Source organism: Amphiura filiformis, chromosome 7 (assembly GCF_039555335.1).
Source record: "Amphiura filiformis chromosome 7, Afil_fr2py, whole genome shotgun sequence".
NCBI lineage: Eukaryota > Metazoa > Echinodermata > Ophiuroidea > Amphilepidida > Amphiuridae > Amphiura > Amphiura filiformis.
Genome location: NC_092634.1, coordinates 45,087,629 through 45,159,717, shown reverse-complemented (window position 1 = coordinate 45,159,717; position 72,089 = coordinate 45,087,629). Strand labels below are relative to the sequence as shown.

The following is a 72,089-nucleotide window of genomic DNA, read 5'->3' as shown; positions in this document are numbered from 1 at the left end:
GTGCCAAAAATCGCTTGCCCCCCCCCCCTCTCGGCTTGCCAAAATTGCTTGCCCCCCCTTTCGTCTCGCCAAAATGTCTTGCCCCCCCGAATTTTACCCTCCCCAGGGCTCATAATTATTGCACAGCCCCTTACGAATGAGGGCAGCTGTCATTTTTTTTGTTCGGCATATATAAAAATAGAATTTTTGTCAGTTTTTGAGTTCAAAACGCACAGTTCTTTCTCAATACGCATATTCTTTCAACACATATATTCAAGTGCAAGCCTTGAAATTGGCTTCTTTAGAATAAAAAAACTACGGGAGATATTCATCATTTTCTACTCCGGCTTGCAAAATCATTCATCCATGGGTACATTCGCGAGTTGATTTTGACAAAATTGGTAGTCGGAATTGAAAAATGGTGCAATCAAAACGGAAATTCTGACAAAACTATGAATAGCTCACGATGATATCGTTAGAAAGTTGGGGGAAAATCCTGTATTAGCGAACAATATATTACTTTGAAAAGCTAAAAGGTTGATCCAAAAAAAAGCTCACGGGCCAACTTGAAGCCTATCAAAATCGAAAATCTTACACTAGGGCCCAAATGACTGAATTTCACGCCTAGGTTTAACACCAGGATTTGAAAAAATGCAGTATCAAGCATTATAGACTAGTTTTTTCCTGACATTTATTGCTTTTCATTTGGCCGAGAAAATTAATTTTACATTGCAAAGGTGTAACTCAAAATTTTGTTCGTTTCAACAGCAAATTCGATCGTGAGTTTTGAACAGGTCTGAGTAATTTTGAACTTGACCCTCTGTGCAATGTTCAATGATCTCTTTCTACTAAGTTGAGGGTACTGTTAAACTGCCTGCAGTAGCCTAGATTAATTAGCACTATAAGTATTACTCATCTGCAAAATAATTATGACAACAATTTTAGTGCATGTAAACTGAAATCAATTGCACTATTGTATCTTATTTTTTATCAATAATCAATATAATTTCATTAATATGTAATTTTTTTAAAAAAAAAAAAACAATTCATATATTAATGTTCATTATTATTTTGCAGAATTTTGCCTTGAAATTTGGTCAAAGTGTTGTTATTGTGTTCTAATGTAATGTCTTATGTCTAGCCGCCGTCTAATTTACATATTTGAATAGTTAATGAGCTATATGCATAAATCCCAATTCTTTATGCAAATTAGGAGAACAGCAAAAAGGCCTATTGATCTTGACCAATTTTGATGCATTACCTATAGGTAACGAAACATCCTAGACTAATTTAAGCCTTATCTTATCTTTAGGACCTCTCGAGCTCTGTTGTCAAATTCGGAGCATTATTTAGTAGGCATATCATCTCAAAAATAAGCGCAGCAGAAACACGTTATTTAATGTTTCTACATGAATGAGCAATATTAAAGCATCAAAAATCAAAAAACCGAATTGAAATCGGTCAATGCATTGTGATGTAGTGTCAATTTTAAGATGCTCGTAAATGGAATTAAAACCTGCCACAAATGGCTATAATGACAAAATTGGCACATTTCGAGATTTTGAAGGTTTATTTGGATGCTTACATACATACATACATACATACATACAAAAGTACATTTAATATAGCGCTAGTACATCAAGATCAAAGCGCAGTATAAACCAGTGAAACACGGCAATAAGAGAAAATGGCAAATATATATTATACAATACAAGCAAAAACATTATTCATCATTGTTATACAAGTGTGTTTTCAGACATTTTTTGAACTTGGCAAGTGTGTCACAGTTTCTGATTTCAGCTGGTAAGTTGTTCCAGATGTGCGGAGCGATATATGTGAAAGTCCGGTTATGAGCAGATATGAGTGTTTTAGGAGGAGTGCGTTGAAAAAGCAGCGTTAATTTAAGTATCACAGGTTAAATGCCCATCTTTCCTAACTTCATTAAAGAAAACAAAATTAAAAAATCTATCATTGAATAATTATAATAAATTAACCAAATATACTCTTTTAGCAAATTCAGCCAATCTGCAGACAAATAAAAGGTGAAAAAATGAGTAAGTTCAACTAATTAATATGCAAAATTGATGCAAATAGAAAACCGTACATGATATCAGGGTGCGGTTTTTTCATATGTATACAAAGTTATTTCAATTGATAACAAAAAATACACAAAAAGTAATTAATTATGCAAATTAGCTAATTACAGGTAATTATGTATTCATGATATTTTTATGTAAATTAGGCATGAGTAATTTTGGTTTTTTCAATATTTAATGAAAGTCTATTCATTCACCATAAATTTGTCAAGTATGAACCTGTTATGATGTTGAATAAAGAAACTGCAGTTAATTACTTAAATATAATACAAAACATACAAGTTTGACATTTTGACGATGTCTGGAATAGAATTTTCATTTTTTTCTGTAAACATGGTATGTGTCACCATTGCTCAAAGCCAAATCCGTAAAAATAAAAATTCATTTGCAATGAGACTTTAAATTAACATTTTGTTATCTGGATTAACATGGGAGGACAAATGGTAAAAGGAACATCCATTCCACTGTACCGTGTATACAAAAAATAGTATGGCCTTGGACAAACACAATGGCTTAGAGCTATTGTGGTTTGGAAAATTACTCCCTAAAATATATCTTTGATAATGTTTTGTTTCAACTAGTTTTCCTCAAGTGTAGCATTCGTTGTCGACGGAAATAATTTACATGCTAAGAAAGATTAGTATTTCAGCTAAATGGTGGTAGGTCCCTTTATTTCAATAGGCCTATATTTACTGATTTATGAGCGATCTTCACAAATCCATAAAAACAGGCAGTAGCTCTTAAACAAAACAATTTTTAATTTTTGAGGACCCGATGGTAGCCTCGGAAAGGCTTCACACACCACTATATATTAAATCTATATTATTCATTTATCGACATGGATGTTTTCTAAAATTGGCCAAATTTGAAGCGCGCGCTTTAATTCAATTCACTGTTATTATTTATTACTATTTATATTATTTATGCTTGAATGCACAATGTAGCCGAATTATTGTGCAGCCACTGTGACATACCTATTTTTAGATTTTTGACTCTCATAGACTCTTAACCTTTTTGGAAATAACTCAAGAACAATAAATAAATGCTAATAAATTCAGCTTGTCATAGAAATCACGTCAAAAACTACGACGGATAGTTTTTCACGTATGGTATAACATACGCTTATTCATGTTAATCAAATCCGTATTTTTTTTAAATTCGAATCTTCATTGCTCAAATGTTGTTGTTTTTTCTGCAGATTGCATTCTGATCAATTTGAAGTAATTATGGCTTCTGGAATCCCTGGAGGCCCAGGCCCAGTCGAACTTGTTATCCCAATCACAGTAGTTGACAATACGACTCCAGCATCCGAAATAGCGGTAAAGAGTCTCCTATTTGGATCTACTTTGCACCAAATAATGACTCTAGGTCACCAGCAATATCCGGATAAATTCAGGTAAAAATGTGTTTGATACGGAAGCGTCTAAGTGCCACGACTTGGCAAGATAATTATCTTGCCATGTCGACTTTTTATCAACATTAAGCCAACATGATGATAACCTATCTCGCAAAACATCTTGCCATGTCGATTTACATGTTTTGGTAAGTTGTCTTGGCGAGATAATTTATATCGTCATGTTGACATAATGCTGATAATAAATCGACATGGTAAGAAAATTATCTTGCCAAGTCGTTGAACTTAGACGCTTCCGTAGTTTGTGGAGTTACTTATATAAACATTTTATGAAATATGGAAGGCCCGAGGGAAGGGGAAGGAGAGAAAAGGAGGACAAGAAAACATTGAAGGAGCTAGGGTGTCTCGGTAGAGTGGGGACAATTAAAAAGATAATGACGATAAAAGAGGAGAACGTGAACAGGAAAACAAAGCGGAGGAGAATAACAGGCAGGAAGATCATTGAGCGTGTTTATAGTAGGAGCAGATGTGCGGTACATTGCGGTACAATTTCTACCCGGTTAGAGATTATCCGGATACTTGCCCACTATAAACACTAGCAGTATATGTATATACGGTACATCGATATCCTTCTAAACCGAAGGATATTGTGGCGAGATATTCCCACTATAAACACATCAGTATAAATTGTGTACGGTATTACCGGAAGTGGGAGCTTCTTCATGATGCGTAGGATGCGCGCAGGACATTCGGAACGATTCTCACCCCCAAGAGTTATCAAAACAGAAGCTACATGTTCATCGCCATGATCATATTGTTGAATGGGCTCTTTATAGCTCGCGCCACAATATTTACACATTCCTCGTGTGACCTCGGGGTCATTGCAAATGTACGATAATGTTAGTTGGTATATAATTTGTGCGGTAACTGTGTCTCACTATAAACAGCAAGGGTATCGGTATATATACAAGGATTATCGTATACGGTATACTCAATATACGGTATATTCACTATAAACACGCTCATAGTGACGACGACGCACACCGACATCGCCTGGCTAATAATTACTTGGTACAGCAGAGATACTAAAATAAATACCCGGGATCGATACACGTGAATGTGCTATGCACGATTTGATATTAGACGATAAATCTTTGGATACCGGGGTAGAAAATGATGAATATCTCCCGTAATTTTTTTGTTCTAAAGAAGCCATATTTAGATCCTTGCACTTGAACATATGTGTTGAAAGGATATGATAGTCATTAGCTTGAGTATTGAGAAAGAAGTGTGCGTCTTGAACTCAAAAACTGGCCAAAATTCTGATTTTATATTGCGTTGGTCCTGTATGGACTACAGCGTAGCTGCACTCACTCCCGTGGAAGCAGTATAAAAGTCGATGACCATTGACCTCAATGGCGTATACAAGCTTACTCACACACAAAGAAATCAATTACCGGGCTATTGTCAGTAGCCTTAGTCATGTCCCTCCGGCTCATTATGCGTCTCAAAGGTCGGAACAAAATGGCCATGCGTGGCTGTGGATTCAACCTACCTATTTCTCCCATTAAGATATCGGGGCGATGACACTGTGCGACGAGGAGGAATCAGACAACGAGGGGAGAAAAAATAAGAGGAAGAGAATGGTAGTTATGATAATGAGGAAGTGATGGCATGGTGCTCACCTTCGAATACAAATGGTCACCTACAAATAGAAGAGTCACACAAAATGTAACCTTCATCCAATGGTCACTTTCAAAATAATAGGAGCGTCCCAAAACAAAAATGTAACCCTAAAATTAGATATTTTTGAAAAGTTAACCCATCATTGTTATTATGTTACAACAACACAATTTCGTTATTATTCTAAAGCTTCGAAGTTGTTGAAAGTTCGCCATATGGGAGTTTCGTCACTCGTATAAACGGTGTACCAAGTGACACCTCCACTATTGGATTGTATTGGATGGTTTATGGTAAAGATGGGAAACAGCTTCAAACAGGTAAGGTTGTATGAAACATATCTTTTTAATCATGTAATCCTATATTTTTTTCCTATTTGGGCCCCAAACACGGTATTTTTCGTGCTAAAAACTGAAAAAGGAAGATGCACAGGGCAATTAAGCCTTCTTCTATTATGATTTTCAAGAACTGGTTCCAGTTCTTCTAGGGGGTGCGCACTAAGAGAGGGCCTGTCACGGTCCCCTACGCACCGAACAAGTGTGCTATGATTTTCTGGCTTCCGCCTATGAACAACAAGCACACACCATGCACACCCTGCAACAACATGATGACAATTGTGTTTTCCAATTTCTGTTTCAGGGATTGATCAAACCTACCCAACCTTCGACGACTCTTATACTTGGAAGTACGAAGCGAGCCACCCTCATCAGCGTCAAATCGACGACGCCGCCAAATTGAATAAGGGTAAAGCCTATATCATAATCATAATCATAATACTATAGCTAGACCTATTTGAGCATAAATGAAAGTGTAGACATTTATGTAGCGCTTTATGCCGTAAACAGCCTAAACGCGATTCCGCCGTCATTAGAATATGCCGGAACCACGTTTGCTGCCTACAAATGGCGCAGGGTTCATCAGTACAACGGCTGTGACTACCCTAACATCTTCGCATTGCACCTGGGTGGGGTGAGGCAAGCGAGGCAAAGCGCCTTGCCCAAGGGCGCAACACGATGGTGGGAATGGGACTCGAACCCACGCACGTTGAGCAAGCTCTCAGATTATGAGTCCAAGGCCTTAACCACTGAGCATAAACTCTGAAACCGGGGGGGGGGGGTACACTCAATACTTACAGGTAGCCTATGCTCCCCGGAAAGACCTAAACCGCGCAGCTCCGAAAGACCCCTGAATTTCACCAAAATAGCCGGCACCGAAAGACCCATGATTTTGATAATTTCAGCTCTAAAATAACCCAAAATAAACCCATTTATTTTATTTTAATTCACTGACTGATTAACTTGTGAAAATTGCAATCACTACAATATGATGAGCACTATTTTATGTGATTACCGGTTCTATCGAAATCAGAACCCAGGCTCATGAAATGACACAAGTCCAGTGCCCGGGGTGGCACTTAACACAAATGACCATACGGGTATGCTCCCCCAGAAAGACCCCCTATTTGGATTTCGCAGCTCCGAAAGCCTCTTTATTTGACCAAAATAGAGCTCCGAAAGACCCTTGATTTTGATAATTTCAGCTCTAAAAGACCACACAATTGCTCATTCCTCATATTTCTGGTTTTTTTCAGGCGATTTTTAACCAGAAAATCAAGAAAGACCCTTATTTTTGACTGTTCGCAGCTCCAAAAGTCCCAATTTTACTTGTTCACAGCTCTGAAAGGCCTCTTTTACCGGTACGCCGTCAGCTCCCAAATAAGCACTACCTCAAAATTCCGGGGAACATACCCACCAAATGTTTTTGATGTGCCCCCGGGGTCCAGTGATCGCTGAAGTCTAGTGGCCGTAAACCCCACAACCCTAATCGCTGAAGTCCTGTGACTGCCCTCCTTCCTAGTGACCATTGCGCAAGTCCACTGATCACTGAAGTCCCGACTGAAGTCCAGTATTAAATCACCGTTCAGCCGTTTCAGTATGATGACAAAAGCCCGCTGAGTACACCTCAGGTGATGGTTTAATAAGATAAGAACTTTATTGAGGACTCGTCTAGACTCAGCTAGAAAAGCCCAAGCCCGGGGGCACATGTTCAATTTTTTGGTGGGTATGCTCCCCCGGAATTCAGAGATTGTGGGTCTTTGGGAGCTGACGGTGTACCGATAAAAGAGAGCCTTTCGGAGGTGCGAACGGTCAAGGGTCTTTTCTCCGGAAAATATGAGAAATGTGCAATTTAGGGGTCTTAGAGCTAACAAAAACAGGGGTCTTTCGGCGCCCCGTTTTGGTAAAATTCAGTTGTTTTTGGAGCTGTGCGTTCTAAAAACAGATGAGGGGTCTTTCCGCCCGGCTGTCGTAATTTCTTTCTGCATCCATTATGCCCGGAATACGATAACACATAGTACAGTAATTTTATGAGGCCAGAGTTTATTACCATTATTATTTCCTCTTACTCAATAGAATAAAAAGAAATTTATTAGAATTAAAATTCTACAAGCGTTTACCTGAGGTTTGAACCCACAATCTATGGATCATAGTCCAATGCCTATACGCTGGCGAAGTTACGTAATTAATCGGATTAATTACCATAGCAATAGGTGAAAAAATTTTGAACATATCGCGCAGCACTACAAGCAGGTTACACCAGCGATATAGAATAAAAACTAGATAACTAAAGGACCAATCACAGGACGAGCTAGCTGGAGGAATGGCGACCATATGCTAATTAGGAGATTGTTGTTTATGTCCGTGACGTCATTTTCTGCCAAAACATTTTGTGCCGAAAAATGACGAACAATTTCTGTTTTCTTTCCATTACTGTTATATTGTGAAAAACCATATAGCTGTGGAGTTAGTCCAATATGTTAGGAAAATATTCAAACCGATGACACCATGTTGACACTGGCTAAATAAGCTGTATTTTCACTCGTAAGGGTGACAGTCACTGTTGCAATTTCGTCATTTTATTTTTCACAGACGATTTGACCTTTTGAGGTCATTTAGTAGATATGTTTACCAGTCGTTTTGATTTTCGTAACAACAGTTCGCCCTTTGAAAAGTGAACATCGACGTATGTGGTGCGAAACTTTCTTGGGTTACACTCATCACCTGTGTAAGTCTGCAATCATAGATTGAATAGAATGTTCTTTTCAAAGATACTAATCTTATAGGTGCAAGTGATCTGCATGATATGGTTCAATGCAGAGGTACCGCGTGAACGTATTAGTGCAGCGCGGTATATTCAAAAAATGTTTTCACCTATTGCTATGGTAGTTAATCCGATTATTACGTAACTTCGCCAGCGTATACCACTGTGCTACGAGTCGTTGTGTCATTGCGGCCCATTTAGTTGCAGAAAGAAATTAAGCGTCCGGCGGAACATACCCGTCCCGTAGGACTTGTGTTAAGTGCCTCCGCTGGAACCCATCAAAATCACGAATGTCAAGTTCGAGAACGGCTTTGTTTCGAGTTCTAACAGTTCAGCAAAATGCACTTCAACATACGATGTTCAATCCTGTAAATACCAGGCCTCAGCCCGAGAGTCTGAGTTCCTTTCAAATACTATGTGCTAGTACCGTAAAATTGGTAAGGAAGTTGATATCTTTAGAATTTATGTTTTCACTTATTATATTTACACACAGCGACAAAACCAATTCAAAACCCAATCGTGGTAACATTCTCAGCAGTGAATGAACGCAATCCAAAGTGGCCTGCCGTTCAAAATTTGCCCGTGATAGCAACGGCTGGATCTAATCTGGGTGAAGTCATGGCACAGGCACAAAAGCAGCATCCAGAGAAATTCAAGTAAGTTTTAACATGATGAACCAGGAAACCTCTTGGTTTTATAAGGCCTTTAAGGCCCCGTATCCATAGGCTGTTCCCTTGTGGCGTGTGCCCTTGTTCCGTGTTCACTTGTTCCCATGTGACCTGCCACACAGGCAACGAACCTTTGTTTTGCTTAGTGGCAGTATCCATAGGTTGTCTGTGTGGCAGGTCACATGGGAACAAGTGAACATAGAACAAGGGCACACGCCACAAGGAACAGCCTATGGATACGAGGTTTAGTAGTACTACACCCTGGCCAATTTTGTGCCTATTTTGTATTTTTCTCACAAATTATAGTGCATTGGTAACAAGTAAGATATGTTTATTATAGGGAAGGACTACAACTACTGCACTGAAAATTTTATTTCCGCACAGACAACAGTTGTGGAGTTACAGACAAAAATGAGGGAAAACCAATATTTGATAAATAAATCAATAACTACTTGTCTTGAGTCACTGAAATTCCAGTGTAGTAACTGGATTCCTTGCCCCTATATTAATATACATAACTTTTGTTACCAGTGTTTTATTAAGTTTTTGAGAAAAATGCAAAGATAGTCAAAAATGTATCAAGGGGTGTAGTACCGCCTTTTGAGGTTAGACACTATTTTAAACTGTTGCGATTTGGTAGTTCACAGAATCTTTCGAATGGTAGTGAGCTTTGGCGAAAATTGCTTTGATCATTTCATAGCGAGCGTGTATAGTTCCCTGTATATCCCAACATAAAAACAAGAAAGCATTCGAAAACTAGACATTTTGCAGTAATTGTCATTTTAATAACGGTATTTTGTGACGAGGGCCGCTAATTCATGTTTGAAATAAGCACCTAATGTGCACCAGTCTGACATTTGTAGGACCAAGAATATTTCAAGAATATCCTTATTTATGTATACCGGGGTATGCTATTTTTATTTCTTATTTTACATGGTTGAATCCTTTAGGCTTAATGTCACACTGTTATGCCATGATGCCAAGGGTAGGATGTACAGACAGCCATGCTTTACCCAGATCGGAACGTTATGACTGAGGGGTCTTTGTCATTCACTGCATCTGTTCCACAATGGAGAGAGCGGCTAATAAACCTTTGATGTTTGCCTCCACGGCGGGAATTGAACCGGGGACCTCTTGCACAGGTCAAAGATCTGGCCACGCTGCTCTTTCGCTGGTTAACATGGTTCATATGTGATCTGTTGTGCTTTTAATTAACCGCAATGGTCAATTATTGTTTGTCCGATTTCAGATTCACAACTGCTACAGACACGAGTCACGGTACCTATGTGAAGTCCATCAATGACCTTCCAAACGAAGACCCATGGCATTGGTTGGTGTATGATGGAGAAGTGCTTTTGCGAACAGGTATGGAAGCTTTTATGAAGATGATAATTTGGAATCAAATTGGGTTAAAAACTGAAATTTTCTCCAAAAACTGAGTCCGGACCATGGTCCTTGCACTCATTGCAGGACATTGACTGTGTACGGTATAAGCTTGTATACGTATATGCAATGCATGGAGGATAGAAACAAAGACCTTCAATCCATAAATTCAATTGGTAAAAAGGACAAGAAAAAAGGAAGGATTCAATGTAAATGATTCGACGCCATTTGCCAATCCAGCAAACACAACAAAGTTTTTAAAACGTTATAAACGTGTTATAAGCGCGTTTTGGTTATGGTCAAAACTTTATAGTGAACATTTAAATGTTAGATACATGTCATAAAACGTTTTGAACACGGACGTTTTTATTTGAAAAAAAAACACTATAACAACATGTCAAAATGCGAACATTTCCGTAAAATATTTTGTCATCATGTTATAATATTATTTTGCATAAAGTTTTCAAAAATGTTTTCTGAATGTTATTAAAACGTTTTTTAAAAACCCTTTATATAACCCGATATATTAACGGGTTTTTGTGTATAACGTTTTGTGTTTGCTAGGAAGGAACTCCGATTATTTATTGAATCTGCTCTGATAAAAGTCATAATATTTTGAACATATATCATGATTTTAAAGACAACTTGCAACGAGGTATTATTGAAATGTGACGACAACAAAATTATTGTCATCGTAAACAACAGTTGCGTTCATTGCATTACCAGCAAATGGCGTCCTCAGGTTTTCAAAGGGGGGGGGGGGGGGGCAAAGTTTCGATTCCTTCGACTGTTCAAAAAATTTCGGCTCACTTTGCTTGCCGTTTAGTAACCTAACATTTTCCCCGACTGGCCGATAAAAAAAGGGAGCACCTCTGATTACCAGTAAGGACTTTGATTGCATATTGGCCAACTTACACCTTTAAAATATGTTAGCAGAGAAAAATTGTTTAAACTGTGCACATCAATTTAGGCAATGTCAACATGGTCAAATGTTATACTGCAAATCTACGAATTTGGCCTGTATTACTATAACTTCAATTCCCTTTCTTAATACAGGACTGGATAACACTATCCCGAGGAACAAGGACGCCTACACCTGGCAATACACGAAGCAGACTCACTGAATTGCGTATGGGTACGAGACGGAAATAGAGGCGTGTCTCCAAACAGCATAGATATGTTTAAGTAGTTTCAAGTAAATTCATAAAATCCTTTCAAAATATTATAGACCTAAGGTTCCTCATACGGGGAAAGGTGTTGGGTATAATTATTACATAATTATATATTATCTTATCCATATGCAGATGCGCGATAGTAACCGTAGTCATACACCACGCACCCCACTCCTACCACACCCCATACCCCCCCCCACACACACACACCCCTACACCACTGAAAATTACTTTTTCACGAGTGTTTAAGAATATCTTGTTGGAAACAATATTCCTTTGAAATTTGAATGAATTCGTTTAAAGGTAGGCCTATGAGATGCACTAATTAGTATTATAAGGTTGTAACGGGGGTGCCAGTTATATGCTAGAAAGAGAGCAGTTTCACTTCCTTATAGCTAAGAAAAAAATTTGTATAAGTGAAAATCGTTACAGTTAACAATGCGAGTGAGAATCCGTTACTTGGGATTAACAGAAAAACTAAAGACAAATTCTGCAATATATACAACATGACAAGTCTCATTTTCAACGATTTTGAAATCGTAAGGTTTTAATGACAATAAAAATGAATAAATTATGGTATAAAACAAGTTAAAATTACATGATATGGCAAAGAAAAATATAAAAAAGTTTTAACTCAATACGCTGGTGAAGTTACGTAATAATCGGATTAACTACCATAGCAATAGGTACAAACAATTTTTGATTATATCGCGCTGCACTACTACGTTCATGTGGTACCGCTGCATTGAACCATAGATGTCAAAGAAATGCTAATCACTTGCACCTGTAAGATTAGTCTCTTTGAAAAGAGCGGTATTGTATTCAATCTATTATATGATTGAAGACAGGTGATGAGTGCAACCTGCTTGTAGTGCAGCGCGGTATATTCAAAATTGTTTGTACCTATTGCTATGGTAGTTAATCCGATTAATTACGTAACTTCGCCAGCGTATAACACAAAAATATTATTAATACGCCGTAGAAGTGACGTCATAATCGGATAACTACCATAGCAATGGATGAATACAATTTTTGGAATGTACCGCGCTGTACTACAGGCAGGTTGCACTCATCACCTGTGTATGCCTACAATCATAGATTACAATGCCGCTCTCAGATACTAATCTTACAGGTGCGAGTGATTAGTATTTCTTTGACATATGGTTCAATGCATCGGTACCACGTGAACGTTGTAGTGCGGGGCGATATAGTCAGAATTGTATTCATCCATTTCTATAGTAGTTAATCCGATTACCTACGTCACTTCTACGGCGTATATACCTATGGACCATCTATACGTATATGGTCCATGGTTACCATGGTTACAGGTTCTAGTCCGAAGGGTCATTGTTATTCCGGAAATCCAATAACTTGCGTTAGCCATAATCCTAAACCTTTTTATACGCTTTATATTACCCAACATTTTAACGTTTTGTGTTTGCTGGGAACCTAATCCTACATGTATCCCTAACATAACACTAACCCTAATGCTAATTTGGGAGTACATCTAGGCTTTTTACTCCTAATATACATTATATTCCAATCAACAAGGCCATCCTCAATAAGTCCAATCGCCATTGTAACTTCGGGGTTTTTAGAGCACTTTCGGGAAACTTTGACCTCTGACATATCGGGGAAATTGCTCAAATTATTATACATTTATTTATTATTGTAATAATGTTATCATTAACAATATTCTAAATAATTAAGCTATATAATATTCATATTTTTTAAACAATTTTTTATTCTAGTAAAACATTTTAAATAATATTTTGTACGCACAAAAACCAATTTTCCCGATAGGTTAGAGGGCAAAGTGCCCCCAAACTGCAAAAAACTGTCCTGCAATACATTGCAAAATTTCAATTCCGATTTGGCTTAGTAATTCTCTATTAAAATGGTGATTTTGGTATCAGTGAAAGGGCATTTTTTTCTCATTGACCTAGAGCTGTTTTTTTCTCAATGCCCTAGGACATTCTCACTAGGATCCGAAACATTCTCATCTATTAGGGCACAGTTCTTTAGCCCCAATACATTGGCACATTCATTGAATGACCTTTGAAAATTTGGGTACACAAACTCATACTCTGCAACTTGAGGTCAAATTTTGCACTAGGAGTGTTTAATTGGGGTTATTGAACTATGCCATTGGGATGAGGCCGTTGTGGTTCATAGTGTCTAAAGAATGATCCAAAGAGACTTTGTTTTGACTTGTAAGTTAATGTGTCTCAAGTGGGTGGTTAATGTTATACGTACTAGCCATAGGCTTCAACATAGAGTCCCAAGTTATATTCTTAAAATATCCAGAGCTATCTCAAGAACCACTGAACCAATACTATAGGCTTGTTAATGCGTTTTTCATGCCGATTCTAAATATGGTCAAGAAAATTATTCTGAATTTTTTTAATTTTCAAACAAAATTTGAAACTTGTCGTCTGCAGCGGAAGGTTAAAGCCTATTTATCAATCATTCACTGCAGTTTCTATGGGAAATTCCTCCGGGGGTGTCGGAAAGCCCATTTTCCCTCTCGTATCAAAAAGGATGGAAACCCCGACATGACACTTCATAGTTGCGATGTGGGAGGGGCTACAGGTCATTCTTCCATGGTGGAAATCATTCATTGAACTTCAATCAACAAAAGATTGCTACAAGTATTCATTTATTCCAAGAACCGTCATAGACTGGAACAATCTACCACAAGAAATAATCAATATCCAAGAACCCAAAGCATTCAAAAACCAGCTCAAAGATCACTTCACCATTTAAAGAAGAACTAGCGCACACCATACCCGACATGCCCGATTCGTCTTTCCCCACCAGGGGTGTTGAGCCGTGGCGTAGCCAGGATTTTGGAACCGAGGGGGCACAACTTGTAAATGTATCGACGGAAATATTTTTTGCCGACGGAAGTTGTGATTTGTTGACCCAAATTTTTGTTGCATGGTTTGAAAAATTCAATTTCATTCACAATTTTCATAATTTTTTTATAATTCTCCCCTTTTTTCTGTCATCCTGGATAAAAAATAGTCTATTGTTAACCCTTTTTTTCACCAACGCCTTCCGTCAATCGACGGCCTTACATGAACCGACGGCCATGACGAGGGGGGGGCGCACCGGCCCCATGGCCCCCACTGGCTACGCCACTGGTGTTGAGTTGTAACCAACTAGAACTAGAAATAGAAATATATAGAGCATATCGGATCATCCTGGTTTTAAAAAGCCGTTGCGTAGGTAGGAATCAACTTTGGCTCTTAGACCCTTGTATATACTATGAAGACGACGCGGTTGTTTTTGGCTTTGGGGCATTTATCCGTTTCACTAAGTACTAGAACTTGTGTTGTATCTGAAGTAACGTGTTCGACTTTTTTGCCTTATACTCCATTCGAGTATCTGAAATTATATTTAGAAACACAGTTTCTGTGAAGCTCTATAAGGCGGCCTTCAAAACCTCATAACACACGGAAACTCCCCAGTGGCGGCGCCAGGAATTTTTTTCGGGGGGGGGGAGGGAATTTCAGGGGGGCAAAATTGGCAAATTGACGTGATTTGGGGTTTTTTTGCCTCAAAAGTGGGGGTCAAACTGGGGGGGCAAGAAAAATATTTGGGGGACCCCTTGCCCCCCCGTAGCGCCGCCACTGAAACTCCCTGTGTAGGCGGTCGAGTTCATTAAACCATTGTGGAAATAGAACACGAAATAAAAAATAGTGTCCTTTCAATAATGTTCAACCATACATGATGGATATAGAACATAATGAAATCGAATTATCCTCCTTTAAAAAAGCCGTTGGGGGTAGAAATCAACATTGGCTCTAAGTCCACGTGTAGAAGCAATGCCCTTGTACACGTTGACTACGAAGACGATGCGTAGTTTTGTCCCAGCTGTTATAAAGGCACTTTTATCGGTGTTCACTACTACCACCTGCTTCTTATTTAAAGAAATGTGATCGACTACTGCTTCGCATTCGAGAATCTGAAATGATATTTAGAAGGGTAAAAAAGTAAGAGATTGGACCCAATTTACCGTTTCTGTAAACCTCGTAATTCTTTGCGCTTAGACTCGCGATGTCGTCTCGCTGATGCGCACTTGTTACTGCGCACATCATGGCTTTGACCCGGGGCCGCTTTGAAATGCGCAATCGCTTTAGATGCACATCAGCAATCGGGGTGACGTAAAATGACGACATCTCAGGTTTAACCGTAAGAATTATGGGATTTACTGAAAAGGTCAATTGTGTAAACAGTACGTTGTTGTTGGGGGGGGCACGTTGAGAGACATAGCTCAACTGAGTCCACAAAAACTGACAGCAAATAAATAATGAAAAAAGGTCATACCTATTTTACAATACAATATAAATACTTTTAGAAACGGCTTTACAATTGGATGGAGTGGCATGGGTCCAAATGATCATTCGTTTCGTCATCATGGTCAGGGATAGACAACTCTCCCTGTAACCGGGAGCTGCACCGCCAGCTTCTTTTTTAAAGGGCGTTGTCGCAAAATAAATGTTTGCCGACATGATTGTGTCGGGTTTTGTGGGGAACGAATCATAAATGGTGAAGCTTAAAAAGGGTAAATGTATGGTTACATTGCCTAATACATTTTATTAGATGTGAATACAAATGATAATGAATGGTCAATAAAATATAATGGCTATAATCTGGTGCATTCTTGTTGTATTGTTTCGATTTTGTAATGGTGGTGCAATAATTACGTGTACCCGTGTGAATTACAAGGGGGCATACATATTTGCTTTATTTACCACAGGCACTTTGGGTACATTTTCAAAATTATGGAGGGCCTCGGAGTCCCTGACAAAAAATGAGAGAGAAAAGTACCCCCCCCCCCCATCCAACAAAGGCAAAGGAAAAGAAAAGGGAAAGGAGCCTGTTTCTCATCAAATTGTCATCCTGCTCAGTGGTCAAAAATAGTGTAAAATACCACTTTTTTGACAAAAATGGAAGATAAAAGTGCCCCCGAAAAAATAGGGAAGGCAAAGGAAAAGTGAAGGGAAAGGAGCCCGTTTCTCAACAAAATTCACTCTGATCATGTGCCAAAATAATTCAAAATGCCAAATATCCCCCATGGACCTCTGTTGCTCAGAGTTTTATTGTGAGCTTTTTGTAATCAGTGTAGAATATATAAGTTATTTTAAATGTATTTCAATGTCATCTTCCTACCTTAAAGTCAAATATTTTACGAGTGAATTTGAGCACCATCGACCAGCCTTCTAATGTATCTCTGGGTAGTTTGACGTCAACGAATCCTACGAAACCCCCTTTCCATGCTTTTCTGACCTTTGACACTAACCGAATCGGATCTGTAAAATGAGAGTAAAATGAGAAAAGTAAATACCACAGCACAAAGCGACTGTAAACGTGATCCGATTGCGCAATCATCCGAGCACACATTAAATACATAACAAACGTTGGCCGGACAGCGTATTTACTCATGGCTTGCTATCTCCGGTCTTGTCCCCCGCAACCAATGGTTCATTGTTTTAAAACCGGAACGGAGAAAACATCTTTTTCTCTTCATTTTCTTTAGTTCCCTTCGTCAAAAAAGCGGAATTAGCGTAAAAGCCCATGACACTCCGTCTTCTCACGTCATTCTCATGGGATACTTGTGTAAGCTCCAGAATACCCTTCTGGGTTATATCCTTATGGGGTACTGTGTGCGTTCCACAATGTTATTTGGGGGCTATCATTTTTTTCGGAAAGGGGGTCCAAAATATATTGGGGACCCTTTGGAAAGGGTCATAAAATTTTTGATGACCAAAATGTAGAGAGTCACAAGATGCAAGATGACCACAGATAATGTGTTTATTTTATTCAAAAAGACTGATTTCTATACAATCTTAGCTTGTTTAGAGGGTAAGGTGTATCGGTGGTGGTGGTGTCATAAAATTGTTGTTGCCGAAATAGGAGGAGTCGCAATTTTATTGACGCCGGCGTGACGTCAAATGACGACATCTCGGGTGTACTTGTAAAGGCGTATGGAATTTAACGAAAAGGCCAATACCCATCTGAGTCATATCCTTGTGGTCATGACAGCTTAAACATGTTAAAAGTGGTCGAATGCATGTAATAAGCTACTTATCGCCGGTGGGTCCTTGATTTATTCTCCACATTGAATTGGGATTTGTGTACGCACACACTTCCCCTCAAGTATGCTAGGGCTAGGGTACATTTTTTTGAGGTTGCTGCTCCTGTACTAGATCAAGCAAAATGAGTCTGATGTCGATCAAATTCAAAATTCAGTTTCCAATTTTATTACATAAGCCACACTCAGAGCTATATTTTGCTGAAACCCCCATCATAATTTGATTTACGGTTCCAGAGATATGGCCATTTTAGTGATGCTCAGAACAATGAAATACAAAGGAATTATGATACTATTGTTGCCTTTATCTCAAAATCAATATTCACGACATCTGATTCATTTTGATTGATCGCATCACATATTACTTACCTCCTGTCATGATATCTACAAAATCCACGCAAAATGGATGTGCCGTGGTATAGCCTGTATAGACATAAGTAGGATCCCTGCCGTCAAAATCTATCTGCACATCCAATAAATTCGACACGCCATTCACTCCTTCTGTACAGGCCATCACATCGTCACCCATATCATAAATTCTTTTCGTCATTACATCTGTAAGATTATCCATTTCACCAAATCCCCTAGATGTAAGAGCACGAGTCGTAGCACTGCATAATTCACCAGGGTTCTTGAAATCAAATATCTTCGCTACTGCATTCCATATAGCGTTATATCGTCTATCATAATTGAGCGCCACATTTGAATTAGAACCATAATTATGTGGCTTCATATAGTTGTATACTTTGTCAAGTTCGGCACAAATTTCAGCCGACACCTCGATGCCTATTCGCAACCAATGCGTTAGTGTCTTCTTTACTAGAAATTCTAAACTGACCTCTGAATTGATCAGGGTTTCTGTTGCCGGACAAACCGTAGATGGTTCTTCCCACACGGGATAGTTGGCCAACGGCAGAAGGGCTTTTAAAAATTCACGACCTACTGGAATGTCTCGCAAAGAAACCGGATGGTCTTCACCGTGTTTTAGTAGTGGCACCATAACCTGTCTACACGCATATGAAAGGTCATAAAGGTCTCTTTTTCTAATCGCATCACACATGCGAATGAGACCAGGGGTGTCATCAACAGTCATGATATCTTCAAATTGTATACACATCTCACGAAGTACGTTGAGAAATGTAATGGCATCAGATACAACTTCAGGAGTTTCAATAGCCTTCTTAAACTCAGATACAGGTACGTCACTGTCAGGTTCATTACTGACAGCTTTCACGAGCTTTTTACAGAACATTGGGGGCGAAATATTGATTTCAAGAAACATGGCGTTCGATAGAAATGGGAAAACAATATTCATAAGCCTAGCACAAGAATCTTCTCTTTCTATCATTTTCGTTGCATGCGAAATCACTGCAGCAGATAAACTTGTTGTAATATTCAAAATGTTTGAATCAGATCTACTTGCATTTAAGAGTTGACATAACTGATCTGGTCTGTTAGGAAATATAAAAATGCCAGAATCGGACATAATCCCAGTAAGTAAGTTCACAAACATACCAAAAAAACCATCCATCTCGTTAACTCTATCACCTACCTCGCATATAAACGGTAAATAGAAATCTATTAGTGATTCAAGAGATCTTTGAAAGAAATTTAGCTTTTCGACCTGATCGGCAATGATGAATTCAATTCCAGCATAACAAACATGGTAGCCATTGTTAATTTCCTTAAGCCCAAAACGAACGTCCAGTATCTGTAAAATTTCATTAAAAGGACTTGTTCTCAACTCGTCTAATAGTTCAAGCCATAATGACAACCAATCTGTTGCACGGTCATCAAAAAGAGGAGAGATCAAATAGACACAACTATCGACGGCCATTTCTCTGGAAATACTGCTCAGAACTATACAGACGGCATTGTTTACGTCATTGGTTGCAAAATAACATACATTTTGAACAACTTCTTGGACACTATTGGCGCGATAAAACCCCTCAAGGGTTTCAAAAAGTTGGTTCCGAATTCCTACAAATGAGTAACATACAGATGTGGTAAGACCAAAAGAACTGAAAATATTTGGAACACCCGATACCTCCTCAATTACTTCGAAAAGTGCTACACATGTATCAGCATTTCTCAATGATTGATAAAAAATAGCTTTTGTCCGGTTTACAAATTCTGCTAACATGACATCTGTGGCTTCTCCAGTGGTATTGAAAATCGCAACATGTTCGCACATGGAATCAGTATCTTCATATTGTCCTAAGAATGTAATAATGCCACTCAAAACTTCAACTGGATCTAAGATAGGCAAACCTTCCTTAGAAAACCCCGGTGTTAAAAACAATCGTTCCAGTTCGGTTAAAAAATTAATCAACGGTGATTCTGTACTATTGATTCCCATAACACTTACCCGCCATTGACAAAGAATTGGCGAAATGTGCGCGAGTTCTGTGAACGTTACATCAAAAAGGTCATCCACCATTTCTTCTACCGAAGCGCTTTCATTATAACCAACAGTAGCCGCAGCTTCACATAAATCGTCTGCCGAATGATCATCATCTGAGACTACACCTATAAAATTCAGCACATAGTTGAAAAGCTCTGGTGTTCTTGTGAATGTGGTAGATAACACATTGTTAAACACATCTTCTATTAAAGACAAGAACCTTCCCCAATTGGAAATAGATTCCATCGCAGTTGCAGCCACCCAGTTAAGAAAGCCTCCTGCGTTGTTAAGCTCATCCCGTATGCCAAAAACGGGAGTAAACAAATCCAAACAGCTATCAACAAATAAATCTCTAGGCACGAACGTACTATTTAGACACGTGTCGGGATCATCAGTTGATATGTAGCAAATTATGATCTTGCTGAGTTCGTTAAGATTTCCAGCCCTGAACAATACTGTTGCAAAATCAGAACGAAGCGTTGCATCGAGTGTACCTACAACACTTTCACACAAGAATCCATTAGGTGGCCCAGAGTCAACAAACAAAGGTGGTAAATTTGTTGCATTTTCAATCGCATCAAGAAATCCTATACACGTATCAACATCACTCAGAGTTAAAAGAAACGTAGTCTTTGTACTGTTAACAAATGCATATGTCTCTTGTTCAGACGTGCTTAGATTTGCAACATGTTCGCACATGGAATCAGTATCGTCATACTGTCCTAAGAATGCAATAATGGCACTCAAAATTTCAACTGGGTGTAAGAAAGGAAAACCTTCCCCAGAGAACCCCGGTGTCACAAATATTCGTTCCAGCTCGTTCAAAATTGCGATCAACAGTGGTTCTGTACCATCCCTTCCAAGACCGCTGTCATTTACACTTACTCGCCATTGACAAAGAATTGGCGCAACTTGCGCGAGTTCTGTGAACGGTACATTGAGAAGGTCATCCACCAAATCTTCTACCGAAGTGCTTTCATTGTAACCAACGGTAGCCGCAGCTTCACACAAAGCGTTTGCCGAAGGATTATCATCTGCTACAGATAAAAGATTTATAACATAGTCGAAAAGCTCTGGTGGTATTGTCAGTCTTTCCAATGTATCCTCTAACACCACGGCATACACATCTCCCATTAAAGTCAAGAACCTTTCCCAATTAGGAATAAATTCCATCGCAGTTGCAGCCACCCAGTTAAGAATCCCTTCTGTGTTATCAAGCTCATCACGTATACCAAACACTGGAGTAAGCAATTCTGAACAGCTATCAACAAATATTTCTCTAGGTATGGAGGTATAACTAGCCAGACAAGTGTCAGGATCATCAGTTAATATGTAGCAAAATATGATTTTACTCAATTCGTTAAGACTTCCAGCCTTAAACAATACTGTTGCAAAATCAGAACGGAGAGTTGCATCGAGTGTACCTACAACACTTTCACACAAGAATCCATTAGGTGGCCCAGAGTCAACAAACAAAGGTGGTAAATTTGTTGCATTTTCAATCGCATCAAGAAATCCTATACACGTATCAACATCACTCAGAGTTAAAAGAAAAGTAGTCTTTGTACTGTTAACAAATGCATATGTCTCTTGTTCAGACGTGCTTAGATTTGCAACATGTTCGCACATGGAATCAGTATCGTCATACTGTCCTAAGAATGCAATAATGGCACTCAAAAATTCAACTGGGTGTAAGAAAGGAAAACCTTCCCCAGAGAACCCCGGTGTCACAAATATTCGTTCCAGCTCGTTCAAAATTGCGATCAACAGTGGTTCTGTACCATCCTTCCAAGACCGCTGTCATTGACACTTACTCGCCATTGACAAAGAATTGGCGCAACTTGCGCGAGTTCTGTGAACGGTACATTGAGAAGGTCATCCACCAAATCTTCTACCGAAGTGCTTTCATTGTAACCAACGGTAGCCGCAGCTTCACACAAAGCGTCTGCCGAAGGATTATCATCTGCTACAGATGAAAGGTTTATAACATACTCGAAAAGCTCTGGTGGTATTGTCAGTCTTTCCAATGTATCCTCTAACACCACGGCATACACATCTCCCATTAAAGTCAAGAACCTTTCCCAATTAGGAATAAATTCCATCGCAGTTGCAGTTTTAAGAATCCCTTCTGTGTTATCAAGCTCATCACGTATACCAAACACTGGAGTAAGCAATTCTGAACAGCTATCAACAAATATTTCTCTAGGTATGGAGGTATAACTAGCCAGACAAGTGTCAGGATCATCAGTTAATATGTAGCAAAATATGATTTTACTCAATTCGTTAAGACTTCCAGCCTTAAACAATACTGTTGCAAAATCAGAACGGAGAGTTGCATCGAGTGTACCCACAACGCGTTCACACAGCAATCCATTAGGCGGCCCAGAATCAACGAACAAAGGTGGTAAATTTGTTGCATTTTCAATCGCATCAAGAAATCCTATACACGTATCAACATCGCTCAAAGTTAAGAGAAAAGTAGTCTTTGTACTGTTAATAAATGCATTTGTCGCATGTTCAGACGTGCTTAGATTTGCAACATGTTCACACATGGAATCAGTATCTCCATACTGTCCTAAGAATGCAATAATGGCACTCAAAACTTCAACTGGATCTAAGATAGGCGAACCTTCCCCAGAGAACCCCGGTGTTACAAATATTCGTTCCACCTCGTTCAAAATTGCAATCAAGAGTGGTTCTGTACCGTCCCTTCCTAGACCGCTGACATTTACACTTACTCGCCATTGACAAAGAATTGGCGCAACTTGCGCGAGTTCTGTGAACGGTACATTGAGAAGGTCATCCACCAAATCTTCTACCGAAGCACTTTCATTGTAACCAACAGTAGCCGCAGCTTCACACAAATCGTCTGCCGAAGGATTATCATTTACTACAGATAAAAGATTTATAACATAGTTGAAAAGCTCTGGTGGTATTGTCAGTCTTTCCAATGTATCCTCTAACACCACGGCATACACATCTGCCATTAAAGTCAAGAACCTTTCCCAATTAGGAATAAATTCCATCGCAGTTGCAGCCACCCAGGTAAGAATCCCTTCTGTGTTATCATGCAGCTCATCACGTATACCAAAAACTGGAGTAAACAAATCCAAACAGCTATCGACAAATATGTCTCTAGGTATGGAGGTATAACTAGCCAGACAAGTGTCAGGATCATCAGATGATCTGTAGCAAACTATGATTTTACTCAATTCGTTAAGATTTCCAGCGCTAAACAATACTGTTGCAAATTCAGAACGAAGAGTTGCATCGAGTATACCTACAACACGTTCACACAAGAATTCATTAGGCGGCCCAGAATCATCGTACCAAGGTGGTAAATTCGTTGCGTTTTCGATCGCATCAAGAAATCCTATACACGTATCAACATCGCTCAAAGTTAAAAGAAAAGTAGTCTTTGTACTGTTAACAAATGCATCTGTCGCTTGTTCAGATGTGTTTAGATTTGCAACATATTCGCACATGGAATCAGTATCTTCATATTGTCCCAAGAATGTAATAATGGCACTAAAAACTTCAACTGGATCTAAGATAGGCGAACCTTCTCCAGAGAACCCCGGTGTTAAGAATATTCGTTCCAACTCGTTGAAAAACGCTAACAAGGGGAGTGGTTCTGTACCATCCCATCCAAGACCACTATCATTTACACTTACTCGCCATTGACAAAGAATTGGTGAAACTTGCGCGAGTTCTGTGAACGTTAAATTGAGAAGGTCATCCAGCAATTCTTCTACCGAAGCGCTTTCATTGTAAACAACAGTAGCCGCAGCTTCACACAGATCTTCTGGTGAAGGAGCATTATCTGAGACTACAGCTATAAAATTTAGAACATAGTTGAAAAACTCTGGTGGTCTTAACAATGTAGAAACTAATACATTGTTATAAGTATCTGATATTAAAGACAAGAACCTTCTCCAATTAGGAATAAATTCCATCGCAGTTTCAAACACCCAGTTACCAAACCCATTTACGTCGTCGAGCTCATCACGTATACCAATAAGGGGAATGACCAATTCTGAACAGTTATCGACAAATATTTCTCTAGGCATGAAGACCGTATTACTCAGACAAGTGTCGGGATCACTAAATCCGTAGCAAAATCTGATTCTTCTTAGTTCGAGAAGACTTCTAGCGCTAAAAAACGCTGTTGCATAATCTGAACGGAGAGTTTCATCCAGTCTATCTATAACGCTTTCACACCGGTACGAATTAGGCGGCCCAAAATCATCGTACCAAGGTGATAAATTTGTAGCATTTTCAATCGCATCAAGAAATCCTATACACGTATCAACATCGCTCAAAGTTAAAAGTAAAGCAGTTTTTGTACTATTAACAAATTCTGTTACAAAGGCATCTGTCGCATGTTCAGATGTGTTCAGATTTGCAACATGTTCGCACATGGAATCAGTATCTTCATATTGTCCTAAGAATGCAATAATGGCACTTAAAACTTCAACTGGATCTAAGATAGGCAAACCGTCCCCAGAGAACCCCGGTGTTAAAAATATTCGTTCCAGCTCTTTCAAAAACGCAACCAAGACTCGTTCTGAACTATCACTCCCTAGACCGCTGTCATTTACACTTATTCGCCATTGACAAAGAATTGGCAAAACATGAGCGAGTTCTGAGATTGTCTCATTAAGAAGCTCATCCACAAATTCTTCTATCGGAGTGCTTTCATTGTAAGCAACAATAGCCGCAGCATCACACCATTCTTCTGCCACGGAATCATAATCATAAACTACAGATATAAGATTTAGAACATAGTTATAAAGCTCTGGTGGTCTTGTCAATGTGTCAATTAACACATTGGTATACACCTCTCCAATTAAAGACCAGAACCTTTCCCAATTAGGAATAAATTCCATCGCAGTTACAGCCACCCAGTCAGGAAACCCGCCTTTGTTGTCGAGCTCATCACGTATACCAATAACGGGAGTAACCAATTCCGAACAGTCGGCAACAAATATTTCTCTAGGCATGAATACCGTACTATTGAGACAAGTGTTGAAATCATCAGTGGATGTGTAACAAACTATATTATTCCTCAGTTCATGAAGACTTCCGGCGCTAAACAATAATGTTGCAAAATCAGAACGGATAGTTTCATCGAGTGTACCTATAACGCGTCCACACAACAATCCATTTGGCGGCCCAGAATCAACGAACAAAGGTGGTAAATTTGTTGCATTTTCAATCGCATCAAGCAATCCTATACACGTATCAACATCGCTCAAAGTTAAAAGAAAAGTAGTCTTTGTACTGTTAACAAATGCATCTGTCGCTTGTTCAGACGTGCTTAGATTTGCAACATGTTCGCACATGGAATCAGTATCGTTATATTGTCCTAAGAATGTAATAATGGCACTCAAAACTTCAACTGGATCTAAGATAGGCAAACCTTTCCCAGAAAACCCCGGTGTTACAAATATTCGTTCCAGCTCGTTCACAATTGCAATCAAGAGTGGTTCTGTACCTTCCCTTCCTAGACCGCTGCCATTTACACTTACTCGCCATTGACAAAGAATTGGCGCAACTTGTGCGAGTTCTGAGAACGGTACATTGAGAAGGTCATCCACCAAATCTTCTACCGAAGCGCTTTCATTGTAACCAACAGTAGCCGCAGCTTCACATAAATCGTCTGCCGAAGGATTATCATTTACTACAGATAAAAGATTTATAACATAGTTGAAAAGCTCTGGTAGCATTATCAGTCTTTCCAATGCATCATCTAACACCTCGGCATACACATCTCCAATTAAAGACACAACCCTTCCCCAATTAGGAATAAATTCCATCGCAATTGCAGCCACCCAGTTTAGAATTCCCCCTGTGTTATTAAGCTCATCACGTATACCAAAAACTGGAGTAAGCAATTCTGAACAGCTATCGACAAACATTTCTCTAGGCATGAAGAACGTACTATTCAGGCAAGTGTTGAGATCATCAGTTGATATGTAGCAAACTATGATTTTCCTTAATTCGTGAAGACTTCTAACGCTATAGAGCACTGTTGCAAAATCAGAAAGGAGAATTGCATCGAATGTACCTACAACCGTGGCAACGCGTTCACACAACAATCCATTAGGCGGCCCAGAATCAACGTACCAAGGTGGTAAATTTGTTGCATTTTCAATCGCATCAAGAAATCCTATACACGTATCAACATCGCTCAAAGTTAAAAGAAAAGTAGTCTTTGTAGTGTTAACAAATGCATCCGTCGCTTGTTCAGATGTGTCTAGATTTGCAACATGTTCGCACATGGAATCAGTATCGTCATACTGTCCTAAGAATGTAATAATGGCACTCAAAACTTCAACTGGATCTAAGATAGGCGAACCTTCCCCAGAGAACCCCGGTGTTACAAATATTCGTTCCACCTCGTTCAAAATTGCAATCAAGAGTGGTTCTGTACCGACCCTTCCTAGACCGCTGTCATTTACACTTATTCGCCATTGACAAAGAATTGGTGAAATCTGCGCGAGTTCTGTGAACGGTACATTGAGAAGGTCATCCACCAAATATTCTACCGAAGCGCTTTCATTGTAACCAACAGTAGCCGCAGCTTCACACAAATCGTCTGCCGAAGGGTTATCATTTACTACAGATAAAAGATTTATAATATAGTTGAAAAGCTCTGGTGGCATTATCAGTCTTTCCAATATATCAGCTAATACATCGGCATACACCTCTCCAATTAAAGACACAACCCTTCCCCAATTAGGAATAAATTCCATCGCAGTTGCAGCGACCCAGTTAAGAATCCCTCCTGTGTTTTTAAGCTCATCACGTATACCAAAAACTGGAGTAAGCAATTCTGAACAGCTATCGACAAACACCTCTCTAGGCATGAAGAACGTACTATTCAGACAAGTGTTGAGATCATCAGTTGATATGTAGCACACTATGATTTTCCTTAATTCGTGAAGACTTCTAGCGCTGTAGAGCACTGTTGCAAAATCAGAAAGGAGAATTGCATCGAATGTACCTACAACCGTGACAACGCGTTCACACAATAAACCATTAGGCGGCCCAGAATCAACGTACCAAGGTGGTAAATTTGTTGCATTTTCAATCGCATCAAGAAATCCTATACACGTATCAACATCGCTCAGAGTTAAAAGAAAAGTAGTCTTTGTACTGTTAACAAATGCATCTGTCGCTTGTTCAGACGTGTTTAGATTTGCAACATGTTCGCACATGGAATCAGTATCGTCATACTGTCCTAAGAATGCAATAATGGCACTCAAAACTTCAACTGGATCTAAAATAGGCGAACCTTCCCCAGAGAAACCCGGTGTTACAAATATTCGTTCCACCTCGTTCAAAATTGCAATCAACAGTGGTTCTGTACCATCCCTTCCTAGACCGCTGTCATTTACACTTACTCGCCATTGACAAAGAATTGGCGAAACTTGCGCGAGCTCTGTGAACGGTACATTGAGAAGGTCATCCACCAAATCTTCTACCGAAGCGCTTTCATTGTAACCAACGGTAGCCGCAGCCTCACACAAATCGTCTGCCGAAGGATTATTATTTACTACAGATAAAAGATTTATAACATAGTTGAAAATCTCTGGTGGCATTATCAGTCTTTCCAATATATCATCTAACACCTGGGCATACACCTCTCCAATTAAAGACACAACCCTTCCCCAATTAGGAATATATTCCATCGCAGTTGCACCCACCCAGTTAAGAATCCCTCCTGTGTTATTAAGCTCATCACGTATACCAAACACTGGAGTAAGAAATTCTGAACAGCTATCGACAAACACTTCTCTAGGCATGAAGAACGTACTATTCAGGCAAGTGTTCAGATCATCAGTTGATATGTAGCAAACTATGATTTTCCTTAATTCGTGAAGACTTCTAGCGCTGTAGAGCACTGTTGCAAAATCAGAAAGGAGAATTGCATCGAATGTACCTACAACCGTGACAACGCGTTCACACAATAAACCATTAGGCGGTCCAGAATCAACGTACCAAGGTGGTAAATTTGTTGCATTTTCAATCGCATCAAGAAATCCTATACACGTATCAACATCACTCAAAGTTAAAAGAAAAGTAGTCTTTGTAGTGTTAACAAATGCATCCGTCGCTTGTTCAGATGTGTTTAGATTTGCAACATGTTCGCACATGGAATCAGTATCTTCATATTGTCCTAAGAATGCAATAATGGCACTCAAAACTTCAACTGGATCCAAGATTGGCGAACCTTCTCCAGAGAACCCCGGACTTACAAATATTCGTTCCAACTCGTTCAAAATTGCAATCAACAGTGGTTCTGTACCATCCCTTCCTAGACCGCTGTCATTTATACTTGCTCGCCATTGACAAAGAATTTGCGAAACTTGCGCGAGTTCTGTGAACGGTACATTGAGAAGGTCATCCACCAAATCTTCTACCGAAGCGCTTTCATTGTAACCAACAGTAGCCGCAGCTTCACACAAAACGTCTGCCGAAGGATTATCATTTACTACAGATAACAGATTTATAACATAGTTGAAAAGCTCTGGTGGCATTATCAGTCTTTCCAATGCATCATCTAACACCTCGGCAGACACATCTCCAATTAAAGACACAACCCTTCCCCAATTAGGAATAAATTCCATCGCAGTTGCACCCACCCAGTTTAGAATTCCCCCTGTGTAAATAAGCTCATCACGTATACCAAAAGCTGGTGTAAACAATTCCGAACAACTATCAACAAATATTTCCCTAGGCATGAAGAATGTACTATTCAGACAAGTGTTGAGATCATCATATGTGTAGCAAACTACATTTTTCCTCAATTCGTGAAGACTTCTAACGCTAAACAATACTGTTGCAAAATCAGAACGGAGAGTTTCATCGAGTGTACCTACAACGCGTCCACACAACAATCCATTAGGTGGCCCAGAGTCAACGAACAAAGGTGGTAAATTTGTTGCATTTTCAATCGCATCAAGAAATCCTATACACGTATCAATATCGCTCAAAGTTAAGAGAAAAGTAGTCTTTGTACTGTTAACAAAGGCATCTGTCGCTTGTTCAGATGTGTTTAGGTTTGCAACATGTTCGCACATGGAATCTGTATCTTCATATTGTCCTAAGAATGCAATAATGGCACTCAAAACTTCAACTGGATCTAAAATAGGCAAACCTTCCCCAGAGAACCCCGGTGTTACAAATATCCGTTCCAGTTCGTTCAATACCGCAATCAAGAGTGGTTCTGTGCCATCCCTTCCTAGACCGCTGTCATTTACATTTATTCGCCATTGACAAAGAATTGGCGAAACCTGCGCGAGTTCTGTGAACGTTACATTAAGAAGGTCATCCACCAAATCTCCTACCGAAGCGCTTTCATTGTAACCAATAGTAGCCGCAGCTTCACACACATCGCCTGCCGAAGGATTATCATCTGCGACTACAGATATAAAATTTAAAGCATAGATGAAAAGCTCTGGTGGTCTTGTCAATGTGGTAGATAATACATTGTTAAACACATCTTCTATTAAAGACAAGAACCTTCCCCAATTGGAAATATATTCCATCGCAGTTGCAGCCACCCAGTTAAGAAAGCCTCCTGTGTTATCAAGCTCATCACGTATACCAACAATTGTAGTAACCAATTCCGAACAGGTGTCAACAAATATTTCTCTAGGTATGGAGGTTATACCAGCCAGACAAGCTTTGGGATCATCAGTTGATAAGTAGCAGATCATGCTTTCGCTCAAGTCTACAAGACTCCTAGCGCCAAAGAATATTGCAAAATTAGAATTGGCGGTTTCATTGAGTGTACCAACAATAGCTTCACATAATATTCTGTTCGAAGGCTTCCCTAGAACCTCATATGAAGGTGGTAAATTTGTTGCATTTTCAATCGCATCAAGAAATCCTATACACGTATCAACATCGGTCAAAGTTAAAAGAAAAGTAATCTTTGTACTATTAGCAAATGCGCTTGTATCATTAGAAGCATTTAAACACATAGAATCGGTTTTCTGATACCCTCCAAGATATGTCATTGCGGCACTAAATACTTCAATTGGGTCAAATAAATTAAAACTTGAAAACATTTCTAAGAAAGGGTAATATTCTGAAAGAAATTGTACTAGCTGAACAGCAAGAGGTGTCTCCCCTTCCCTGTCCTCATTAGCTGAACGTGCCATACAAATAAAAGGAGTCAAATTGGTTATCTCAAGGAATGCTGCGTCAAGTAGATGATCTACCCATTCTTCTATCGACATACTTTCATTGTATGCAACTGTAGCAGCAGCGTTACAAAAACTTTCCGGTGTAGAATTCTCTCCAAACCCTCCGCCACAAACAAAACAAAATAATTAAACAACTCTGGGACTTTGACAACATTGGTCAGGATATTGTTTGAAAACTCTGGTATGATCATCGAAAAGAATTTAAACAGCTCTGAAACGTTCACAATATTAGCCAGGATATTGTTGGCATCCCCTGTTATTATGGACAAGAAGTTAAACCAACTTGGAATGGAATCCATTCGAGTGATTACATTTTGTACGATCCAGTTAATTAACCATTCCGGAATATTAAGAGATTCACTAGTTAAGTTGTCTATCAGTTGGGTGATTCCATTTTGTACGATCCAGTTAATAAACCAATCCGGAGTATTAGGAGATTCACTTGTCCAGTCGTCTATCAGTTGGGTGATTCCATTTTGTACGATCCAGTTAATAAACCAATCCGGAGTATTAGGAGATTCACTAGTCCTGTTGTCTATCAGCGAGTCTATCATCGAGTTTCCTAGATTGCCGAACCAACTTTGATTACCAGCCATGAATGATGATGAAGTGTTGGGATCGTCACTTCTGTTCCTCCTGTAATTAAAACAAACAGGTATGATTCATCAGTGAACGGCTCTTTTCAGAGCCATCAGTAGACAAGGGCGGTCTACATGTCTCATTCTTAGGTACTTTGTCCTGAAGAAGTCAGAGCTACTCCTGACGAAAGCTTGACAGTTCTAAACTTGTCCGACGGCGAACCCGCTAAAACCCACTAATTGTTATGAATTCCCGTCGTAAAAGCCTATCCCACAATATGATTCATTATTGTTGAATTAACCGGGGGCACTTAACACAAATGACCATACGGAACGACCCTCCCTCCCTCTTTTTTTTTTTTTTTTTTTTTTTTTTTTGATTTCGCAGCTACGAAAGACCCCTTAAATTTGACCAAAATAAAGCTCCAAAGGACCCTTGATTTTGATGTCACGATCTAAAAGACCCCTAAATTGCTCAGTCCTCACATTTCTGGGGTTTTCAGGCGAATTTCCGCCAGAGAGCCAAGAAAGACCCTTGATTTTGACAGTTCGCGTCTCCAAAAGATCTCCTTTAATTGTTCGCGTCTCCAAAAGATCCCCTTTTACTGATACCCCGTCAGCTCCCAAAGACCAACCACCTCAAAATTCCGGGGTGCATACCCACCAAATATTTACGATATACCCCCCTCCCCGTGTATTAAGTGATGGAGAAAGCAAAGTCAACTTTCCAGGACCGGTAATCGTCTTGTAGTTCTCAAACGACAAACTCTGAAGAAATGAAGATGATGGAAATGATGCTATGTATGATGTAAAGATACTTCCAGTATAGTCATACAGTAGTTTGAAAACAGAGTTTAGAAATAAATCTGAGTATAGACCTTGCGGTACCACGGGGCAATTCACAAGATAATACAATAAAACAGGTGACAGGTATGAATAAGGTATGTTTCTATATTTGTGATTGTAAGTTCCAGTATTCATGGTATTAGATTTATTCCAAACTCAGATGCTACACAGTGTCATCGACCCTATATCTTCATGGCAGGAATCGCCATGGTAGGTTGAATCCACAGCCACGATTAGCCATTTGGTTCAAACCTTTAAAGCTCTTTAAAACTAATAATTAGTCGAGGGACATAACTAAGGCTACTCACAATAGTCAGGTAATCGATCTTGGTTGTGCGTGAATAAGCTTGTATACCCCATTGAGTTCAATGGTCATCGACTTTTATACTGCCTACAGTGAGTGCAGCTGTACGCAATGCAACGCAATATAAAATGGTCAAATTTTGAGTTCAAAGCGCACGGCCAATTTTCAAAGCGCATTCTAGCGACTATCATATCTGTTCAACACGTATTTTCAAGTGTATGAGACCACATCTGGTTTCTTGAGAAAAATTCATTTGCGGGAGATATTCATCAATTTCTAACCCAGTATCGGAAGATTTTCGTCTGATCTCAAAATCGTACATAGCAATTCACGTGTATCGATCCCGTGTATTCATTTTAGTGTCTCTGCTCCACCAAATAATTATTAGCCAGGCGGTGTCGGTGTGTGCTATACAATGTGTTGTTCTCCTAAAGTTGAACATAAAACATTGGGACTATTTTTCGTCATAGGTTCCTAGATATAGGTAAAAATTATACTCTGTGTGAACTTGGACAGTTCTGCAGTAGCATGTTTTGTTGACATTTTTTAAAATGTTTTTCTTCATGACAGTTCTAATACCATCAACTGACAACTCAAATACAAAGGATATCAGTTGGCAATCTTAATGTTATGCAATCAAGTTTGTAACACTACAGTCTTACAATGAGCAGAAAGTCACTGAGTCACGCCATTCAAGTACCAATATTGATTACCTCAAGTGGCCTACTGCAGTAACCAGATATGACCCTGAGCTACCCTGTGATTTCCATGATATTTTGCAATAACAAAACCATGTTTTGCTTGATTTTGGTATGAAATTGAGCAAATAAAATTCAATGTCTTATGTCAATTTGGAGTTATTAAGGGCAACCAACTCATGGCCCATATGAACATGCTGTACTGGTTTTCAGTACCCTGTTTTCCATGGGAGACTTTAGGAACCCATGGATTCGATCCATGTAGTAGAGCTTTTGGCAAAATCTCGGACTAAAATGTTATCTTCCCATATTGTTGTGTGATAGCGGATCGCGCGTGGAGACAGTAGATCAACCAAAGTGACCAGTGTACTGTTTCTATTTAAACTTTCCTTCTTTAAATGTGTAAATGTGAATAGTCGATGTTCATTCCCTTTTTTATTGCTTGGTTGCTTGCTCGCTTAAAGTACTAGAGTACTTCCATGCTTAAACAGTCAAAATTTCAAAATCGGAATGGATTTTGGGGGATACTTTTAAATGTGGAAATACTGCCTTTCGATTTTTTAAATCATTCAGGAAGTTATCTCCCAGCATGATTGTGTTGTTTGGTATGACAATTGTAGGTAGGGTCCTACTCACCCGCCAAACCAAGTTGACAGAAATGATATCATTGACGAGGAAGTGTTACGACCTTCACTTCTGTAATTAAGACAAACATACAAGACGTTAGTTTGAACAGCTTTCGCATTAAATATAAAAATTATTATCCAAACATAATGCAAACAGAACGCAAAACCTTTTTTGTCCAATAATTATGATATATTATGAAAATGATTTTAGAGGCTGTCATTTTCTTCAGAATGGGGGTGGGGGTTAATGAGTATAGGGGGTCATAGAATTTTTCGAACAAAAATGGGGGAGTATAATTTTTTACACTAAAAATAGGGGGTTAAAGAATTATCATTAAGGGCTGGTGACTCAAAATTTTCAAGCGCTGCGCGCAATCTTTATTGATGTAATGCTATATTTAAAATGCGCCTTCTTTACACTTACGATCCAAATTCTAATACACTTCGCGCACTTTAAGTTACTGCGCGCTCCGCGCCTTAGTTCGGGGGGGCATAAACATTTTCGACTCGAGATAGAGGTCATAAACATTTAGCTCGTGATAGGGGGGTCATACAACATTTGACTCCAGTCTCCGACATATTCATGACCCCCCCTCCCCCTTAAACCATATTGTGGTCAGTTTAAAAAATGCTATCTTGCGAAAAATAACACATAGAATTGCCACCTGTTGGAATTCAAATAATTATATTTTGGTGAAATACTTAATAAGTTGTCGGCTATATTTTATTATGTTTTACTTTATCTCCTTCAGCAAATATCAAGATCAGCTCAAATGCTTGTCCATTTCTAATATATATTGTCCCGGTATCGAATTGAAAAGAAATGAGTTTCTTGCATACTTGCCAAGTATAACCACAATAATTTTGCATAGTCATGAGCATGATGAATATAATTATATGGCATACGAAAATTACGTGGAACAGTCCACTTTATATAATTTTGAGATGTTATCTCCCAATTAGGATTTTGCTGTTTGGTGATTAACATTTTTGAAAGTAAGTGACTCACCCGCCAAACCAAGTTCCGTCACCAGACTGAAACGTTGATGAGGAAGTGTTACGATCGTCGGTTCTATTCCAACTGTAATTAAAGCAAACAGACATCAATGTATCAACAAAAAGACTTTGACTGTTTTCATATTATACACCATCCAAACATACACGAAAATTGCATTTTTTTTTCTTTTTCCTTTAATAATTAATTTCCATCATATTGAAATTCGATGATTTTAAAACATGATAATAATAGTTCCGGGCTAGTCAGTTTCAATATGTTATCTCGAAAACTATAGCTTGCAATTTGGTGGAATTCAAGTAAATTATATATTTTGGGGAAATACTCACAAGATTGTCGGTTATATTTTACAATGTTTTAACTACATCTCCCTCTGCAAACATGATCAGCCCATACCATTTAATATTGGACCATGTTATCGAATTGAAAAGAATGAGTTTCTTGCATACTTTGTATAATCACGACTCATATGCATATTCTGTTATCATATCCACAACCATATTAAAATTATGTGGAACAGTCCCCATTATTTGAGATGCTATCTCCCAATTAGGATTTTGCTGTTTGGTGATTAACATTTTGAAAGTAAGTGACTCACCCGCCAAACCAAGTTCCGTCACCAGACTGAAACGTTGATGAGGAAGTGTTATGATTGTCGGTTCTATTCCAACTGTGATTAAAGCAAACAGACATCAATGTATCAACATAACTTTATGAACAGTTTTCATATTATACACCATCCAAACATACACGAAAATTGCATTTTTTCTCAATAATTAATTTCCTTCATTTTGAATTCGATGATTTAAAAACATGCTATATATAATCGTCCTGGGCTAGTCAGATTCAATATGTTATCTTGCAAACATTTCGGGCAAACATTGGCTTGCAATTGGTGTAATTCAAATAATTGTATTGGGGATACTTAGCAAGCTTTCGGCTATTATTTTACCACGTTTTACTTCCTAGTATGCTCTATACTGCAGATTAGCGAATCAATTGAGCCCAAGGTGATACAGGTAACATAATAATATATTATACAGGGTGTCCCAGAAAAAAATTACCAGGCGAATGAATTTGGACGTAAGCCGAGAAATAGACATCAAAAACCAAGTTCCGTCACCAGACAGAAACGTTGATGAGGAAGTGTTACGATCGTCGGTTCTATTCTAACTGTAATTAAAGCAAACAGACAAAAACATCCAAACATACGAAAATTACGTGGAACAGTCCACTTTATATAATTTTGAGATGTTATCTCCCAATTAGGAATTTGCTGTTTGGTGATTAATTTTGAAAGTAAGTGACTCACCGGCCAAACCAAGTTCCGTCACCAGACTGAAACGTTGATGTTCTATTCCAACTGTAATTAATGAAAACAGACATCAATGTATCAACAAGAAAGCTTTTTGAACAGCTTTCATAGTATATATAAATCATCCAAATATAACACGAAAATTGCATTCGTTCTTTTCTTTTTCCCCTCGATTATTAATTTCCTTTCATTCGATATAAGTTATCTCGCAAACACTGGCTTACAAAATGGTGAAATTCAAGTATTAAGGCTTGACTAACTATTGCTGGTCGAGGCAGTCAAAAAGATTAATTTTAATTGTCTAAATCAATATATTATTGAAAAATAACAACTTGATGTTTTGCATAAGTTCAGCCTACAAATCTTGAAAGCTTGTTTTTTTTATTGTTGTTAAGGTTAACTATTTTAAACTGTTGCGACTTGGTAGTTCACGAATGGTAGTGAGATTCAGCAAAAATTGCATTGGTCATTTCATAGCGAGCGTGTAGAAGAATTCAAATATCACAGATATACTTTTGTAGTCCTGTGGTTCTTGAGTTATGTTGTAAAGAGGGCTGAAACAACAACACTTTTGTAAAACGTACATAACTCATTAACAACAATAAATCAAGCATGTTTTCAAAGTATATGATTTGTAGTATGAACTTCTGCAAAACATCAAAGTGTTATTTTTCAATAATATATTGATTTAAACAATGAATATCGATTTTTGTTTTGGCTGCTTCTACCAACAATACGTCGTGTACCCTTAATGAGTTGTGTACGTTTTACAAAGGTGAGGTGGTCAGCCCTCTTTACAACATAACTCAAGAACTATATATTTGAATCCTTCTACACACTCGCTATGAAATGATCAATCCCATTTTTGCCAAACCTCACTATCATTCGCAGGATGCTGTGCACGACCAAATCGCAACAGTTGAAAATAGTTACTAACATTACACTTATATATTTTGGGGAAATACTTAAAAAATTGTCGGCTATATTTTACAATGTTTTACTACATCTCCTTCAGCAAACATGATCACATCATACTTCTGTCCATTTTATATTGGGTCATGGTATCGAATAGAAAATAATGAGTTTCCTGCATAATTTGTATTTATCACAGCTCATTTCCATGATAGTGTTATCGTATCCACAGCCAGTGGCGTAGATTTCTTTTTGACATGGGGGGTGGAGTTGGAAAAAAATTCCTCAAGTATGGTCGATCCAGCACCTTTAGGCGACAGAATAAGTTTATGTTCGCGCGCGAAAATTTGTTACTATTTTGAAGCTAAACTGATAAAATATGTTGTAAAAGCAGAAAATTTGCACTTTTGGGGCTAAAATGGGCAAATATGGGGTTAATTTGGTCAAAAACCCATTATCAGGCGTCAATATTGGGGGGGGGGGGTGATTGTATGGACCATCCCCCCGGGATCTTCGCCTATGTCCACAGCCATATGAAAATTACGTAGAACAGTCCCAATTATTTGAGATGCTATCTCCCAATTACTGTTTGGTGATTAACAATGAAAGTAAGTGACTCACCCGCCAGACCAAGTACCATCACCAGTGTTCCACCTGTAATTGAAGCAAACAGACATCAATGAGATATTCCATCTAAAATCCACACTCCCCCTGTGGAACACGGTTGTTTGATGTATATAGAATTGGCTTCATTATTAACTAAATACAAACTATAGATGGCGCTTTTTTATCCTAAATCATATTTCTTTATTTGCATGGGTTAGGTGATTAATATTGCCTTTAAAACAGCTAGAATAGGAGAAAGAAGCAACAAAGAAATTTTATAAACATATTCATTTTATCAAACATTTAAAGGAATTATTTGTATTAAAAGCTTGAAAGAGTAATTTCCAGTAATTAAATAGCGCCACCAATTTTGTCATAAATAGATACATTTTATATCCGAAAAAGCTTTAAAAAATACGATAAAAGTGAATAATTTTTGTTTAAGAGGGGAAATTAAAGTTGAGAATGGCTCAAAAGCATCTGTATACATTAGCATGATATCACTTTTAGCTGTTTAAGCCTAAGATTTGGTTGTACACGGTGTTTTGTTTGAAAATCTAATAAATGATCCCACCAAACAACCGTGGGAAGATTTTGGAAATATCTTCCACAGGGGAGAAAGAATTTCAGATGGAATGAGCACATTAGGGAGCTCCATTTGAAACTTATCTTCCCTCTGTTGAAGATTCAGGTTGAATCTTTCTCAGAGGGTGTATGAAATTCAAATGGAACTGTTGCCTAAATGTGCCCATTCCATTTGAAATTCATACTCCCCCTGTGGATCATATTTCCAAAATCTTCCACACGGGTAGTGTGAATTTTAAATGGAATAGCCCAATACAAATTATCCAAACATAACATCAAAAAATACATTCTTTCTTCTTTCCAATAATTCTAAGTTGTTAAAGGCGCCAGATAACAGTTAACAGTGTTTTGCTTTTTTCTCCTTCAGCAAACACAAGATCCGCGCATTTCAAAACTGTTCATTCATAAGGGACCGTTCAAAATTTATGCCAGTTGTCACGTTCCCCCTCGCGTCCGCTCAAAATTATCGGAGTCCCCTTTGTTTCCCCCTTTTCTCCATTTACAACTAAACTTTTCCCCCTTCATGGTAAAATCAAATCCCCCAAGACCCCCAAAAATAGAATGCCCCCTTACAACACCCACTCCGCCTGGCATAAATATTGAACGGTCCCTAATATTATTAAAGAGTGACTCACCCGCCAAACCAAGTTCCATCTCCAGACAGAGACGCTGGTGGCGAAGTGCTGCTATCATCACTTATATTGACATTCTTCCTGCAATTAAAACAATCAGACATCAATATACTCATACTTCAGAGTCTATAGTCGGTTTCAACCGCTTTGATATTAATGTAATATTATCCGAACATAACAAGAAACAATGCATTCTTTCTTCTTAACAGTAATTCCTTTTTTGTTGCAGGTCCAAATTGATAAAGGTCCAGATAACAGTTGATCTCCTTCGGCAAAGATCAGCGCAGCTCAAACCTGTCCAAAGAATCTGTGACTCACCCGCCTAACCCAGTCCCGTCACTAGACGGTGTTGTCGCAGATGACGAAGGTGATGAAGTGCTGCGATCATCGCTTACATTCCACCTTTAATTTGAAAAAAAAAAACGTACATCAATTGATAGACAAGAATTTTTAAACAGCCTTTGTATTATGAATCATCCGAACATAACACGAAAATTGCATTCTTTCTTTTCTTTTGTCCCCACGATAATTTATTATCTCTCATCGTGAAATTCGATGATATTAAAACATGCCTATTATTTAAGATGTTATGTTATCTCACAATACAGTTTCATTGCGTATATCGCGGTGAAACTCAATTTATCACCTGCAGAAAGAAAGTTTCAGGCCGGGTCAAAGGTCAGGTTCGTAACTAGCTTTGGCCAATGGCGTGATTCGTTGGTGCGATGTGGGGTCCAATCACGTGTGTCGGTACTGCTTGCTCGACGCCATGCTTGTGAGCTAGAGCGTCATTCTTTGTCGATGAAGCATTGGAGAAAGATCGGTGAAAAAATTTCTCCCACCCACCACACCCATTAATGGTGGAGGTAGGGAATATATTGATTGAAGATTTTATTCATATTCAAAACAAAATATGAAATACTTTCCAGAATTAGTATAAGAATTATCATGAGGCTTCGTGAATAGGTAGAGTGGGTATTTATTACTATTACTAGTCGAGTAACAAAGCCAACCAAGCAGATATATTCACCACAAAATGAGGGCAATGTTACTCGATACTTAGGGTATAATTGATACGTGAAGTGTGTAAGAGGCAGTTTTTCTGTCCGAATTTTTGATATTTAATGTAATAGTGTAGTTCTTACATTAACTTAACCAGTTATTTCAAAACAATCATTATTTTTCTGTCAGGTAATCTTCCTGAATAGCAATTATGGCTTCAGTAGTCTAGTGGAGCACGCTATGTATTTATATGGAAAACGAAGGTTTCAGCCAGTCAATGTTTGCTTTTTCATTGAGATCATGCTTTGATCCAATTCTCTTTATATTTGAAGGCCTCAGCTTTGCTAAGACCGCGGCATTTTAGTGAGCAACCTGCTCTATAGGTAATCACGAATGGAGCTCACCACGTAGGTATTTTCATACCGGGTAAAGTTGTCTCCTTATTATTTATCTGGGCTTTTTATGACTAGTACTTCCCACCATCCAAAATCTCCCTATTTTGCCAGCCAACAATATCACATAATTATCAGAGATTACCCCATATGTTTAATTGCAAGCATCCAACCAAGGTCAATCAATTAGATGTACATCCTTGAATCACAATTGTCATTTTAAAACCATGTCTCGCCTGTCAAATATTACACATTACAAGCATCTTTCAGAAGGATTATTTAATCTTCACATGAAATCATTCCTGTCCCGGTACATCCTTTTAAAGGTTTTTTTTTTATGAGTCAACTTACATGGACTCCAGGATGTCCCGGCGGAGTTCGTCATGAGGTATATTCACATCAACAAAGTTGTCTCTAGCATGCTTGTTTTGCCCTTTTGCTTTTTGCGTGCTTGCTAGCATGCTTTGCCCTTTTGCTACTTTTAGGTAACCACCATCACCAGAAAAGTATAGTACCAGCAATCGCTTGTCCAATTTTGGGCTGCTTGTGTATTGGCCGATTCCAGTTTTCTTTGTTAACAAACATTTGGTGAATAAATTCACTGATCTTTTTCTAATGTCGACATGAGTCGCAAAAAGTTGTCAACGTGTTGTTTTATTTCTGTCTGGGGATAATTAGGATTTTGCTGTTTGGTGATTAACATTTTGAAAGTAAGTGACTCACCCGCCAAACCAAGTACCGTCACCAGACTGAAACGTTGATGAGGAAGTGTTACGATCGTCATCGTCGGTTCTATTCCAACTGTAATTAAAGCAAACATGCATTATAATGTATCAACAATAAAGCTTTTAAACAGCTTTTATATAACACGAAAATTGCATTCGTTCCTTTTCTTTTCCCCCATGATTTTATAAAATTCTATGCACCTTAATGAAACATTGTGTAACTTTGGTATATTTTGACAATTTTGGGCAATTTCTCCTGTGACATGGGGATTGAAATACCAACTTGTCGGCTATATTTTACAATGTTTTACTTCATCTCCTTCAGAAAACATGATCAGCTCATACCAGCTCTGTCCATTTAATATTGGTCATTGGGTTCGAATTGAAAAGAATGAGTTTCTTGCATACTTGCATAGTCATGAGCATGATGAATATTATTACATGGCATATGAACATTTCTTGGAACAGTCCAAGGAAAAGTCCACTTTATATATTTTCAGATGCTATTTTCCAATCAGGATTTTACTGTTTGGTGATTAACATTTTGAAAGTAAGTGACTCACCCGCCAAACCAAGTTCCATCGTTGGTTCTATTCCACCTGTAAGTAAACCAAACAGACATCAATGTATCAACAAGAAGACTTTTTGAACAACTTTCACATTTTCTTCCCCCACGATAATTTAGTATCGCTCATTGTGAAATCCGATTATTTTAAAGCATGCCATAGTCGTTTTTATATATGTTATTTTGCAAGCATTGGCTTCCACAATTACAGTAATCATATATTTTGTGGAAATACTTAGCACGTTGTCGACTATATTTTACAATGTTTTCCTTATCTCCTTTCAGCAAACATATTAGCTCATTTTAATATTGGTCATTGTGTTCGAATTGAAAACAATGTGTTTCTTGCATACTTGCAAGTATAATCACAAGAACTTTACAATGAGCATGATGAATATTATTACATGGCATATGAAAATTTCGTGGAACAGTCCACTTTATATATTTTCAGATGCTATTTTTCAATCAGGATTTTACTGTTTGGTGATTAACATTTTGAAAGTAAGTGACTCACCCGCCAGACCAAGTTCCATCGTCACTTACATTCCACCTGTAATTGAAGCAAACTGACATCAATGTATCGACAGCTTTCATAATAAGTATAAATCATCCAAACATAACACGAAAATTGCATTCTTTCTTTTCTTTTCCCCCCACGATAATTATTTTATTATCGCTCATTGTGAAATTCAATGCTTTTAAAGTATGCCATAGTCATTTTTATATATGTTATCTTTCAAGCATTGGCAATTACAGTATAGCAAGTTGTCGGCAATATTTTACAATGTTTTACCTTATCTCCTTCAGTAAAAATGATCAGCTCATTTTAATATTGGTCATTGGGTTCGAATTGAAAAGAATGAGTTTCATGCATACTTGACAAGTATCATCACAATAACTTTGGATATGTTATGAGTATGATGAAAAGGCATATGAAAATTACGTGGAACAGTCTACTATTTTCAGATGTTATCTCCCAATTAGGATGAATCAAAACTCGACCGGTGATTGACCGCCGGTTCCGTCCGGTTTCCATTGTTCTAGAACAATAGAAACCGGACGGAACCGGCGGTCAATCACCGGTCGAGTTTTGATTTCATCCCTAGGATTTTGCTGTTTGGTGATTAACATTTTTGAAAGTAAGTGACTCACCCGCCAAACCAAGTTCCGTCACCAGACTGAAACGTTGATGAGGAAGTGTTACGATTGTTGGTTCTATTCCAACTGTAATTAAAGCAAACAGACATTTTTAAAACAACCGCTTAAGACCGCTAACAACCGCCGCTCACTAGGGATATCCAACTAAATTGCCCCTTAGGTCTACAAAGAACCACTGACCAAGTTCCACCACCAGACAGAGACGATGATGAAAAAGTGTTACGATCGACGCCTCTGTTTTAAGCAAACGGACATCCATTTATTAATAAGAAGTCAGTTTGAAAGTTTCACTTAAATAAATAAATTATCCAACCTTAAGGGCTTGGGCACTCAGCTTTGCACAGTATTTTTTGTGGTACCTGAGAGCACAACAGGCACACCAAATTGCATTCTGAATACGAGGAATGACATCCTGCAGTCAAATAATTTTGATTTTGTTTTAATTCGCAATATAATAAAAATGTTAATACAAATACAAATATTATAGCTTGTTATGGCAATTTATTAAAAATTGAATTAAATTCTCGTATTATTTTCAATAATTCCTTTGTTTTGAAATTGGATAATGTAAAGCATGTCCATACTATGGTCAGTCTAAACATTACATTGTTATCGTTCGGTGATTAAAATTTCACTCTCAGATTAGTAGTGCTGCCGCCCCACACTGCTGCCAAGCTTACTTCATTAGAGTATCTGTGGGTACTCTAGAGTACACACATTGCAATCACACGTTCAATATACACACTGGGCCATATGGAAGAAACAGGGGAATACTTAAATTTTCCCCTGAATATGGACCCAGTATAAAGAAGAAATTAACAAACAAACACTGGTACTGGATTGGTACTGAACTAGTACTCTAAGAGTAGCCATAAAGTAGCTGGGTAGCTGTGGACCTCTAGGGTCGGCAGCAATAGGAATCTGATAGTGTTTGAAAGCACCACTGCACTCACCCTCCAAACCATGTTCTATCACCAGAGAGAAACGACGACGGCGGGGAAGGGGTAGTGTTCCCGGGAGTGGGAGTCGTCCTGTAGTATAAAAAGCAAACAGACAGCAATGTATTTAATTGGTGTGACTCTAGGATCTTTGGTTGAACACTAATTTTTATCCTTTTAAAAAAGTGGACATTTTAACATCAGAAGCTCATATTTATCTCATAAGCCCAGTGAAATTTTAGGTTCTTATACATGATTTATAGGTTAATGAACAAGTATTACTTGTTGGGAGAGAAATTAGACAAAATAATGCACACGCGCTGATGTTGATGCGTCTAATGCACGAGCCCCGAAGGGGGAGTGCATTAGACGCATCAACATCAGCGCAAGTGCATTATTTTGTCTAATTCCTCATACACGAGAAGAAAGAAAAATGCGTGATTTTTCTGTTTTTATAACGAATTATCACAAAATATATTGGAAAATAGAAAGAAATATAAATGCATCAACCCGCCCGACAAATGAATCAATCCTACATGACGCGAACGCGCGCGAAACAATGCGAGTAGTACGCGGAGTGCACAATATACACAATCAATGCATGTTTCGTATTTTTATAACCCTTGCTCTGATTGGTTCTCGCTATCAAAGAGTGTATGAAATAAATGTTATGAACGAAAAAGTGATAATCTCATCTTTTTATATATTCAATGATTATAATTAACTAGATTTCGCGGTTCTCGGGTTGGGCGGTTCTCGTGATAGGCCTATCTATAATTACCCAACACCCGTTACCCATAATACTTGTCCTAACCTTTCAAACTACTACGATATACGTCGCTCAATGATTAATCAACTCTGTTTTGTAGCTGTGACGCTTACTTCGGTACCCATAATCTGAAAACCCATCGTTCACCTCTTTCAAACCCTGCCCTGCTACCACATTGAGGACCCCAAAATACCCCGAAATTCAACGCAAACGGGTTATACCATAACTGATGATTTTTATGTTAATCCTGTCTAGAAAATAGTATTGGTCCGATGAGATGCACCTGTTAGTCACACTGTAATGCTTTTCCGATGCTCGCACTGTACTCCGCGCACACTCCCGTTGATACTCCGCGATAGCGCACCGCGAGCACGCGATAGTGCACCGCGTGAACGCGAAACGCGCGGACGCGAACGCGATAGCGCGCGGACAGAGGACGGACACGCCGTAATTAGTATTAAGATAATGAACGCGTATTACTGGTTGGGAGATAAATTTGACAAAATAGTGCACGCGCGCTGATGTTGATGCGTCCAATGCACAAGCCCCGAAGGGGGGTGTGTGCATTAGACCCATCAACATCAGCGCAAGTGCATTATTTTGTCTAATTTCTCGAGCAACTAGTAATACGTGTTCATTAACCTATTTCATACACGAGAAGAAAAAACACGTGATATTTGCTATATAACAAAATAATTATCACTAAAAATATTGGAAAATAGAACCAAATATAAATGCATCAACCCGCCCGAAAAATGAATCAAGCCTACACGACGCGAACGCGTGCGAAAGCACTGCGCGTAGTACGCGGAGTGCACATTATACACAATTAATTTGGATTTGCAGGTAAAGGATAAATGTCTTGAGCCATCTTGAATAGAGAGGTTAATAATATCATTATGTAAAAAAGATAATGACCATAATTCTCAAGATGTGTGGCCAATAGGTTTTGATTTCCAAAAAGGACATTGACCCGTTTGAGTCATGTTGACAAAATTTATTGCTTATGGGGGTGACGAATAAAATCCGATTGCCTACATGAGGTATGAATAGTCTGAGACCATTATTACTAATCTCAGGAATAGTTAATATATATTCAGTGGCCGGATATTAGACAAAAAAGTAGTCTGCGAGTGAATTTCTTATTGGAGGTGAGTTAGTCCGACGGGTACTTTCAGTGCTTTTAAAACTGACTAACTTAATTTGACCCCCTTAAGGGCTGGGGTATGAACGTTTGGACAGTATTTATTTTGGGACATTAGAGAACATCAGACATATCGAATTGCATTCTGAATACGAAGAATGTCATTCTGATATCAAATAATTTTGATTTTTTGAAATTCGCAATTTAAAACACATTTTATGGCAAATCATTAAAAATTGATATTTTTGATATTTAACAGTACTTGAAGTAAACTTTACAAATCTGATGCTTTATACTTAAAGTGTATGTAGGTGGGATGAAAAGCCGACGATCAATTGAAAATTTTATGAAACGTCAAAATTTTCAATTGACCGTCGGCTTTTCCTCCCTGCTACATACACTTTAAGAATATGTCAGTAGATTTATATAATTTACTCCGAGGACTGTTATATATCAAAATTTGAAAAATATCAAATTTTTATAATTTGTCATAAAATTTGTATTATATTGTGATTTTCAAAAATTAAAATTATTTGATATCAGAAAGACATGCTTCGTATTCAGAATGCAATTCGATAGGTCTGAGGTGCTCTCATGTCCCACAAAAAATACTGTCGAAACGCAATAAACGCTCATTTTAGATCCCTTAACGTAAACAAAAAGAAAATTCGGCGTTTTATTAGGGTGCGGACAACCCTATTTTTCGCATCGCAGAAAACGTTGTCCCGAAATAATGTAGGCCGTAAAAGTTTTTGGCTGATCAATTTCAAAACCTGATACTTTATTTAGTGTGCATAATGTATTGAAAGTTGACTACCCACCCATCATTGGCGTCAGACCAAGGTCGATTCCACCATCTATCGCTTCTTTTCTTCCTGTAAAATGAAAGTAAACAGACAACAATTAATAATTATAAATTGTTTGACATGTTTCATAGTAATAAATTATCCACATGTAACATTCACACACAAAAAAAGCATTTTTTTTTTCAATATTAAATTCCTCTTATTTCGAAATTGCATGATTTCTTCAAGATATGCAGCAAATTTGACACACTTCAGTTGTAGCAAGTTTAATGGATTTTTTTTAAATTTAAAATTAAGCTTGGGTTACTACCCATTTATGTTGGTGCGTTTATAGATCGCAGAGCACTGACACCAGTTACATGGATCATCTTCAGGAATCTTTAAACAAATTACCCAATCATGCCCATGTGTGGTTATTACTTGGTGACTTTAACATGTTTAACCTCCCTGACGTGAACTGGTGTGATAATACTTTTAAACCAGGGGGTAGATACCCAGGTCCCAGCAGGAAAATGATGGATATTTCAGCGAACATGAACTATCACCAGATTGTTACGAAACCTACACGCCTCAACAGCATTTTGGATCTTTGCTTTACTAGAATTCAGTTGGTTCAAGATGTTGATGTGATCGCAGGGATTAGTGATCACGAAATTGTGCGCATACCGTAAAACCCCGTCTACAAGCAGGCGGCATAGGACACGCAACACGGACGTACGAGGCTGGCGAAGATACAGGGCTGACAGCCCCATTCACAATACACGGTTAGCGATTATAAATGGACAATTAACATACTTGCAGTGGGGTACTTTTGCAGAACCCCAACGGTTTTAGAGTAAGATAATTTTGCTTTGACACCACATAACAAATTTAGAATTGTTTGTGAAGATTTCATGATTATGTGTTAATCCAATGGCGACGTCAAAAATAGCGATATCGCATCCACCATCATCTGTCTACAAGGATATACCTAAGAAACGCCCTCAATAAAATTGGTTGCTTGTTGTATTTGGAGTTTGAGCAAATATATACTGGCACTGGGTGGCTATGCATTCCATCTAAGTATGTTGTAACACCAATCAATTGTATTGACATAATAACGACTGTTTCGTATATCAGGATCGTATAGCTCAATTGATAGAGCGTCAGCCTTTGGAACTGAAGACATGCTGAAGAGAGCATGGTCCGGGCACCGGTTCCGTTTTTTCATTCTCGTTTAATTTTAACTTTTTGACATGTTCTTTTTATCTTTCTTCAAATCTACCTTTCTACTTTTAATTTTTGGTGTTTTTTTTTTTTTTTTTTTTTTAGTTTTTTTTTTTTATAGTAATTTTGTGGTTTTATAGAAACTAGTAAAAGCATTTATTCTAAATAATAGCGAAACCCACGGTTAGACAGATGTGTTGTAACTACTTGTCTGTCCTCGTCTTTGCAATAAAAACCTATGTTGCACCTTTGTGCCATCCCAATTCTTGAGGTAGGGTGCGTTTTTGGCTTAAGCACGATTTTGTTTCTACTTGAAATGAAATCAAAATAAATATTGTTCTGTTGCCACAATTGCAGTTTTTTCAATATAAAAAAATAGATGAGGAATAATAATTATTCCATATTTGAATCTATTGTCCCATCAAGAATAGAGTGTCTTCAAAAACTTCAATCAATTCATCTGACAAAGGAAACTATTCTGGTCATTCAATTTTGTTTCGCTTGCACCTGTTATATCACAGGCGTTGGTAGAGAAGGCACACTTCTCTTGTCTTCACCGAAGTAGTGATGTAAACACTAACATGATTAATTACCATAGCTAGCAATGGACATACACTATTTTTTGTTCCACTTGAACCCATACTATAGGCTATTCGCTGTCGATGTGACGTAATTAATCGGATTAACTACCATAGCAATTGATGAATACAATTTCGAATATATAGCCCTGCACTTCATCGTTCACGTGGCACCTATGCATTAAACCATAGTTGTCAAAGAAATGCTAATCACTCGCCATGTAAGATTAGTATTTATGAAAAGAGTGGTATTCAATCTATGTTTGGTGACATACGCGGGTGATTAGTGCAATCTGCTTGATGGTAGTTATTGCGATTATTACGTCACTTCGACAGCGAATTGTAGTATAGACGAATCCAACAAGCCAAGTGATGGTCAGAATTTATTCGGCCATTATACGCTGGTGAAGTTGCGTAATTAATCGGATTAATTACCATAGCAATAGATGAAAACAATTTTGAACATATCGCGCTGCGCTACAAGCAGGTTACGCTCATCACCTGTACTGTGTATGTCTGCAATCATAGATTGAATACAATACTGGTCTTTTCAAAGATCTTACAGGTGCAGCATGATATGGTTCAATGAAGAGGTACCGTCTGAACGTATCAGTGTATAACGCGGTATATTCAAAAATTGTTTTCACCTATTGCTATGGTAGTTAATCCGATTATTACGTAACTTCGCCAGCGTATTGAATAAAACAGGAGGATGTGAGTTCATAAGGGCAATGTCGGGGATAGGTCACAATCGATGTGGAGAGATGAGAGGTCCGACCAACAGCCATAGCGATTCAACTAATTCCAGCGGACGGTCTGTGGCTAGTAAGGAATCGTCTTTGACCACATGCGCAGATCTGTCTCGTCAGGAAGATATTTAATATCCCGAATTTATAATAGGCCTATGCCTACCAGTTCCATCGTATAACCGATCTGCTAGAGAATATTTGTTACCATGTTTAATAAATTCGTATTTATCGTATAATAAAATGTAGCCAAATGTATATTATGTGTCACACGGTTTTCTGCTGAACCACTAGCAGGCTATGTTACCACATCTATGACAATGACAAAGGTGAATTTTGATGATTTTTACGATCGTCCGGATGAGCAAATCACTGAATGGGTCTTTAGTTCCTCCTCTCCTTATCCTGCCAATATTATATGAATCAAAGAAAAATAAAGAAAAATAAAATTAAACAAGAAAAAAAGACAAAGAAAAGAAACAATAAAAGAAAAACAATAGAATAAATTAAACTAAATATGAAAAAAAAAATGATCACGAAAGGAGTCTTTAGAAAATGCAAGAAAATATAAATGAAAAGTTTGAACAATATTTTGTTTATAAAAGTTTGTGTGACCGTGATGAGGCTCGAACTCACCATCTTCCGATCTAAAGAACCAAAGTCTTATGCCTTGCCAAGTGAGCTATGCTCGTGAGATGCGAAATAAAGATAAAATAATACATTGTATACCTGCTTGTGTCGGTAAATGATTTGCTCAAATTCCATAATGATATAATATTGTGGAGGGCGCTAGCGTGAAATATGCTATCATCACAGTCGCTTCTATTCCTTATAGACGGGTTTCTACGGTATAACCCCAGCGTAGTAGACCTCCAAAACGCAAAGTGTATATGTTCAAAAAAGCTGATGTGGAAAGTTTGACAAAAGATCTTGAGAAATTAAGTGACTCCTATACCATGTATACAGATGAATTAATTGAACAGTCGTCTGTGGACGAGTTTTGGACTAAATTCACGGAAGGCCTTAGTGAGGCAATGGATCAGCATAATATCCCCAATAAGATGTCCTCCTCTCAATTCAATCTTCCATGGGTAGACAATAGCACCAAACGTGCTATCCGGAGCTGAAACAGCGGCTCTATAATAAAGCCAAAAAGTCTGGCAAGGCAGAAGAATGGGAAAAATTTAAAACCATGCGTCGCAACATAGACCGTAGTATCCGTGAGGCACATAAGAGATATGTTTCTGAAGTGATCGGTGACAGTTTGTTATCTAACAATACTAAGACATTTTGGAACTTTGTTAAAGAGCCTTTAAAGCAAAGAGGCAACACGCCTTTGGCATTGGAACAGTCAATACCGATAAAGGTATTGCAGCTAGCCCTAAGGACAAGGCGGAGGCTTTGAATAGACAGTTCCAGTCTGTATTTATAGATGAAGATTGTAGTAACATCCCAAATCTGGAACCTAATGAGGTCCCTGAACTGAATTCAGAGCATTAGGATCACCACTGAAGGGGTGGAGAAACTGCTCAAAGATCTGCAGCCGCAGAAAGCGCCCGGTCCAGATGGTATCACTCCTCGCATCCTTAAATTATGTGCTGCAAGTATTGCCCCGATCCTCAAATGTATCTTTCAAAAATCGCTCAATAGGGGTATCCTTCCCGTAGACTGGTTGCACGCTAATGTGGTCCCAATATTTAAAGGAGGAAACAGCTCCCTCCCATCGAACTATCGCCCGATCTCGTTAACCTCAGTGGTTTGCAAATTACTTGAGCACATCATCTGCCACACAATAATGAATCACTGGGAAGACAACGAAGTTCTTTTGGATAACCAACATGGATTCCGAAAGGGGAGATCCTGCGAGACGCAGTTAGCAGCCACAATCGAAGACCTTGCTGAAGTCCTGGACCAGGAGGGCCAAGTTGACTGTATCATAATGGACTTCAGCAAGGCGTTTGATACGGTTCCGCATCAGAGACTGATAAAGAAACTAAAGCACAGCGGAATAGCAGGATCTTTACTCTCGTGGATGCAAAACCCGGAGATCACAACAAGTGGTATTAGATGGAGAGTTATCAGAAAGGGTGCATGTGTCTTCTGGAGTTCCACAGGGAACTGTATTGGGTCCCGCCATGTTCCGCCTGTACATCAACGATCTGCCTAGGAAGGTGAAGTCAACAGTTAGACTACTAGCAGATGATTGCATTATGTACAAGAGGATCAACTCACCAGCAGACAAGACATTAATTCCCTGTGCTCTTGGCAAGAGAATGGCTCATGAGATTTAACTCCAAAAAGTGTTTTTCAATAAACATCACCCACAAGAAGAACCCCGTTACTCACGCCTACAACATGGGAGGTGTTCCACTTCAGTCTACAGATAGTCACACCTATTTGGGGGGTCAACATTAACAATAAACTCAATTGGAATCAGCATATCAATAAAACCACAACCAAGGCCAACAAAACCCTGGGTCTGCTTCGCAGAAACTTCTATCACTGCAGTACAGCAGTGAAGTCAATTGCCTACAAGACTCTTGTGCGCCCGCAGCTTGAATATTGTGGCACAATTTGGGATCCCTATCACCAAGTATCCATTGATCGCATTGAAGCGGTGCAAAATCGTGCTGCTAGGTTTGCTACAGGGAACTACAGCAAGGAAAGTAGTGTTACATCCATGAAGAAAGACCTTGAATGGGCCACATTAGAAGAGAGACGCCTGAGATAGAGCCCGTCTAAATACAAAGATACAAACCAATCTGCAGCTATTGAACTCAGCAAATTTAGCATCAAGGGGGAGACCAGTCATCACCGAGTTACTAGACAAACATCTGCTACTTCATTTAGGAAAATACCCACTCAGAAGGACTGCTACAAGTATTCCTTTCTCCCTAGGACAACGGCACAGTGGAACTCACTTCCTCCATCAATTAGACAATCCCCAACTACGGAAAATTTCAAACGTCAGCTGCAAGCTTGCAACCCTCTGAACCATGAGGGCCCTTTTTCGTTAATTGCCTGCTGCCTTGCTCCGCGTCAGCGCCCTGTGTTAGACATCCTTTTGGAGATTACACAGTAGCTAACAGATGCAGATACCGAAAGCTGACAATAAATTTAGAGCGAGAAAACATCAAAACAGGTGTTGAGGCAGCGCACTCGGTGATATATTATCTCATCAAACTATTAAAGCCCCCCCACTGCATGGAACTGCAGTGAACTGTCTTGGGTGCACCATTTGATTTGGGTGGTAGCCCTAGGCTACTATAGGGCTTTTTAAACACACCATATCCGAGAACCGTTAAAACCCACTAACCGCTCCACCCGAAAGGGCCTTTGTTTAAGGTAAGGGAAGACCCTCATCAAAATCACTTTTTCTTTAATAAAGGTGCTATGATTACCAAATATGGTCTGTAGGACCACTGGGTCATTAAAAGGAAAAAAATGATTTTCACATAATTTGCATATTCAATTGGCCGCCATCTTGGATTTGAAGGTGTCAAATTTCAAAATAGTCTATGGACCCAAGGAAATAAGCTATATAGGAACTTTTCTATAGGAAAAGAGAAAAGCCATATTAAAAAAAATGTTGGAGTCAGATTTTTTTAAAGCCTTTATTTTGGTCAAAAACAGCAACAACAAAAATTGGGGACAAAATCAGGGAAATCTAATTCCAACATTTTTTGACAAATGACCTGAGGTACATTCTGTCCAAATTTCATAGAAATCCATTAAAAAATGGGGTCCACTTGCTATTTTGAAGGTTAAAAATCACCATTTTTGGGAAAATGCGTTTATATCTAGAAACACCTTTTACATTTTATTATGCAAATTAGATGGAAAATTATTATGTGTATAACATGTAATAAAAATTCCTTTAAAAGGAATAGGGCGGGCAAATGAAAAACTGTCAAGAAAAAATGAAAGAATGAGTAAGTGATCACAATTAAAAACAGGGAAAATATGACACAACATCGATTTCCAATGGGGGAATAACACAAAACGTATAAACAAAGTTAAAAGAGTTTTTAACTTTATACGTTTATACGTTTGTTATTCCCCCATTGGAGGTTGTGTCATATTTTCCCTGATTTTAATCTTATCTATTGCTTATCCTTTGGTTCTCTGCTGGTCAGTTGGAACAGATTTTCCCTGTTTTTATATTAACCCTTCACATCATAACAGAAGACGTTTTATGTTAACATTTTATATAAAACATTGTTATAAAACTTTTGTAGATAATAGTTATTTAAAACATTTTCGTAATCATCATCAGACTTCTGCTCATCTTCTCTGGTGAGACAACAGGGCTGGGGTATCTTTCCATATCAAAGTTTCAAAATCTGTCATCAATTTCCCCAATATGTTGTTTTGATACAACTTATGAGGGGAAAAGTTTGATTTTACAATATTTCTATATCATTTTTTAACTTTGTAACTTTATTATGATTAACATAACTGTATTTCAAAGCGTCAAACTATATCATTATTTTGTCCCAACAAAAATAATCCTGGGAATAAAATATTCATTCATATGTTTATTTATTTTATTCAACCTGGGCCATTTCTACTGGTGCACATGCATTCTAATAATTTGTCTATAATACCTTATACAAGCATCAGCAAGCATAATTTGTCACAAGATTTGAAAAGTAAATAGCCTATGTACACACTGAACACAATGCACATACAAGCTGTAAAGTACATACCAAGCTGTCAGTATAAAATGATATATATGACCTTCACGATGCTATTAATTTAGCCCAAAGATTAGGAAAACTAGCAAAACTGGTGAACTGGTACTGTTCAAATAAAAACATCTGCAAATCTTGCTGCAATTTCCAAATAGTATTTCTATTACTTAAATAATTATTTTTGTTATTTCTTTTAATACAAACACATTACTGCCTATGATGACTTTATCGTATTACTTACATATCAAAATCCAAGTAATAATTACAAAACTCGCCGTAAACTATCATCTCTGTGGGTGTTTGGGATATAACCGGCACAAATATTTTCTCAACACTGCGGCATGTGAAAAAGTAGGTCAATAGTCAGACAAATATAGGGCAGGCACTTGATTTATTGCAATTTGTTGTGAAGATAACATGATAAAAGCTATTTTGCTTTTTGAGATACAGAATTTTTACTGTAAAAATATTATATATCGCCACTTGAAAAACAATAAAATACATAATAAATATCACGGCTTGAAAAACAATAAAATACATAAACAATACATTTGATCGTGCAAGATGCTTCACTTCAAGTTGCAATTTCTTGGGAACCGTAAGTGCGATTTTTGTGGAATAAAAAGTATGTGAAAGAAAAAAGTTTGCTCTTTTACCCCCGTTTTAAACACACCATATATCCGAGAACCGCTAAAACCCACTAACCGCTCCATCCGAAATTCTAGGGAATTCACTGGTATTGGGTTTAGCAGTTCTCTGGATATAGCCAGGTTTTATGATATAGCATGGTTTTGGATCACTACAGTCAAAAGTTTTTCACGTGACATTTGTCATTATTATGTCTTGATGAATCCAATTGTGTGAAAATGTTGGGTTAAAAACATATTACCCCCAATATTTACTCGCTATGAGTTTTAAAATATTGGAAGAGACGTATTGTAAAACTCATAGCTTGACGACCAATAAATATGGGCTCATTCGATCCTATATTATATCAAAATTGACCAACGATATTTTGATTGACCAAAATTGATGGCTACGATAGCTCATTATATGACATGATTGCCAGAAAAAAAAGAAGAAAGACGAAAGAACTCTACAGAAAGAGGACATTTTCCTTATAGGCACTGTACAATACAGTGTACATGTATAGCAAGTGGCTGTTGCAACTTTCTGATACAATGAGAAACACCGTCATAACAAATTGAGCTCAAATAAAAAGCAAATAATAGGTTTATCTCTTAAGTATTTTAATCGGGAATAACTCAAACTAAAACCCACTAACCGCTCCATCCGAAATTCTAGGGAATTCACTGGTATTGGGTTTAGCAGTTCTCTGGATATAGCCAAGTTTTATGATATAGCATGGTTTTGGATCACTACAGTCAAAAGGCCCTATACTAGTAGGGCTATTGGGTTGGGGCATCATCCATGGGAGTTTTTGATAAACTAGTGAGACGAAAAAAAAAACCCTCAAAAATCAGACTCACTGATGAGTAAAAAAAAATCCCCCACCCAACTGTATAAAGATGTACATTATAGGCGTAGATGTAATTTGTGGAAGGAGTGTCATTTTTAATAAAAAACACATTTTTGGCCATACTGACCTTCGGATAACCGTTGACTTCAAGTTTTTCACGTGACATTTGTCATTATTATGTCTTGATGAATCCAATTGTGTGAAAATGTTGGGTTAAAAACATATTACCCCCAATATTTACTCGCTATGAGTTTTAAAATATTGGAAGAGACGTATTGTAAAACTCATAGCTTGACGACCAATAAATATGGGCTCATTCGATCCTATATTATATCAAAATTGACCAACGATATTTTGATTGACCAAAATTGATGGCTACGATAGATCATTATATGACATGATTGCCAGAAAAAAGAAGAAAGACCTCTACAGAAAGAGGACATTTTCCTTATCATGCTTATGGGCACTGTACTGTATATAGCAAGTGGCTGTTGCAACTTTCTGATACAATGAGGAACACCGTCATAACAAATTGAGCTCAAATAAAAAGCAAATAATAGGTTTATCTCTAAAGTATTTTAATCGGGAATAACTCAAAATGATTATATTTGCATTATTTGGCTATTTCTTTTAAACCCCAAAATGCCTAGGGCCCTAGCCAAGCATATAACGGTCTCTCTCGAGGATTAAGTTTGACTCTTACAATGAAACGATTTCCACTTCATTTGCTTTAAAAGGACATCCCGGAAAGAACACTTTACCTGAATCCCTAATCAAAATGAAATCTACATAATCCTCTCCAACATGTCAAATTGAAGGACGAGCAAGGTTTACATAACAGACCTGTAATTTTAAAGTGCAAGTGATATGCAAATGTGTTACGCATTGTTGTGCGTAAGCACACTCCTGTCCTGCGTACGATATCGCAGAAGTTTTGCATTACTGACTATTACTTTTGAGCAGGTGGTACTCGTGGAATGGAGGGGCTCAATAATGTTAAAATGTATTACTATTTAAACAAATTTACCTTAAAATACCCCCTACCCAACATTTTGGTCAAAAAAAGTCAAATTTTGGTCCTTTTTGACCCATAGTCTTTTAAAAGTGCTACAGTTTGTCCGCCCATAAAGTTTGAAACGAATTAAGTAATAGGGCTAAATACATTAACAACATAAACAAACATAACAAACATCATATCTTATTTATTCCCTGAGAATATGTTAATTTCAATATTCCTTGAGCAATTTAAAAATAAACATGATATAAACCTTAATGAAGATGTGCAAAGGAGATCCAAAATGTAGGTCTTTTTTCACTCAAAAAAGTAACAAATTTGGCCAAAAACAGGTTTTCAAAGAAAATTAATGGTAAACATGCAACAACGTAACCAAAAGTGCCATCACTAATCTTGAAAAATAAATCCAGGACGTGTGATAGTAAATGTGACATCAAAACCCAATGTTACCTACGAATACCACTAGGATGCTTTCACTGTCGCAATACTAATCAACCTAAAACAAATCGAATATTCCCATTAACACTTTTTTCGTGTAATGTAGACCACGGGGTGTCAGGAAAATGCTAGCTCAACCAGAAAATATTTGTTTTTATTTTTATAACGCGATCAATATGATCTTAGTCAATGTATGCTAGTTTATTTTTGAAAATGAAGTTTAGGTCAGTTTCTGTATTTTATTTATCAAATGAGTATGAATAAATTTACATATTGTATAAGAAAGAGTGGGATATCTGTTTTCAGGAACATTAGGAATTATACGCATACACCTAATGCTTTATAAAATGATAGGTGAAGAAATCCGGGTATTCGTAGGTAACATGAGCGATTTAACCATTTCTATATTGAGTTTAGAGGTTCAAATTTTGCTATTATGATAATGAATGAATAAAATGGTAGTTTTTAGATCTATTTCAGATGGTACGTCCAAATGAATAAGTGCTTTTACCTTATATCAAAAACATTTTGATGCTTTTAGCAAGATTTTGAACACTTCATTTTGATATACACGTAGTTAAACAACAAATTTACATAATAAATAATTGTTGAATGAATCCGTATATGGGTAATAATATTGTCCGGGGGTACCGCTTAAAGTTTTTGACAATTAATTTCCATTGGTAGGGACACTTCATTACACATGTCATGTATTATGCTGTATTCGTAAGTAACATTTCAGTATTTGTAGGTAAGAATAAGACTTTTGGTGGATATCGCAATCAAATCTTCATTTTATAAAGCACTTTGAATGTATTATTTCCTTTATGTGCGTTTATTGATACTTGAGACCCTACCATGTATATTTAATGTCGGTTCACAGTGGTTGAAAGAGGATTGAAGTAAGAAACAAAGGCACTAAAGTGACTTTAATTTGCTTAATTGCACACAAATTGCTTAAAACCGTTATTGCAGACTTGTGAAGTCCATCTTGGAGTCAGTTACGTCTTGTGGCCTTTCGTTTGAGGGCAACTATAATTAGCTTTATACTAGGGTCCACCACTGTGTTGTCTAGATCATGAGACAATGAGAAAAGTCGTTTTTGTCCATGGTATTCGTAGGTAAACTTAGCGAAAACGTCAAAAGTTACCTTCGAATAAACCAACTTGGACACACATTACTCAGAAACCAGAAGGTCGGTAAACGTTTAAAATGAAACACACATGACAGCTGACAAATCCAAGTATTTATCCCCTTCTAATCTTCTTCGAATCTGACTTTTCTTTCAAATGAGCAGACCGTCGTCTATTTCAGTACATATTTTTCAACAATTAAGCCGTATTTAGTTTTGCATGGTGGGCATGTATGTGAATTCGCAACTTTCATTGACATATGATTTGATAGCAAACATACAGGCCTTCGTTATGTACCAATATGGGCATTGGCATGAATGGCGGTGTTTCACAATACTGTCATGATGTCAATTGTATTATAGGTAACATTCGGTTACCGAAATTTACCTACGAATACTTGCTTTTATTGTTGACATCTCAGAAATATTTAAACGCAGGCTATTGAAGCTTGGTAGAAATAAAGAGTGTATTACCCTGCACCTATTGCTTAACTGTTGTTTACCATGTTTACTATTCTCTCAGTTTGTGGAAATGACACAGCTTTTAATATGTATTCGGAGGTAATGCATATTTTTTACCAAACCTACCTTTGTGCCATTTAGAATTTCTGGCAGCTAAACACAATAATAAAAGATGTCCGAATGCAATGCATTTCAGTATTGGACATATCAAAGCTTGTATCAATTGCGCATTTATTACTGATTTCCATTTTTTAAAGATATATCTAGTGCTGTGAAAAATTGTATTCGTAGGTAATGTAAAAAAATACCACTCAAAAAATTATCACAAAAAATTCATAATTATGTACAAATATGTGAAAAATTGAACAGGCAATCTTTGAATACACACCTTTCAGGAAATCAATTTAGATTCAATCCAATGACTTCTTTTCATAACTGATTTAGATGTTTTTAAAAATACCTTAAGAAATATTTTGAAAAAATGGGTAAAAATAGCATGTTTTGGGGTCTCTGTGTCTAAGTTTTTCACAGAAGGGGTCTTATTATATATGGCGCGAAGCGTATGATCAAGGCGAATAAACACAATACAAAAACGAATGCCAATTGATTGATACTTTTAAGTTATGGCCCTGAACATGCCGTGTACACTTTTCGTTGGATTCGACCATATAGTAGTTGCCGCCAAGCCCTTGTATTAGATACGGGATCGTTAACACCATAAAAACTAGAATTAGGCCTAGCTATTCTTACTATTTTTTAACATTTTCCCAGAAATCCTTACCAGCCTTTACATATTAGCGATGTCAATATAGAAAAAAAAACAGGACTGTACAAAAGTGCACTGCACTGGAACAAGTCATGCAAGTGATGAGAATCAATGTGCACATAAGCACATAAGCATATGGAAAAGCGGAGGCCTATCCATTGACCTCAAGGTACGCCTACTTCGTGCAACTGTGTTTTCCATTGCCACTTATGGATGCGAGTCTTGGGCTATGACCAAGAATGATAGGAAAAGAGTAGATGCTTTTGAGATGTGGTGTTACAGGAGGCTTCTACGAGTGACATGGAAAGACAGGAGAACAAATTCCTGGATCCTTGACAAGATTGGTACAAGTCTAACCATCAGAAGCGGCATAATGGAGAGAAAGCTGAAGTACTTTGGCCATATTGTCAGGAAACATGGAGGTGTAGAAAACAGATTTTGCAAGGGGCCATGGAAGGCAAACGAGGAAGAGGACGTCCACCAACATCTTGGACTAATGACGTGAAGCTGGTTTCTAACCAGGGAATGCAAGGTGCAACACACTTGGCATCGGATCGAGTGAGATGGCGTACTCTTGTGAAGACCACAGCAGCGCTACACAGCGCCACCTGACACAGAGAGAGAGAGAAGAGACCAGTGCTAATGTTTGGTGATCAAATCTTTGAAACAAAGGTTTGGAAGTGTTTTTGGCATGCCTGAAATATTGATATAAAATTGGATTGATTGAGCCCATATTTATTGGTCGAGCTATGAGTTTTAAAATATTGGACGAGGAGTAGTCGAGTCCAATATTTTAAAACTCATAGCGAGACCAATAAATATTGGGCGTAAAGCATCCAATTTTATCATTATTATGTGTTGGATCCAATATTTTCACACACTTGGATTCATCAAAACATAATAATGAACAAATTTGGCTTGGGCTGCCCTCTTCAAAGTGTCGGGCAATTTTGGTAGTGGTCAATTAAGGTCATTATTATGTTTTGAAGAGTCCAAGTGTGTGAAAATATTGATCCAAAACATAATAATGATAAAATTGGATGTTTTACGCCCAATATTTATTGGTTTCGCTATGAGTTTTAAAATATTGGACGAGACGTATCCTCCAATATTTTAAAACTCATAGCTCGACCAATAAATAGGCCTATGGGCTCAATCGATCAAATTTTATATCAAAAAGGGGTCAAAATGATAAAAATGATAAAATATCCCAATTCTGTTAAAAGATATAGCAAATTACTCGTCTGGTCATAAGGAATCCAAAATGTATAGTTTGCTCCATTGGTTCGTTTACTGCCTGTAGAAAATAATTTTTTACCTGGTGTGGACGATGCAGTGCAGCGTACGTCTAGTCCTGAGCAATACATTCAAAAATTGCTTTCACTATCGCTTTGGTAATTAATCTTGTTACATCACTACTTCTACGGCGAATAGAGGAGTAAGTTGTTTTCAATAAAAGAAATGTCTGGATTTCCAAGTTTGCCTTCTAAAAACGACTGAAATTACAGTTCATGAGTTGCCAATGTTTCTGGTAAAAGTTTGGAAATGCAAATGAATTAATGGAAAATCAAGGATATGTGTAAAATGAGTATTCAAATTGAAGATTTCCGATTTTGAACTATTTTTCTGTTAGATTTTTCCCCTTTGGACACTTTGGACAGTATGAATTTCCAACAATCACGATTGGACAAGAAGTACGAAAAGCTGAATTCCTCTATAGGGGTGTGCATCTATTTTCTGGAATAGCCCAATGTAGGTAAACTTCGATGACCAAAAATGACCAATGCAAGAGCCAACAAAGGTATCATAAACCAAACAGACATTTCAAGCAAATAAACTGCTCTTCTTCGGGACAAAAAGGACCAATACCAGAGCCAGCAGAGGTATAAACCAAACAGACATTTCGAGTAAATAAACTGCTCTTCTTCAGGACAAAAAGGACCAATACCAGAGCCAGCATGCAGAGGTATAAACCAAACAGACATTTCGAGTAAATAAACTGCTCTTCTTCGGGACAAAAAGGACCAATACCAGAGCCAGCAGAGGTATAAACCAAACAGACATTTCGAGTAAATAAACTGCTCTTCTTCAGGGACAAACAACAAAATGATAATTCAAACAGCCAAAACTACATGCTATAAAGAACAATTCAAGTAAAAACCAGGACAGTCGCCAGTTTATAAGTGGCAAACAAGACAACAAGCTCAGAGCAAAATAAGCTGTGGCTACACTAAATGAAAGCAAGTATATCGAACTACCTGAAAAAAAAAACCCAATTATTATTTTTTATTTGGACGAGAAAATGAATTTTTAAAGCAAAACGGTGTGTAAGGGAAAGGAGAACCACACATCGCGCACTAGCGATTATATAATACAAATGTTTATGGCAAATTATTAACAATTTCATATTTTTGATATTTAACAGTCCTCAAAGTAAACTTTATCAATCTAATGATATGATTTTAAAGTGTACGTCGTATGTAGCTGGGAGGAAAAGCTGACATCAATTGAAAATTTTGATCTTTCTTACTGAAGATAAATATATGTGTGGAATCCTATAACTCTAAGGTCAAAGTTTATATAGAGCTCAAATTTCAAAGTTGCTCAAATTGGTAAAACCTATTCTAAAATATTCGTCGGATAACAAGGATTCAGAAAATATATAGTTTGACCTATATCTACGATTTACTGTTCCGGATCGAGTTATGAGCAAAAAGGTCGAGGGTCAACATTTGGGCTTTACATGGGTCAAAAAAGAAAAATTCTCCGATTTTGATGAAAATAGTCTCAAATTTTTCATCTTGTAAATAAATAAATCAAGAAAAAGATTAGTTTGCACTATCTAGGATATTTAGTTACCTATAAAACACAGCAAAATAGATCACAACCAATAGGGCTGAGTGACTATTGACCTGTTCCACTATATTACCTAGGTAACAAAGCATCTCAGGTATTGCAAACTATTCATTATTGAAATTGTTATAACAACTCGAACATTTTGAGCAAAGCATCTCAGGTATAGCAAACTATTCATTATTGAAATTGTTATAACAAATGGAACATTTAACATTTTGAGACCATTTTCATCAAAATCGGAGAAATGTTACTGTTGACCCATTTGGAGCCCAAATATTGAACTTTGACGTTTTACCTTACTCCGGAACGGTAAATTGATAGTCTATTGATCGTAGATAGTTCAAACTTTATATTTTATAATTCTTATTACTCGAAGAATTTTGTGGAATTGGTTTTAATGAAATAGTAGTAGCTATAACGTTGGCTGACGTATTTGTCCTAATAATAGGCATGTCCACTAAAAATTGGAGTACTTTTGGACTTTTAAATTGATTCAGACTTTACTTGTTGGATGGGAATTGATGAAAGAAACATTTTGGCATTTAAATAATTTCAATCGGACGTTTCATTCCAGAGATATGGCCTTTCGAGTGTCACGATTTTATATAGGGCTGCTAGAACATGTTAAAAAGTTTAAGTCCAAAATGGAATACTAACAGAAAGTACAATTTTAAGGTGCTTTTTCTTAATGTATTTATTAACTATAGCGTTATCTGGAACATTATATTTGCTTATAACCACATGAAATAAGATCCTGAAAATGTAAACGATTTTGTTGACATACAACAAAAAATATAAGACCTCAAAACCCATGGTTTGTTTGGTGGAACCTCAAGTATGATCATAGATGGCTGCCATGGAAAATATCTCCAAAGAGGAGCTGAACAATAAGTGCCTTTTTTCAAATGAATAGCGGCAGTCTTAAACATTGTTCAATCTTTTAATGTCAGCACATGTTATCTTCAAAAATGATTATATTTCATCATGATATAAGTTTGGTAACATTAATCACTACCAATTTTGAGAAATTTGCTCCAACTCAAAGGTTATCTTTACTACATTGAGCAATATACTGTGTGTGCATGGACGCCATGATGTAGCATATCTAAAATGGACATGGTGGTCAGGACTGCATAATTTGAGATGGGTTTCGGCAGGCTTAAACATTCTTTAATTTCTTAACATCCTGTACATTTTGTCTTCAAAAATAGTTACATTTTATGACTATGTAAGTTTGCTTGTCTGAATCAATCCAAATTCGGAGATAATTGCGTTTGAACACCTGATGCACGGAATGGTGTCACTTCAACCTGTTGTATAGTTCTCATCTCATTAATTTTTTCTTTAAAAAAAGTTGATCTCTTCATGAAGGAAGGTCCTCTTTGTTTACTGACCAATCAGGAAAAGGTTTGGTTAATGTTTTCTGGTGGAATCAGGAATTTCTTGAAACACCCTGATATAGGCCTATATTTGGATCAAAACAAGTATGTACGCCATTTAACAATAACAGGCCTGGGATTTCTTGTATCGATCAGTTTCTCTTCTCCATAGACAATACTTGTGTGAGTGCACGCACACAGTAAATGAAAAATCGTTCTATATTAGTGGCAACTGTATTGACAGTGGGCATCCCTGCTAATAGTGACCCAAAAGAAGAGCTATGCCAATTCTGTTGCTTTTATCAATTGAATCGCTATTAAATCAGTACCATGATACTCATGGTACAAGTACTTCAGACCAAGTTATGCATCTCGATGGTTGATATGTAAACCAGGATGTAGCTTTGTAAGTAAGTACATGTGTCATGGATCGTTTATTTATGGAAATAGTATTTCCATGATTCATCAGATGAAATTATGAAAACTCAAATAGGCCTTGTCCATTATTAGCTATTATTATCGCTTTCCATCATCGGCCTATTACCTAAATATTTAAGTCATTTCTTGGTATACGCCCATTTTCAGTTGTTTGGCTCATATATATGTCAATTTCAGATTCCTTGGTAATTGTACCTCAGTACACACAACTCAATAAAAATTCCTTTAAAAGGGAAAGCCAGCCTCAATGTAGAAGAGGTCTTGTAATTAGTTTTGGTCAATGTGAAAGGCATTTTTAGGATCACGCTTACATCTACATGACAGTCCACCAAACCATCAACGATGAGAACATGCACACTGAAACAGCAGAAAACATTAATTCCTAATCTCATGTCAACTCTTTTAATTCATTACATGTACTCCAAATTGTTCTGGTCTGTTTGTTTTGTTGTTGTTGTTGTTGTTGTCGTTGTTTTTTTTTGTTTTTTCAGCTTTTTACCCACGATATCTCAATTTCCAATTTTGTAATACCAGAACTTACGAACTCAATATCTTCGCTTACGAATGTCCGATTTCACTGCTTTCGATATATACACTGCCGGTTTGAGTTAACTTACATGTACATTTTATTTTAAAATAACTTAATTAATTCGCAATGTATAGTTTAAGCCTACTATATTATAATAGATAGTGGCCAGCACATTTATAAAGGACTGGTTACTCACTACAATCTTCACTCTTAAACTGTGTTTTTCTGAATGTGCTGATCATGTTGATTGCTAGTCGGAAACTCCTGCGAAGCTATGGACATGGCATCTTACATACTCCATTCTATAACAGTCTGCCTAGTGCCTTGTGTGTTTCCTCTTCAATCATTTTGTTGAATGTAATTTTATGAATCAAATAGTTATGTGTCATTTTATTTATAATAAAGAAGTTATTAAATTAATAAAGTAAGACAATTTATTTATCTATAAGTGCATGTCAAATGGGGTACATTGTTCAATACTATATGCATAAATTATGCCCATATTATAGCTAGTTATTATTATTCCTCATTATGATACATTTTGTATCACAGACTCTCACATGTGTATTCAAAATTGATGCTTAAATTTGACCTGAACCAATTGACCTATAACCTGACATACGGTGACCTAATAGCCTTTTCTTCTCCTAACAACACATCAATAACAACATCAATATCAAATTGACTAGTGACTATGCATCTATTGTGTAAGTGTTTATTTAATTTATTTATATATTTTGCAAGCACCACTAGATTTTCTATAGAGAGTATAACAAAGGATTTAATGTATTCTATTCATGTACCCTACTTGAACATGTTGAAAAGAATAAATTATGGTTTGTTATGAAACACGCATCTGAGTTACCAGGATACGGTAAACAAAAAATATATAGGGCTAAAATGACTTACTATACAATGGTTTAAAAGCACCTTTTTTTATTTATTTATTTATTTTTTTTATTTCACATGATCCGTGCATATATCGCCTCGCTATAAATGAAAAAATATTTTTTTAGACCAATCAAACCAATATATGGGTGTAGTACGCCCTTAAAGGTATAAAACTTCCTATAGAAGGATATGGTCGCAACGAAGTCAAAATTTCAGCCTTTGCTGATGATACAACAATTTTTGTCAATTCTGCTGAGGCACTCCAAAATACTCTAGTCATTCTTGATAAGTTTGCGCTTCTATCTGGTCTCTGTTTGAATTACAATAAATGTGACGCCATCTGGATTGGTTCTCTCAAAAACAACGATTTGCTGTGGATATGTTTAACTGCAATTTGCGGGTAAAAAATTTGAAATCCTGAGTAAAAATTTTGATCATATTCAACTCTTTGAGAAAAAATTTATATAAAAGAATGCATGTAAAATCCAGCTGCAATACAATGTACATTATTGACACACTATCACTCTCTTTATCTACGGCAATAATAGAATATCGATTTCAATCGAATTGAATACGATGCTCAGTTTTGAGTTTGTAGTTGACTACTAAGCGACCTAAGCGATCGATTGCTAGCCAATCAGATAGAACTCCTTTTCTTGCGTTCGGTGAAATACCAGTCGCCCGTCGCTCACCAACGGAGTATTAAATTTATATTTATCGTATAGGAAGTCGACACTGTGTGGCATTCCCCAAAGGTAAAACTGTCTCCCTTCTGCTTCTGAAACCTGGAACAAGACATGATCGATCATCTTTATCTTTGTGGCTTCATATATGAGAAAGATTCTGCTACTACAAATGTCATTATCATACAAGTACTTGATTTGCTGGAATCTGTCCATTGAGACAAAGGAGAATGCTAGAATGTTGATGTTAAGAAGGTTCTTGGGATCATTGCGCAATTAGTCATCATAAAGTTGATAAAAGGCTGGTGTCAGTTTTGAGTAGGTTGTCATACTGCAGTTACTGTCCGTTTTCCTATACACAATACACAGTGCTCTCACCATTGACGCGTGACCTTTACAAATGATCTACGTTGGAAGAATGGGCACTTGCCTAGTTAACATCACTGTGTGAAAAATAACCAGCCAATATGTTAGCTATTCTCCAAACTTCTAGCAAATATATTTCTCTAACATGACCTAAAATTACAGCTAGGTTAGATGTTCAGAAATAGTCGCACTTTTGTAAAATATGAGTGATGGCAAGGCATAGCTAGCCAACTCTCCGTGTTAATTGAATGGAGATTTGACCGAAAATATTGGTATCGGACCGCTCACTTCTGAAGGATGCCACAAAAAAACGGTACAAGCTACATTTTAACTATTCTCTGGCAATCATCATGATGAGTTTCTTATATAGTATGCCGAAATTGGGTACTGTAGGTGATTGACAAATGGTCGCACTTTTCTGATAAATAAGTGACAGTGAACATGAAATATCAGCGCCCATAAACCCAAGTTAGTAGCTAGTTAGTGGAGGCCGTCACGGGACTGATTATTGATTATTGAAGTGCCTTATTAATAGATACGCACGATTTAGGGCAAGAAAAACAAACCGGGACACTTTTGGAGACATCATCATCATCATCATCATCATCATCATCATCATCATCATCATCATCATCATCATCATCGACATCATCATCATCATCACTTTCTACATTTTTTCTAAACAACATAGGGCCTACCGTTTTAATAAGATTTTTTTTTTGAAATGCATGTAACTATAATTATTGTTTAGAGCGTGATGAAATAAAACATCACGATTTTCATCACAAAACAAAGTAATAGGCCTACAAAAGAAATACATTTTTCAAGAGTGATTGAATAAAACATCACGATTTTCATCACGGAACAAAGTAATACATAAGACATCGTTTGTTTGATTGCAATCAACCGCGACAGTTCGTCTCACACACATAACAATGCACTGCGATCAAATAGGTTGATGACAACATTTGATTGAATGGACTGCACTGCGCCATGATTACGTGCACCGGTTCAAATCCTTTGTTTGGAGCCAATCAATAATTTCACGTACAGCCTCTATGCAAATTAGAGTTTACACACGCTGCAGCTGGGGTAATCGACCGAAGCTTGTTGCCGTTAGTGATCGAATGCATGAGCTTATTTGCTTTACTGAATCGATTTACTGGATTAATTTCCTGTTAACTGGGTTTAATGCCACAAAGGTCGAATCGCCTTTGCCATGGACCATGACTGCATCATGTAGGCCTAACTGTTGAAGTTTAGTTAGTGAAAAATATGGCTCTATAATTATGATGTAAACTAATCAGAGCTCATGTAGGCCTATATAGGCCTATAGTAAGACTGTATGGTTAATTTCAGGGAGTCCAGATCCCAGAAGCACTGACAATGCATGCAAGTATGTGTTTATATCGGGCCTACTTTTGAAGATCTAGATAGCTAGAGTTATATCCTATATGTTAAGTCATTAAAGCGTTTGTCCTTCAGCTCACTGGGAAATGTGGATGTCAATTCACTGGACTTTCCTTGTTCCATGATTTATTAACTTTGTATGCAGCCAAGTGCCTGTTGAGTCAAACTGCTCGACGATGAGGCAGTAGTTGAGTAGAATTATTCTTGGGTATTATTTGGGTCTACCTATTCTGTTCCCAATTACGGGCTTGGTAAGACTCTTAGGTCCGTATGCACAAATGAGTTAGACCGGGTCTAAAGTTAGACCAGGACAAGGGACATTTTCCTTTACATTTTCTTAAGCTATTTATTTTGTCTTATTTTTGGACTTTTCATGTAAATCTTTAGAATTTGCTAGCTACTCTATGAAGTAAATAAGAGTAAAAGACCATTCCTGATGGAACTCAATTCCACTTTTGTGCATACGGACCTTAGGGCCTACACCTAGAAAAGATGGTCAGACATAAACCCAGAATCCAGCCTTTCATCAATAAGACTTTCTACACCTTCACTATGAGCTGTTTGATCTGTAGGCCTAATGACAAAGTCTATCTTTTCATTTTAAAGTGTTTTAGCTCCACTTGCTGCTTCTAAGATCACAAAGATAGGCCTACTCACTTTTTACACCACACCAACCTATAGGCCTAAATGTCCAAAATTGCTCAAATGTCATCATATGGAACTAATTTCACACTAGCTAATCAAGAAGACCACATACACAACCCATAGTTTTAGCGAAAAGCACTTTAATCAAGTGTTTACAGCCATTTCAACTTCCATTAATGTCGTCTGCTACACAAGCCTGCCGAATTCGGAAACCTTGTTTCAAAATTTTCAAGGGGCATGTACAGGGGGTTAGAAATCATTTTTGAATAAAATTCTTTCATATTCTTGATTTCCAATGTTGATACCATATTTTGAACTGCAATTCATATTAAAAAGTTGAAATTTGCAAAATAACACACCCCCCTACCTATATGTGTGCTCGTAGGAAAAACAACGAGCATGCACAGAAGAAAAGTGTTTTCAATAACTTAATTTATCATACGGAAAAACAGTGGCATGATCGACGGGAATTATATAAATAAACATTAATTTACATCAGGTTCGCCGTCGCAAATAATAAAGGAGACAAGGAGAAAAAGTGATCCCGCCTGGGAATCGAACCCAGGACCTCAGGTTTACGAGACCTATGCCTTAACCACTTGGCCACGGGAGCTTCATGATTAGGCTGGTTGAAATTCGAACCCATAAGCGGTCACTTAAACTTATCTCCTCCTCCTCTTAATTTATCATGTTTGGGGGAGGCACAAATGTGATAGGCCTATCAGCAGAAACTATAGAAGGAAATAATGAGAGACACAAAAAGCACGAATGAAAAAACAAACACGTACGGTAATAAAAATTGTTGACAAGTGCCAATTATGTATAGGCCTAAACATGCAGACGACATAAAGCCGACCTACTTTCTATACCTCCAAATCTGGGTTAATATACCTAGATATGGAAGGCATGTAGGCCTATGTGTGCTCGTGTATATGAAAAATGAAAAAAACTAGAAAAGTGTTTTTAATAATTTAATTTATCTTGTTTATATGAGGCACAAATGTGATATCACCAGAAACTATAGAAGAAAATAATGAGAGAAACAATAGGCACGAATGGAAAATGCCTATATGAAACAAGTAGTATAGGATTAAGATGACTATTAGCCTATATTGACCCGTTTAAGGTCCAAGAATAGAGAAAATGTACAAAATTAAAACCCGATCTTAAATCAAGGTGCATGAAATAGATTTGGAAAGGCTGCCTACTAGGCCTATACATAATTATTATCATGATTATGTAACTCACTGGTTTATATGGATGAAAGAATAACAAAAATGTGCACGAATTGAGAAAAAAACAAAGCAAAGAATAAATAGTAAGACTGATAGAATGGATGAATGAAATAATTAAATAGGCAAAATTATGCTAAGGCCTATAATACGGTAATCGTTAACTTTGCATGTAGTCCTAGCTACGTGAATGAAAGAAAACTAAACAAGAATGTGCACGACTAGCGACTATAGGAAAAAAAACAAGCAAAGAATACTAAATCATAAGACTGATTGCCCGACTGATTGAATGGGTAAAATATTCCCCGTTACCCATGTGCCTGCGGTCAGGATAATAATAATTATAGCAAAATTAGGCAAATTCTTCTAAACACCTTGCATCATGATATATAATTTTTATTAATAGGCCTATGCCTTTTCTGTGCAGTTGGCACCACTAATCGTTTTTCTGTTACTTGCAAAGTAGAAAATGATGTCTCTCAACTAAACAGACACAATCTTGTCAAATTTCGTTTCAGCCCAAGTCAATATAAAAATGTTAGTATAATAAGTAAACTGTAAACGACTGCAAAAAAAGACTAACACGTTATAGCGCCACGGTCATTACCGCGTCCGTTAGGCCATTTCCCTACGGCCGTTTGGCCTTTTTTGCACTAACGGACGCGTCCATTACAACGTCCGTTACGGGGTTTTGAGCAACTTAGATACCTGAAATGGGGGAAACTGGGGGATGAGCAGCCTTTTGATAAAAAATGTCTCGCAATATGAGTAAAACAATGGCTCCACCTCCGATCAAAAAGAAAATTGCTCTACCTTGGACTATATAGAAAAACAAAATTGTCATCGTGAGCATTGGTGAGTTAGTGAAAGAAAATTAACCTCATACTGCACTATTTTAGCTTTTAAAATGCAAATTTTCTGGCGGTTCGTGCGAATTGTTTCAATTTTTCATCATACCTACTTAGCATCGGATGTGCGCATTTGTTCGTAAAAAGTTATTCTGTGAGCGAAAATACTTATTCACTCTACTTCACAGATTTCGAAGTCCATTCCATCCCATGTCAAAAAGAAATATATGCCACTGGCACACAGCCATACGGATGTGGGTAGGCCTATGTTTTTGGTGAAAAATTCTTTACACTTCTGTCTGTTTTGAAGAAAATAATCCTTATATATTAGGCATGGATTTCCTATGAATTTTTTATCCTGCTACACGCGAAAAACGCACCATCATTTTGACCTAAAAATAATGATGGTTTTTGAGGCACGCGAAATTTATGTACGTGTTATGCAAAATGTAATTTTGACTTATTAACAGGCCCCATGTCACGTGATCGATAACGCAAAGTCACTTACTTAAAAAACTTATGTGTTATTTTAAAAGGCTCCAGATATTTTGTGTTATTTTAGAAAATGTCGGAAATTTTTGTATTATTTTACAATATTCTTGTGTTTTACTGCGTTTTTTAGGATGCTTTGTAATTATGTGTTATCGACGGTGACATGGGGTCTATTAACCAAAACTTGTTTCACAAATCCAAAATCAAATTGTTGAAAATCGGAACTTATTTTACATGTAGATACACAGCATTACTATTTTATATTTTTCTCTTTTCCTATCTCTCATTAAAAAGAACTTGATCAACATCCCAGAAAACGTGTAATGATAACAACCAATATTACAAATTAACATCAAGAAACCCTGGCCCGCCCGGATATCGGATGCGTAATTTCTTTCTGCAACCATAATGGGCCGCATAACACATAGTAGGCCTACATACATGTAATTATAGGCCTATGCGGCTAGATATAACGCGAGTTTATTACCATTATTATTTCCTCTTACTTAATAAAATTAAAAGAAATCGATAGAATTAAAATTCTACAACGGTTTACCTGGGGGTTCGAACCCACAATCTGTGTAGGCCTATCCATAGTCTAATGCCTACACGACTGTACTATGATTCGTTGTGCCAGAAAGGTGTTTGTTTATAGATACTTATTGATTACGGAATAAAGTGCATACACACAATATACTATTACTAGTATATTAGTGCTATAAATACGTATATCATCTCCTAATCCTAACCCTAACCCCAACCCTAACCCTAAACCCCAACCCTAACCCTAACCCTTACCCTAACCCTAACCCTAACCCTAACCCTAACCCTAAACCTAACCCTAATCCTAACCCTAACCCTAAACCCCAACCTTAAACCCTAACCATAAACCCTAATCCTAACCCTAACCCTAAGATCATAACCCTAACCCTAAGACCGATCCTAACAATAATGGAACTTCCCTCGGACTATGCGGTTAGTGATATGATATCAGAGAAGAACATCTTCTCTGGTGATATATTGCGGCCCATTATGGTTTCAGAAAGAAAGCGGCCCGGATATAAGTAGCCCTGTTAAAATCGTAACTGCATAAACACCCGAAAACAAAACAAACAAAACCAACAATACTAACCGCTTTCTTCTTTGAGGAGTAACTGAATGAAATTGATCAGGTTTAATATCATTCCAAGCAGCCGAACACTGATTCGAAACACCTCCCAGGTACGAATCCTCTTCTACTGATTTCAATATTTCTCTGCATATTTTACGTACATCAAAGATCTGTGTCAAAATGCTGTCTTTCAAAAACGGTTTAAAGCCTACACATAGGTTGCCCAGAGCCTCTTTGGTGGGTTGGTTACCCCAGGGGTGATCACCCAATGCGTAATAGATGCTGGTCCAAAATCTCGTAGTACCTATTCCTGGTAGGAAGACATCTGGATTAGCTAAAGTATCATTCAACTTAAATATTTCCTCAAGTGGCTCGGCTAGCGCATGATTATGTACCATAAATGAACATTGGAACAGCAGAACAAATGATAACGTCCTCAACTGCAAGATAGTCATGTTGTACAAGCCGGCGCTATGATGCGGAGAGAGAACATGGCTTGAATGGGATTCAGAGCTGTGGAGTGAAATGAAGTTAAGAACTACTAGGATTTTTTCTCAACCTCATCAGCTAGGCCATGCATCATGGATGAAATATAAAAGCACGTTAGATCCGCACATGTCAGATCAGATGCCGAGTCCTTTGCTGCTTGATTTGTTTCGAATAACTAATCTTTTCTTGGTACTGATAAACTGGCATGCATTCAAGCGTTCCCTGGTCCCAAATTGCATATTGTAACAATTATTTATAGAGGTTATCCGTGCTCTATAAAGGCCGGCTTACACGATGCAATTTTCCATGCAATTGCCTGTTGCACAGACCTTGGAAAAAGATTGCTCAGTGTATTTTGGATTTGCAAGGAATTAATCCCCCAAGCATCAGGCAAATTAATCCCCCGAGCAACAGGCAAAAAGGTAGAGACAT

At 37.6% G+C, this 72,089-nt stretch overlaps 3 protein-coding genes, 1 long non-coding RNA gene and 1 other non-coding gene across 6 annotated transcripts in view; 1 reads left to right on the top strand and 4 right to left on the bottom strand.

The window, feature by feature from the left end:
* LOC140157223 (uncharacterized) overlaps positions 1 to 12,370 on the top strand; it is a 15,325-nt gene extending 2,955 nt beyond the window's left edge. For both annotated transcript variants that reach the window (XM_072180340.1, XM_072180341.1), the window contains exons 2-7: positions 3,274 to 3,471; positions 5,302 to 5,429; positions 5,749 to 5,853; positions 8,702 to 8,864; positions 10,126 to 10,241; positions 11,316 to 12,370. In XM_072180340.1, coding sequence (XP_072036441.1) covers positions 3,302 to 3,471; positions 5,302 to 5,429; positions 5,749 to 5,853; positions 8,702 to 8,864; positions 10,126 to 10,241; positions 11,316 to 11,383 — 750 coding nt within the window. In that variant the 5' untranslated portion in view covers positions 3,274 to 3,301 and the 3' untranslated portion in view covers positions 11,384 to 12,370. The remainder of the gene's footprint in view (positions 1 to 3,273; positions 3,472 to 5,301; positions 5,430 to 5,748; positions 5,854 to 8,701; positions 8,865 to 10,125; positions 10,242 to 11,315) is intronic.
* Positions 12,371 to 15,068: 2,698 nt separating this feature from the next.
* On the bottom strand, positions 15,069 to 21,675 carry LOC140157222 (uncharacterized). The gene is made up of 3 exons (XM_072180339.1): positions 17,901 to 21,675; positions 16,610 to 16,749; positions 15,069 to 15,401 (listed from the first exon to the last, which is right to left on the bottom strand). The coding sequence occupies exons 1-3, from the start codon at positions 21,562 to 21,564 to the stop codon at positions 15,204 to 15,206; spliced, it is 4,002 nt and encodes a 1,333-aa protein (XP_072036440.1). The 5' UTR covers positions 21,565 to 21,675; the 3' UTR covers positions 15,069 to 15,203.
* A 16,614-nt stretch (positions 21,676 to 38,289) lies between these two features.
* LOC140156385 (uncharacterized) lies at positions 38,290 to 42,158 on the bottom strand. The gene is made up of 3 exons (XR_011859545.1): positions 42,109 to 42,158; positions 38,591 to 38,674; positions 38,290 to 38,353 (listed from the first exon to the last, which is right to left on the bottom strand). It is a non-coding gene; the product is annotated as an uncharacterized lncRNA (long non-coding RNA).
* A 905-nt stretch (positions 42,159 to 43,063) lies between these two features.
* Positions 43,064 to 71,623, bottom strand: LOC140157892 (uncharacterized). The gene is made up of 3 exons (XM_072181139.1): positions 71,190 to 71,623; positions 45,787 to 45,840; positions 43,064 to 43,145 (listed from the first exon to the last, which is right to left on the bottom strand). Exons 1-3 carry the CDS (start codon positions 71,621 to 71,623, stop codon positions 43,064 to 43,066), a joined length of 570 nt encoding a protein of 189 aa, XP_072037240.1.
* Positions 68,025 to 68,098, bottom strand: Trnat-cgu (transfer RNA threonine (anticodon CGU)). The gene has a single exon. It is a non-coding gene; the product is annotated as a tRNA-Thr (tRNA).
* Positions 71,624 to 72,089: the final 466 nt, after the last annotated feature.

What these genes read in the sequence shown, in the direction of transcription:
- LOC140157222 (XM_072180339.1), bottom strand. Translation starts at nt 21,564, where the DNA reads ATGTGCGAACATGTTGCAAATCTAAGCACGTCTGAACAAGAGACATAT. An exon ending in TGTAGATATCATGACAGGAG is followed by an intron (nt 16,750 to 17,900) that starts GTAAGTAATATG and finishes CTCATTTTACAG; the next exon opens with ATCCGATTCGGTTAGTGTCA. An exon ending in GTAAAATATTTGACTTTAAG is followed by an intron (nt 15,402 to 16,609) that starts GTAGGAAGATGA and finishes ATATCATTTCAG; the next exon opens with ATTCTCGAATGCGAAGCAGT.
- LOC140157892 (XM_072181139.1), bottom strand. Translation starts at nt 71,623, where the DNA reads ATGACTATCTTGCAGTTGAGGACGTTATCATTTGTTCTGCTGTTCCAA. An exon ending in ACTCCTCAAAGAAGAAAGCG is followed by an intron (nt 45,841 to 71,189) that starts GTTAGTATTGTT and finishes TTCATTTTACAG; the next exon opens with GAAGAAAAGAAGCGATAGAT. An exon ending in TGGTCTGACGCCAATGATGG is followed by an intron (nt 43,146 to 45,786) that starts GTGGGTAGTCAA and finishes TTTATACTACAG; the next exon opens with GACGACTCCCACTCCCGGGA.